The 72,089-nt window shown below is 36.6% G+C and overlaps 1 long non-coding RNA gene across 1 annotated transcript; it reads left to right on the forward strand.

The window, feature by feature from the left end:
• Window positions 1-3,632: 3,632 nt before the first annotated feature.
• Window positions 3,633-39,019, forward strand: LOC127483206 (uncharacterized). The gene is made up of 3 exons (XR_007909275.2): window positions 3,633-4,421; window positions 32,326-32,820; window positions 34,803-39,019. It is a non-coding gene; the product is annotated as an uncharacterized lncRNA (long non-coding RNA).
• Window positions 39,020-72,089: the final 33,070 nt, after the last annotated feature.

Genomic DNA, 72,089 nt, shown 5'->3' on the forward strand with positions numbered 1-72,089 from the left:
TTCAGTCAGCCAAACTATTGAGCCCTTTCTGCCTCCCTAAAATGCAACATTAAATGCAGAATTTCTGCTTAGTGAGCCAAAATCAATAACCTCAGCTTTATACAACTTTATGTTCCTTGCACCATTATCCCACCTCATTAACATCCATCCCTATACACATCCCCTATATTTTTGTTTCTCTATATTAGAAAATTCATGTATAGCCATACACCACTTAAAAAGAGGGATGTATTAAGAGAAATCTATAATAAAGTGATTTCATTATTGTATGAACGTCATAGAGTATGCTTACAAAAACTGAGTAGGCTAAGGCATCACTAGGCCATATAATCTTGTATATGAGGTGTGTGGTTGGGCAAAATAATGACATGAGGCACATGGCTGTAGTTCTTGCATAGTGCTATGTACCTCCTGAAGTGTCTGTCTTTGTATCTTACCTTTTAGGTCATGTCTGGATTTAGTCTAGTTATAGGTCAGAAAGCAAAGAGGGCTTGTGGGGACGGGTCCTGAGGAGAATCAGGAATCAGTCGTCTTGCATGGCAAGTGCCTTGGAACAGGATATTATGTTTTTCTCAGGAAATGAGTTAATTCCCTGAGGTGGGAGTAGATGGGCCGTTTTCATTAGGGTTGGGGAGGCACCTTCCACTGACAAAGAAGATCCCTTAAAATTTAGAGATCCAACTGCCCCAGTCTGTTAGGGTCTTCCAACATATCCCTATTCCAGTCTACAGACATCCCTTATTTCCTAATGAGTAACTTCACCTTGTAAGCCTGAGAGTTCAACTTGTGTTGTAAGTTGACCAGTTGTAAGATGGGGTTCTGCTTTTGATTTTTTAAACAGTTTTAGCCCTGTGGCTACAGGAAATAAATATTCTTCAATGCACACACAAACTCTTTCATGTCACGTATGCAGAACTTATACTGGGAGCTAAAATTCTTGAGATCAGCCTTTTCATTTACTACTTTGCACAGTAGCATTAGGAGCAATCAGCAAACCTTGTTAATTACTCTTCCAAAAATGTTTGAAAGTGCCATATATATATATATATATATGTATGTATATATGTGTATGTATATGGATCATGCATATATATGATATAAATGAATATCATATATATATATGTATATCATATCTGTCATCTATGTGTCTCACAGCTCCTTGTTTTTTATATGTGGGTGATTGTGAATATCCAACATAGATATTTTGCTCTGGCTGTTGCCATATCATACCACTGACTACAAGTATTCTCTTTATTATTGGAATTAGAGTGATTAATGTCTTTAAATCTAATCAGAGTAGAGAGCTAATTCCAGAAACTGAGGAACTAATTCAGATAACTCATCCTTACAATTCAGTTCTTGTTGAATTATTCTCAGACCAAAATCTAAAATCTGTATTAATCTGTGCTTTCAGAGAACACATGCACACATATGCACAATGCAAATATAAAGAGATTTATTATGTAAGGAATTGACTCAAATAGTTATGGAGGACAAGAGGTCCCTGGATCTGCAGTTGGCAAGCTGGAGACCCAGTAGAAATGATGACACTTCCACCTTGATTCCAAAAGGAAGAAAAGGCAGAGGTTCCAAGACAGGAAATTTTATCTTATTGTATCATTCTGATCTATTCAGTTGTGCCATGGACTGGGTGAGGCCCACCCACATTAGGGAGCATAATCTGTTCTGTTCAGTTTTTTTTTTTTTTCTTAATTTTACAGATAGAGTTAGAGAGAGAGAGAGAGAGAGACAGACAGACAGACAGAGAGAAAGGTCTTCCTTCCGTTGGTTCACTCCCCAGATGGCCGCTATGTCCAGAGCTACGCCGATCTGAAGCCAGGAGCCAGGTGCTTCCTCCTGGTCTCCCACGTGGTTGCAGGGACCCAAGTACCTGGGCCATACTCCACTGCCCTTCCGGGCCACAGCAGAGAGCTGGACTGGAAGAGGAGCATCCGGGACTAGAACCTTGTGCCCATATGGGATGCTAGTGCCACAGGCGGAGGATCAACCAAGTGAGCCATGGCGCCGGCCCTCCATTTACTGTTTTTAAAACATTAATCTTATCTAGAAACACCATCACAGAAATGCCCAGAATGTTTAACCAAATATTTGGGCATCCTGTGGCTCAGTCAAAATGACATGCAAAGGTAACCGTCACAGACTCAAACCACAACAGCTCTCTGATAAGCAGATAAACTTTCCCAGTTCTTTTTCCTACAGGTAAATTGTTTTTCAATGTCTCTCTACAGTTGTCACCACAACCCTAACTTCAGCTTTTAAGACTGTACTTTGTGTGATTGTCACCTCTAGGAGCCTTCTAACAGCTCTGATAGTTTTTGCCTTTGATCTTCATTGGCCTATGTGATATTCTCTTTTATGAAAAGTATCCTCACAAAGTTCACCAGCAACTCACTTATACTCAGCTCTACACATTCTGCTCCATTCTAAACTGTAAACCACATACATACTGACCATCATTCCTTGAAGTTTTAACCCATAGAGGAATGTTGTTTAACTTTACGATATGTTTCTCTTTTGTAGTTATTTATTTTTCTTACATGTTTTATTTTTAGAAAGGGAAAAGATGTAATGTAATTCATAAATGCATTTGTTTCTTCTGTCACTTGTTTTGTCCCCTTCCTCATCACTCCTAGGCATAGGAAATTCCTGCATACTGCATAGTTTTTCACTCATTTTCTGCTTCCATATTTTGTTATTTTTTCATGCTTTCACCTCCTTCTCTTCCTACCTGTCGCTCCTCCGTGAGCTACCTGGAGACCGACACCGGACCAGACGCTGTTGTTTAAGTGAATGACTCTGCGTTGTGCGGTCAAGTTCGCTCCTGTGCTAACTACATTCTAACCGCATTCCACTTGGTGTGTGTCCGCATTCTTGTTATTCTTTTGGCGCTTGGTGTGAGATGTCTGTGGCGCACAAACAAATCCCCCGTCCCGCCCCGCGCCACTTCTGTCTCGCCTTTATAGTCCTCTCCTACCAATCCCTGCTCTGCTGCCCACGTGCTGAGCACGCTGTTCTCCTCCAATCAGAGGTTGGATCAGGAATCAGCTAATTAACGAAGCAGCTGTGTAAGATTTGTTTACTCCCTCTCAGCGCCATATGGTGGGAGATCAGGCGCATAGAGTTAGTCTTAATAGTCTCAGTAGTCTAGTCTAGTCTCAGTCTCAATACTTATTTCGCCATGTTGCAGGAGACGGGCCCTGCTCCCCACAGGGCCCCGCTCCCCACACCTACCTGTTTATTTTTTTAATAAATGTCACTCTTAAAGCCCTCCATTTTTTAATCTTTAGACACTAGTGATTCTTTCTCAGTAATTCCATTAAAAATGTATTTGGAACACAAACACTCATGATGGTTAGAAGCAAACACCCAATAATGAATTTCTTGTTTTGCTGCAGAATGTCTCCAAAGCTAACAAATGTCTAGAGCTCTGCTATGATTAATCACATGGATATCAATTAACGTAACTCATATATTAAAATGCATTTTGGAAAATAAAAAGGTTATTCAAAATTATGAAAAATAGATTACATTGCCTAGAGCTAAATTGATTAGCTTGATTTTATGGCAGTAAGCAAATATATAAATTAAATGGTAAATTATTATTCCTAAACATTACATTAAATTCTCCTTCATTTTGTGTAAACGCATGACAAAAAATCTTTAAAAGCACTTCCATTATATTTATGCTCACTAAGCAGTGCGCCACGATTGTTTAACTACAGTTTCAATGTTTCCATAAATGCAGCATTGCTGACCCAGTAGAAACCCAGTATTACTGAGTTCTTTTTCAATTACCTGAGCATCCCCTGGGTCCAAGAGGATGAATAAGTTTTCAAGGATTGCTGACTCTCCTATCCTAATAGGAAAGGTTATTTCTACTCTTTCTACCAGGTGAATTTATTTTTATTGGTGTTTGTTTAGTAACTTCAGACATTTTATGAAGTCAGTGACTAAAACCTTTCTTAAAACTTTAAACATTGGAAAGATAGCCATTAGTTTCCTACTAATATGCATTTCAACTCTTTATATGCAAAATTAAGATCATCATAATTTAATTTTTTTGTTTTATCCAAATGATGGTTTTGTTTTCTGTCTCCAACAGTGAGAGTAGTAGTTTACTTGCTCCACTAAGAATACACAAAGAGCAAATAAGTTGAAATTCCAGCATGTGAGATTTAAATAAGTAATTAAATATGATTTTTTAAAATAGAAATTTTAAAATAATGGACCTTTTTGTGATTAATTTGAGATCCTGTGGGCTATATAGTTGACATATTTACTCTGAGTTGTAGGTATTTCATCGGCTTTTGCATGAAGGAGAATGGACAAGATGCTTCTGAAAGTTGGCCAGCATTCTGCTATGGAGAGCTGCCTTTACAAGAGAAGAAATATCAGGAATGGTAAATACAATTTGTCATCCACCTGGGATTTTGTAAACAAGAATAATAGCTAAATATTTTATTCTCAGTCAAAAATTTTGAGCCAAAAATTGAGTAGTAAAAGACGAATATCTTCTCTGATGTAGGAATAATGCTTAAAATAAAAATGACTATTCACTAACTAGGTGTTAGGCATTTTTAAAAGAATTTTATAGATACATTCATTTGTAATTATTTCACATCCCTTTTAGGTAAGTCTTAACTTCCTGGTGTGTAAGTGAGAAAAATATACTTCAGAGAGATTCTGTAGCATGCCTTATGTTGCTCAGCCGAGAATGAACATAAAAAGTGTTAAAATGCAGGCTTAAAAGTGGGTCTTCTGACAAAATTTATGACTGTATGAGAACAGGTTTATAATAGAAAGTAAAAGAATAGTATGAGCTGAGGTCATGGTTATAGCACATACAAATAAATGTTCTTCTGGTGTTCTTAATATAATAGATAAATTTATCATGTATTTTGTTTTGACTGTGTTCTATTTGCTGATCGCTGATGGTACACAGGTGATTAATACCATCCTTCTTCCTCAAGGATTCCTTTCATGGCTTCTAATGCATGTGCAAAAGTTCTATTTTGAGGAAGCCATGATTAAGCCTATTCAGAATGTATCCTCTCCTCGTTCATAATAACAAAGGCTTGTTTTCTTAAGATGGTCATCTAAAATATAGCATTTACATGCTTCTAATGGATCATGCTTATGTGACAAATATTTGACTACTGAAGTTTAAGTCAGTGGGTAGAATTTACTCAAAATCAATTTTAGGAAAGAAGATTTTTTGTCATCATTTTTTCTTTTCTCTTTTAATTTGTACAATGTGAACAAATTTTATGTATTACATATACACAGATTTAGGAGATTAGTGATACTTCCCACCCTACCCTCCCTCCTGCCCATGATCCCACCCTTCCCCTCCTGCCTTTATTATTATTTCTTTTAATTTTACAATGACATACTTTCAACTTATTTTAAAATCATAAGTTTAACCCTCCATCAAGTAAATAATTCAACAAATGGTAAGTAGAAAAAAATACTGTTTCTCAACAGTAGAGACAAGAGCTGTAAACCATAATCAGTAGTCAAAATGTCAATTTCATTCATATACATTAAATTTTTTGTACTCTATTAGTAACCACAGATCAGGGAAAAACATGTTCTTTGTCCTTTTGTGACTGGCTTATTTCACTAAGTATAGCGGTTTCTAGTTGCATCCATTTTATTGCAAAAGACAGGATTTCATTTTTTATGACTTCTGTGTAGTTTTCCATAGTGTATATATACCACATTATATATAGATAGATAGATAGATAGATGCATATGTGTGTGTGTGTGTGTGTGTGTGTACCACATTTTCTTTGTCCAGTCATCGGTTGATGGGCATCTTGGATGATTCTGTATCCTGTGAATTGAGCTGCAGTAACCATGGGGGCTGCAGGTAGCCCGTTCGTATGCTCATTTCATTCTGTTTGAGTCAATTCCCAGGAGTGGGATTGTTGGATCATATGATAGATCTATTTTCATATTTCTGAGGAATATTTATACTGTAATCCACAATGGCTGTACTGGTTTGCATTCCCACCAAAGATGTATTAGGGTGCTTATTCCCCACATTCTCATCAGCCTTTGTTGTATTTTGATTTCTGCATGAGAGCTGTACTAACTGAGGTAAGGAGAAACCTCATTGAGGTTTTGATTTACATCTCCCTGATAGATAGTGATATTGAGTATTTTTTCATGTGTCTGTGGGCCATTTGAATTTCCTCTTTTTAAAAATTCCTATTAATGTTCTTTGTCCATTTCTTAACTGGATTGTTTGTTTTGTTGTACATTTTAGCTAATATACCAAACACTGCCCCTGTATTTTAATATTTGTAAAGTATCTAGGTAAGTTCCCAGACCCTAAATAAGTATTCCACAAATAAAAGTTTTTTTTAAAAAAAATCAGCATCTTATAATGTATTTTCTCACCACTTCAACATCTTTTATGTCAAGTCTTCTTTTTCTCATTTTGTGTGTTTAAGCTTCCATTTCAGCACTTACATACTTCCTTCCTACTTTCCTTTTGATTAATTTTTAATAAATTTGGCATTCTGTTTTTTTATTAGATTGAAAGGCAAAGGCCGAATTAGAGAGGGAGATAAACATACACACACACACACACACACAGCGCACTTGCATATGAGAGCAAGATCATCCATCCATTGGTTGAGACACAAAATGTCCACACTTCCAGGCTGAAGCAGGGGCCAAGAACTCCGTCTGGGTGGCCCAAGCACATGGGCAATCATTCTCTGCTTTCCCAGGCACTTCAGCAGGGAGCTGCATTGGAAGTGGAACAGCTGGGACTTGGGACCCCACATGGGATGTAGGAGTGACAGGCAGTAGCAAAACATGGTGTGCCATATTGCTGGCCCCAAATGTGGCATTCTTAACCTATCAAATTCTAAAATTATTTTAAAATTAATTTGGGAAGCATCATTATGTTCTTAAAGCTGTATGTATGAAATATATGAAATTTGTTCCCTTTAGATAAATAAAATACGTATTTTGAATACTTTAATTCTAAAATAAATATAAAGAACTTCAAAAAATTTGAAAATTTATATATTTATATTGCATATAATTAGAATATAGAAACAAATATGAAATCCAATTGGGGGAGTTATATTACAATTTTAATTATCTATCACAGGATACTTTTCTCAAAAATGATGAAGATTAATAAATCACTTTGTGGATATAATTTTTTTTTTAACTTTTATTTAATGAATATAAATTTCCAAAGTACGGCTTATGGATTACAATGGCTTCCCCCCCCATATCGTCTCTCCCACCCGCATCCCTCCCCTTTCCCACTCCCTCTCCCCTTCCATTCATATGAGGATTCATTTTCGATTCTCTTTATATACAGAAGATCAGTTTAGCATACATTAAGTAAAGATTTCAACAGTTTGCTCCCACACAAACATGAAGTGAAAAATAATAGATGATTTTTTAAATGATGATGAAATCAGATCAGACCTATTGTCATGTTTAATCCCAGTGAGAGTCAAGTTGGGAATTGATAATTTATTCTTTTTTTTTTTTTTTTTACAGAAGATCAGTTTAGTATACATTAAGTAAAGATTTCAACAGTTTGCACCCCCATAGAAACACAAAGTGAAATATACTGTTTGAGTACTCATTATAGCATTAAATCTCAATGTACAGCACATTAAGGACAGAGATCCTACATGAGGAGTAAGTGCACAGTGACTCCTGTTGTTGACTTTACCAATTGACACTCCTGTCTATGGCATCAGTAATCTCCCTATGCACCAGTCATGAGTTTCCAAGGCTATGAAAGCCTTTTGAGTTCACCGACTCTTATCTTGTTTAGACACGGTCATAGTCAAAGTGGAGGTCCTCTCCTCCCTTCAGAGAAAGGTACCTCCTTCTTTGAAGACCTGTTCTTTCCACTGGGATCTCACTCACAGAGATCTTTCATTTAGAGTTTTTTTTTTTTTTTTTTTTTTTTCCAGAGTGTCTTGGCTTTCCATGCCTGAAATACTCTCATGGGCTTTTCAGCCAGATCCGAATGCCTTTAGGGCTGATTCTGAGGCCAGAGTGCTGTTTAGGACATCCGCCATTCTATGAGTCTGCTGAGTATCTCGCTTCCCATGTTGGATCACTCTCCCCTTTATTTATTCTATCGGTTAGTATTAGCAGGTACTAGACTTGTTTATGTGCTTCCTTTGACTCTAAGTCCTTTCATTATGATCAATTGTGAACTGAAATTGATCACTTGGACTGGTGAGATGGCATTGGTACATGCCACCTTGATGGGATTAAATTGGAGTCCCCTGGTATGTTTCTAACTCTACCATTTGGGGCAAGTCAGCTTGAGCATGTCCCAAATTATACATCTCTTCCCTCTCTTATTCCTACTCTTATGTTTAACAGGGATCACATTTCAGTTAAATTTCAACACTTAAGAATAATTGTGTATTAATTACAGAATTAAACCAGTCATATAAAGTAGAACAGACAAAAAACTACTAAGAGGGATAATGTATTAAGTTATTATTAACAATTATGTATTAACAGTCAGGGCTATGCTGATCAAGTCACCGTTTCTCATAGTGTCCATTTCACTTCAACAGGTTTCCTTTTTGGTGTTCAGTCAGTTGTCACCCATCAGGGAGAACATATGATATTTGTCCCTTTGGGAGTGGCTTATTTCACTCAGCATGATGTGTTCCAGATTCCTCCATTTTGTTGCAAATGACTGGATTTCATTGTTTCTTACTGCGGTATAGTATTCTAAAGAGTACATATCCCATAATTTCTTTATCCAGTCTACTGTTGATGGGCATTTAGTTTGGTTCCAGGTCTTAGCTATTGTGAATTGAGCTGCAATAAACATTAGGCTGCAGACCGCTTTTTTGTTTGCCAATTTAAATTCCTTTGGGTAAATTCCAAGGAGTGGGATGGCTGGGTGGAACGGTAGGGTTATCTTCAGGTTTCTGAGGAATCTCCAGACTGACTTCCATAGTGCCTTGACCAGTTTGCATTCCCACCAACAGTGGGTTAGTGTCCCTTTTTCCCCACATCCTCGCCAGCATCTGTTGTTGGTGGATTTCTGCATGTGAGCCATTCTAACCGGGGTGAGGTGAAACATCATTGTGGTTTTGATTTGCATTTCCCTGATTGCTAATGACCTTGAACATTTTTCCATGTGCCTGTTGGCCATTTGGATTTCCTCTTTTGAAAAATGTCTATTGAGGTCCTTGGCCCATCTCTTAAGTGGGTTGTTGGTTTTGTTTTTGTGGAGTTTCTTGATCTCTTTGTAGATTCTGGTTATTAACCCTTTATCTGTTGCATAGTTTGCAAATATTTTTTCCCATTCTGTCGGTTGTCTCTTCACTCTCCTGTTTCTTTTGCAGTAGAGAAACTTCTCAATTTGATGCAATCCCAATAGTTGATTTTGGCTTTGACTGCCTGTGCCTCCCGGGTCTTTTCCAGAAATTCTTTGCCTGTGCCTATATCTTGAAGGGTTTTTGCAATGTTCTCTAATAACTTGATGGTGTCAGGTCATAGATTTACGTCTTTAATCCATGTTGAGTGGATTTTTGTGTAAGGTGTAAGGTAGGGGTCTTGCTTCATGATTCTGCACGTGGAAATCCAATTTTCCCAGCACCATTTATTGAATAGACTGTCCTTGCTCCAGGAATTAGTTTTAGATCCTTTATCAAATATAAGTTGGCTGTACATGTTTGGATTGATTTCTAGTGTTTCAATTCTGTTCCATTGGTCTATCCATCTGTTTCTGTACCAGTACCATGCTGTTTTGATTACAACTGCCCTGTAGTATGTCCTGAAATCTGGTATTGTGATGCCTCCGGCTTTGTTTTTGTTGTACAAGATTGCTTTAGCTATTCAAGGTCTCTTGTGCCTCCATATAAATTTCAGCACCATTTTTTCCAGATCTGAGAAGAATGTCTTTGGTATCTTGATTGGGATTGCATTGAATCTATAAATTGCTTTTGGGAGAATGGACATTTTGATGGTGTTGAATCTTCCAATCCATGATCATGGAAGATTTTTCCATTTCTTGGTATCCTCTTCTATTTCTTTCTTTAAGGTTTTGTAATTCTCCTCGTAGAGATATTTAACGTCCTTGGTTAAGCTTATTCCAAGGTATTTGATTGTTTTTGTAGCTATTGTGAATGGGATTGATCTTAGAAGTTCTTGCTCAGCCATGTCATTGCCTGTGTATACAAAGGCTGTTGATTTTTTTTTAATTTTTTTAATTTTTTGATAGGCAGAGTGGACAGTGAGAGAGAGAGACAGAGAGAAAGGTCTTCCTTTGCCGTTGGTTCACCCTCCAATGGCCGCCGCGGCCGGCGCGCTGCGGCCGGCGCGCTGCGGCCGGCGCACCGCGCTGATCCGATGGCAGGAGCCAGGAGCCAGGTGCTTTTCCTGGTCTCCCATGGGGTGCAGGGCCCAAGCACCTGGGCCATCCTCCACTGCACTCCCTGGCCACAGCAGAGGGCTGGCCTGGAAGAGGGGCAACCGGGACAGAATCCGGCGCCCCGACCGGGACTAGAACCCGGTGTGCCGGCGCCGCTAGGCGCAGGATTAGCCTATTGAGCTGCGGCGCCGGCCCCAAAGGCTGTTGATTTTTGTGCATTGATTTTATACCCTGCTACTTTGCCAAACTCTTCTATGAGTTCCAATAGTCTCTTAGTAGAGTTCTTTGAGTCCTCTAAATAAAGAATCATATCATCTGCAAAGAGGGATAGTTTGAGTTCTTCCTTCCCAATTTGTATCCCTTTAATTTCTTTTTCTTGCCTAATAGCTCTGGCTAGAACATCCAGAACTATATTGAATAGCATTGGTGAGAGTGGGCATCCCTGTCTGGTGCCAGATCTCAGTGGAAATGCTTCCAACTTTTCCCCATTCAATAGGATGTTGACTGTGGGTTTTTCATAGATTGCTTTGATTGTATTGAGGAATGCTCCTTCCAAACCCAGTTTGCTTAGAGTTTTCATCATGAATGGGTGTTGTATTTTATCAAATGCTTTATCGGCATCTATTGAGATAATCATATGGTTTTTCTTCTGCAGTCTGTTAATGTGGTGTATCACATTGATTGTCTTGCACACATTAAACCATCCCTGCATACCAGGGATAAATCCCACTTGGTCTGGGTGGATGATCTTTCTGATGTGTTGTTGCATTCTATTGGCGAGAATTTTATTGAGGATTTTTGCATCTATGTTCATCAGGGATATTGGTCTGTAATTCTCTTTCAGTGCTGCATCTTTTTCCGGCTTAGGAATTAAGGTGATGCTGGCTTCATAGAAAGAATTTGGGAGGATTCCCTCTTCTTCGATTGTTCTGAATAGTTTGAGAAGAATTGGAGTTAGTTCTTCTTTAAATGTCTGGTAGAATTCAGCAGTGAATCCATCTGGTCCTGGGCTTTTCTTTGTTGCGAGGGCCTTAATTACTGTTTCAATTTCTGACTCATTTATGGGTCTGTTTAGGTTTTCTATTATGTCTTCCTGGTTCAATTTAGGTAGGTTGCATGTGTCCAGGAATCTATCCATTTCTGATAGGTTTCCCTGTTTGCTGGCATACAAGTCCTTGTAGTAATTTCTGATGATTCTTTTTATTTCTGTGGTGTCTGTTGTTATGCCTCCTTTTTCATCTCTGATTTTATTGATTTGGGTCTTTTCTCTTCTTTTTTTAGTTAGTTGGGCCAATGGGGTGTCAATTTTGTTATTTTTTCAAAAAAACAGCTCCTCGTTTGGCTGATTTTTTGGAATGTTTTTCTTGATTCAATCCTGTTGATTTCTTCTCTGATTTTAATTATTTCTCTTCTCCTACTAGATTTGGGTCTGGTTTGCTGTAGTTTTTCTAGATCCTTGAGTTGAATTGAAAGCTCATCTATTTGGTGCCTTTCCAATTTCTTGATGTAGGCACCTATTGATATAAACTTTCCTCTTAACATTGCTTTTGCTGCGTCCCATAAGTTTTGGTATGTTGTGCTGTTATCCTCATTTACTTCCAGAAAATTTTTGATTTCTCTTTTAATGTCTTCTATGACCCATTGTTCATTCCGGAGCATGTTGTTCAATCTCCATGTGTTTGCAAATGCTCTAGGGATTCCTGAGTTGCTAATTTCCAACTTCATTCCTTTATGGTCTGAGAAGCTGCATGGTATGATTCTAATTCTTTTGAATTTGCTGAGACTTGCTTTATGGCCTAGTATGTGGTCAATCCTAGAGAAGGTTCCATGTACCGCTGAGAAGAATGTAAAATCTTTAGCTGTAGGATTGAAAGTTCTGTATATATCTGTTAGATCCATTTGGGCTATAGTGTCATTTAAATCTACTGTATCCTTGTTGATCTTCTGTCCTATTGATCTGTCTATTTCTGAGAGTGGAGTATTGAAGTCCCCCAGTACTATTGTATTGGGGTCTAAGTCTCCCTTTAAGTCCGTTAACAAATCTTTTAGATAAACCGGTGCCCTGTAGTTAGGTGCACATACATTGATAATTGTTATATCTTCTTGTTTTATTGATCCCTTAATCACTATATAGTGCCCCTCTTTGTCTCTCTTAACAGTTTTTGTGGTAAAGTTTATGTTGTCTGATATTAAGATGGCTACGCCCGCTCTTTTTTCATTTCTGTTGGCATGGTATATCTTTTTCCAGCCTTTCACTTTCAGTCTGTATGGATCTTTGTTGGAAAGATGTGTTTCTTGTAAGCAGCAAATAGATGGGTTTTGTTCCTTAACCCAATCAGCCAATCGGTGTCTTTTAACTGGACAGTTCAGGCCATTAACATTCAATGTGACTAATGAAAAGTGGTAACTTTGCCCTGCCATTTGCCAAAGATAAGTTCTAATATATGCTTTGAATTCCCTGTGATCTTTTGCTGTGAGGTTTCTTTCCTTTCCCTTCTTTCATATTGATGACCGTGTTTCTGTGTTTCTGTGTGTAGCACATCTTTAAGCATCTGTTGCAGGGCTGGACGAGTGGCGACAAATTCTTTCAATTTCTGTTTGCTATGAAAAGTCTTTATTTCACCTTCATTCACAAATGAGAGCTTTGCAGGATATAATATTCTGGGCTGGCAGTTTTTCTCTCTTAGTACGTGGGCTATATCTCGCCATTCCCTCCTAGCTTGTAGAGTTTCTGATGAGAAGTCAGCTGTGAGTCTGATTGGAGATCCTCTGAGAGTAATTTGACGTTTCTCTCTTGCACATTTTAGGATCTTTTCTTTATGTTTCACTGTGGAGAGTTTAATTACAACGTGTCGTGGTGAGGATCTCTTTTGGTCGTGTTTATTAGGGGTTCTGTGGGCTTCCTGTACTAGGATTTCTCTGTCCTTCTCCAAACCTGGGAAATTTTCTGCTAATATCTCACTAAAAAGGCCTTCTAATCCTTTCTCCCTCTCCATGCCTTCAGGAACTCCTAGAACCCGAATGTTGGTTTTTTTAATAGTATCTTGAAGATTCCCGACAATATGCTTTAGATTTCTAATTTCCTCTTCTTTTCTTTGGCCTGACTGTATCCTTTCCTGTTCTCTGTCTTCTAAGTCCGATATTCTCTCTTCTGCTTCACCCATTCTGTTTGTAAGGCTCTCTATTGTGTTTTTCATTTGATCTATTGAATTCTTCACTTCAGTCACTATCACAGTTTCCTGTTGTACTAGTTGTTTCGTTTCATTTTGATTCCTCCTTAATATTTCATTTTCACGAGAGAGATTTTCTATCTTGTCCATTAAGGATTTCTGCAGTTCCAGAATTTGTTTTTGAGAACTTCTTAATGTTCTTATCAATTTTTTGAGATCTGCTTCTTGCATTTCTTCTATGTCATCATCTTCATAATCTTGAATTGGGGTGTCTTTTTCATTTGAGGGCGTCATAGTGACTTCCTTGTTTTTATTACCTCGGTTTTTGCGTTTGTTATTTGGCATATTGGAGATATTTGGTTTCTTCACTGTGGTGCTTTTTCTTGTTATACTATGACTCTAGATTAAGTGGACTATCTGTTTTTGATGGAGCCTTAGGGCTTGAGATGGGTGTGGCCTGAGAGCTCTGTTTGGTGTGACAAAGGTGACACTCCCAGGTTAGGCGTGGTAAATCTCTCTCTCTCTCTCTCTTTCTTTTTTTGATTCAAAAGGGAAGTAATTCTGCACAGCTGAACGAAGTTGGAGGTAGTTAGCAGGCAAATGATATACCCACAGGAGCCAGAGATTGGAAGCTCTTTCCCAAGGACCACACAGGGAATCTGTTCTGCCCTCAGAGTGGGCTCAAATTCCCCTTCAGTCTCCCACTGGGTTGCCAAAGTTATGGAATTGTAGCGTCTCTGGAGAGTGCTCACGTGAATTCTGTGAGTTCTCTCCCCCACCGTCTCTTTTTTCACAGTCTCAGTTCAGTAGCACCACAAATTTGCTAGGTCCTAATCTCCTGTTAATTCGCCCCACCCAGAGTCAGGTTTTTCTGCTAGGCTCAGGGCCGGTGCAGACCTGAGGTCGCTCTGCTTATGATGTATGTCCAAGATGGCGCCTGCTCTTTGTCTTGCTCGCCCTTGAGAGGTGAGTGGAGAGAGAGAAACCCGTGTCCGTACCAGTCACCTTTTTTTTTTCTCTCTCTCTCTTCTAGTTAGCCAGGTGAACTTTTCCCCCCTGGGGGACGTTCCCTCTAGTCTCCTCTCTCCGTTTGCCTGCTGGTGTCTCGGGCTATTGAGGTTCGGCTCACCTCGAGTTCCAGCGCTGGTGTGTTGAGTCTGCCGCTGGTGTCCCGAACTGTGGGCTCCCACGCTCTCCACGCAGGTCTGCTGTGAATCACGCGTTCCGGAAGAGTTTCTTCTGCTGTTTCCTCCCCTACTCTTCCTTGAACCTGCAGTATCTCCACTTTTATTAAACTATCTCTCCCCGGACTATCAGTGTGCTCCCTTCCTATTCCGCCATCTTGCCTCTTTTTTTGTGGATATAATTTTAATTTTTTTAAATTAGGTCAAGATTTAGATTTTATAAACTTCATAGCAATATTCAATAAATTTTCTGACTGACAAAGAAGGAGATCTAAGCTTAGATAGGTAATGGATCTTTAATCAGCTTTATAGGTTATAGTCATTAAGGGAATGCAAATAAATTTAACAAATAAATCCACAAATCTCAGTAGCTTAAATGGATAGGAATTGATATCCTACTTAGTTGAAATTCAATGTCTCTGCTGTTCCATGGGTACCTGTCTTCTTAGTGATGGTTTAGGGCCTCATGTTCTTTTATCTTTGGAGAATTCCACTCCTAGGACCTGCGCATTTGACACAGATGTGGTAAAAGGAGGTGCAGAAGCACATGGCTTGCTTAACCTCTTTGGGGCAGAAGTGGAACATACTGCTTCCACTTCCATCCCACTGGTAGGGTGTGGTCACGTGGCTCATTCTAGATGCAAGGAACTGAGGAGAGAAAGGTGGCTGTGTAGGTAGTTCCCGTGCTTTCATTTCCCAACACAATACTCAGAAATAGAAATATTGTGAAAACTTAATCATTTCTGCTCAGGAACAAAGTAGCTTTGTGAAGCTTTAGGAAAACATTTCTAAGTTTGTATTCCACATAGTCATGAGACTACATCAGAAAAATCAGAGCATTTTAAAGAACAGATGTTTGCAGAAAAAAAAGTTAGACATTTTAAAATTGAAATGCTACTCCATTAGTTTCTGAAAATACTCATATTTTGCAGGTGATTTGTTACATGTATATGAACCAACTATTGATTAGGCCAACACAGTAGTTTTAACACTGGTTAGTGGAGGATTCCTAGGTCTTCTCCATCTGAGATTTTTCTACGCTTCAGCTGGGATATGGTTTTGGCATTGATTTCTTTATCATCAAAAAATTACTGTACAATAGACTAGGGAGCCACTAAATGAGCATGCTGAGGTTGTGAAATTCAACTGCTTCCTCATTGTCATTTATATTTGATAGGTGACTTGAACATGTGGACATGGATAAAAACAAAACTGTCTGTCCCAGACACATATCATAGACTTCATTGGGCTCCATTTTCCAGTCCATTTTCTCAGTTATGTATATAGTGCCCTCAGTTATTTTGTTATTCCGCCATCTTTTTATTCTACCTGAAATTAACACCTTTAAGGGCATGTGGCATATATGTACCTGATGCAATAGTTCTCACCGGAGGGTGGTCTGAAGAGCTCCAAGGTACAGAAGAATTAACGAGGTGAAGTGTACACTCTTCTAGACTAACCTAAACTCCTAGGAGCCTTCTCCGTGAAAACATGGGATATGTCTCCATTCAGAGGCAAAAACATTTTTAATTTGAAAAATCAAGAATGAAGAGCCATAATGCTTATATTTGATAAAACATTTATAAATTCAAAAATAATTAACTTTTTTAGGTTCAAGTCCAGTTCTACTGAAGAACAAACCTTTATTTCAAACAGAAAGAAGATTAAGCAAAGTTTAATTTTTGTTATCAGTGATAAATTAAATGTGACATAAATTTACCTCAACTAGAAATGGCTAGGAAATGTTTTTAATCCAGTGCCCTGACATCTGTCATTCATGTTTGATAAAATCTCCCTCTCCTGATCAGGTGAAAAACAACTCATAAATTACTTCAGGCCTTAATTAAAAATTTGTGTTCAACAACATAGCTAGCTATTGCTGCTTTAACAACAGCAGAATGCTACCAGCAATTTCTCGCTTTTAGCTCTTTGCTATCTGATGGGAACCTTAAAAGACCTCAGCATTTATGCTTTTTGTTTGTTTTTGCAAAAGTATAAAAATGTTTAAAATCTTATATCAGGACAGGAAGCTGATCACGTTATATTGAAATTATGTAAGCTTCTCAGAGGGGTTAGAAAATAACAAAATGCTAAAAAATAAGTGATTCCATGAAAGTTTTCTTGCTGTTCTCACAGAACCCCTTCCAGGTTTGCTGTTTTGTTCTTTCATTTTCTCCTGGGAAACTTATTAGAATTTGGAATTGAGGAAATCATTTCATAAATCACTAAATATGGAAGCTGTTTCAAAACTGTTTAGAAGATAAATTGTTTCAGCCCTTTTTCTTACTAAAGGCTTTTCTTTGAACTTCACTTCTGAAAATAAAATTAAATACACCTGCCTTATAGATTTTTTAAATAAACTCATTTTGAAATAAGTTAGAGGTAATTTTGCAGGTACTCATATGTCAGTGTAGGTTTTTTTTTTTTTTTTCTGTTCTCCAACTAGCAAACAAAGGGTTTTGTGGTTATCCTTTCATTTTCCCACACATGAAGACTGAATATTATCAGCCTCAAACTATTGTTGGCAGAAGCACGTTTGTATTTGTGCTGTAAAGCTGAAGTTACCATCGTTAATCTGAAAGGTCGATCCATGAAGGATTACCTGAGGCCGAGTTTAGCATATAGAAGTCAAGGATCCCGCAACTTCTCTGCTGGACCCTCTGTCAAACCATCATGCTCTCGCCATAAGGTTGTATTCAAAAGGAAGGTGTGAAGAGATGGGGTGAGAAACAGTGGAACTGCCAGCCCAGGTAGGATCTGGCATACCCGCCGTGTGTGCCCTATTCAATGCTGCAATTTACTGTAACACTAGGTCACACTGTGCAAGGAGTTTAAAAGTCTCTTTGTTTTTAGCAAAATGCCTTCCCAGTCAAGAGCTAAGTAAGTACTGTGGATATTTCTTTGTCCTGATGATATTCCTGGGAGGGAGGCATATTGTAAGGCTCATAATCCTTGCTTTGTGAATGGGGAAAGCATCGAAAGGTGAAAGAAGTCCTACTGTTTTATCCTCATAAACATATCCACCTATGATAAATGCTCTTTCTTATAGTTGTGTTTCAACTTGGAGGGACGTTTTTAAGCTTATAATCTGCATATTATTTTTAATGTTTGACTCAATTTAATGTATCCATTTTTTCTTTGTCTTCAGAAAAAGAAACACATAACAAAAAAACATTTTGATTTCATTTTCCAAGAGCTTTGAAAATTTTATTTGAGAGTCAGAGAGAGAGAGAGAGAGGGAGAGAGAGAAAGAGAGACCACTAGCTTTCATTGATTCCATTGGCTGGTCGACTTTCCAGGCGCCCATAATGCACCAGGCCAAAACTGGAGCCAGGAACTAAATCCATAAATCTCATGTGGGTGGCTGGAACCCAACTACTTGAGTCATCACTCTGCCTTCCAGGGCCTGCATTCACAGGAAGCTGAAATTAGGAGTCAGAGCCAAGTATTCAACTCAGGTACTCCAATGAGGGAGCCACCAACGTCTTAGCCACTAGGCTCAATACCCACTCCATGAGCTTTTTTGAAGTCCCCTCATGTTATGTGTATGTGTGTGTGTGTATTTGTGAACACAATTAAATAAACTGTGTTCAAACAAGGGTAAAAAGAAAATTCCAAATGTATTATTTCCTGATTAAGTCATTATTTTATCATGATATAAATTATCAGCCTTATAAAAACCTCTTGTATCTTTTTGTGTATGTGTGTGTCAGATACTATATGAACTTCTGCAACTAAATATCTGTTCCCATCTCTGCTTTCTGTGAATTAATCTTGGTAGCTTGAAATTGGCCATGGTGAGAGTACTTATACCATAGCAGTCAGCAATTTCTACCAAGTAGGACTTGATTTATTGTTTGATTCATTATCGAAACCAGGAATCAGTAAACCACCATCTGTGGATCAGCTGCCTGTTTTAATAAGTAATGTGCTATTGGAACACTGCTCTAGGATGACAGGAATACAGTTGTAACAGGTAAGGCCAACAAGCCCAAAGCATGCATCATCTGGCTCTTGAGGAAGAACTTTATAAAACTATGATCTCAACTTAAGAAAGCAATGGAAAATTGTTAATGCAGTTGAAATTGAAAAGCATGTTATGTCTTTTGACATAACATTATGAACATCATGAAGGAATGAGAATCTGTTCTTCCATTATTTCAGAAACTATTATCCAAGTCAGCAAAGAAGCCCCCTAACATCCTTGATGAAAGGGTGAAATTCCCACAAGTGTCGTCTTTCACTTTCATCTTGCTCATCAATTTAAACAAAAATATCCACCAACATTTGTGTTAGATCGATATTCATTTATCACCTGCAAGCACAGTGACTCTGGAAACAAAGAGTTCAGCAAAAATCCACACAAGCATGTTTTCAGACTTAACTGTGCATATGGAATTTAGACTGAAGAATACGGGATACATTATTGCCTGTATGGTGTATATTGTACTACTATTTATTTGTAAAATTTATAATGTTGATGCATATATAAATATAGTTCTCTTTGCCTGACAGTTATTCATTTACTGGCATATAATTTTTTAAAGATTTTATTTATTTATTTGAGAGGTAGAGTTAGAGATAGAGGGAGATAGAAAGGTTTTCCATCTGCTGGTTCGGTCTCCAAATGGCCACAGGGATCAGTTATGTGTTGATGTGATCTGAAGCCAGGAGCCAGGAGCTTCTTCTGGGTCTCCCATGTGAGTGCAGGTGCCCAAAGACTTGGGTCATCTTGTACTGTTTCCCAGGCCATTGCAGAGAGCTGGATTGGAAGAGGAGCAGCCAGGACTAGAACTGGTGTCCATATGGGATGCTGGTACCACAGGTGGAGGATTAACTTACTGTGCCAGAGTGCCGGCCCCTAGCATACCATTCTTGAAGCCACATGCCTTACTTCTCTTAAAACTACTCAAAATGTACTTAGTTGTATAAATTTTTATACAATGGTATAAAAATAGATGCTATATACTTACATAAGATAGTGAGAAGTCTTACATGTTTATTTTAATTTATTTTAGTGACCAAATAATTTATAAAAGTTATCTTTGCCTAACTTTATTTTAGATTGAAATTATTGAAATATGGAATTAATATGTTGGCAAAATTTAAACACACTAAGAGCTTGAGTATTAGGCTATGAAGGCATTACACATATTGCAAATGTTTCAAAAATGTATTATTAATTTTGATACAGCTTTCAATATATTTGTCCGAAAGTGTGTAAAAGTCTGCCATTTAAGTTACCCTTTTTTTCTTTAAGGATTATCAAATATCTGTTCCTTTTTTTTATTTTATCATTAGTGGGTAGTATGAAAGATATAAATAGCGTGAAAATCACAGTTCAGTATATGGCCTAAAGTGAAAAGGAACACACACCATCTTTCTCTGCAATCAAGAAGCAGGGATTTATTCTTTTCATTTTTCACAAAATAGCAAAAATCACCTCATTAATAGCTTTTCACTGTAAAGACTGAATTGCTTCCTCATCTGGTTAGGACTCCAGGTAGAATCAATAATTTCACATCCATTGAAAGAAATAGAAGGAGACAGACTATAATCTAGACCTGTAGAATTCAGCATTTCAAAGAATTTATATTCAGCATGAACCTACAAAGCTTACATGATGAGTAGTTCAGTTGTGGAATGACATCTTTTTTTTTTTTTTTTTTTTTTTTTTACAGGCAGAATGGAGAGAGAGAGGCAGAGAGAAAGGTCTTCCTTTGCCGTTGGTTCACCTTCCAATAGCCGCTGTGGCCAGCACGCTACGCTGATCCAAAGGCAGGAGCCAGGTGCTTCTCCTGGTCTCCCATGGGGTGCAGGGCCCAAGCACTTGGGCCATCCTCCATTGCACTCCCGGGCCACAGCAGAGAGCTGGCCTGGAAGAGGGGCAACCGGGACAGAATCCGGCGCCCCGACTGGGACTAGAACCCGGTGTGCTGGCACCCCAAGGCAGAGGATTAGCCTATTGAGCCAAGGTGCCGGCCTGTGGAATGACTTCTTTGCAGATTGGTTTTGAGTGCGCTATTCTATAGTGTATTTTGGAAATTCAGTTTTGGAGCTTCAATGAAATTAGATTTCAGAGCCTCCAACTCTAGCAACACAAAGTAAATGGACACAAAGTTGAAAACAATAGAAACCAAAAACAACTTATTAATGTCTTATTCCATTAAACTAAAGTGAAGCAGAAACAGGTTGTCCTAGCTGTTGGTGAAGTCTGTGTGTGTGCATAAAAGGACACAGAAAGTCACCTGTGGGTGCTGAGGTTGACAAGAGAACGGATGTGGGGTGTGAGAGCCCTGAGTGGCCTGGACAACATATGAGCGATTTATCAAATTAAGAAGTAATATATTTCTGTGGATCAATGGACACTACAGGATTTTGTCCACAGGGATTCAGGAATCTATTTGTCAAGGCTTCCTGAAGAAAATTAATGAAAGACTTTTGCTTTAGGAGTTTGTCAGCTCAGGAGTTTGGAAGAGTAAGTTCGAATAAGGGGTTCCCAAATTGTCCTGTCCTGGTCCCCATGCCTCCCAAGCTATCATGGTTCAAGACCTGCCTCTGTTTCATCTTGTTCCTATTTGGAGAGAACCTGTTGACTCTGATGGGAGTATTAGCTATGCAATCATAAGGAAGGCAATGTCCCGTGAAAGGGGGCTCCAGGCGAAGTTAGGAGGACAGGAAGTGTCCCAAGGATTTTAGAGGATAATGTAAATCACACTTGAGGGGCGTTGAAATGAAGTTGGGAAGATAAGGCAAAAAGTACAATGGGATGCCACAAAGAGGTTGGGCAGGCAGCCCCATTCACTAACAGTGCTAGCCTGCAGCAATAGGTATATACCTGGAAGATGACCCAGAGCATACTAGGATTTGTTGGTGGTGACTGGAGCAAGTGAACACTTCAGCCCCTGGAATCCAGGATCAGGGCAGGATGGGGTGGGGGCCTGAGAAACCCTGATGTGCAGGCAGTAACCCAGAACAATTAAACTGGAGGTGGCACTCAGATTTTTAAAAGCTTTTTCATATCATTCCAAAGTTCAACATGGTTGAAAACCCTGTAGTAAATGAAATAAAAGGGATTCCCCCTGATTGTACATTTTAATTACCAGAGAGCTTTGATGATGAATCAATGCCTAATTCTGTCCCTAAACTAATCCATTCAGCATTCTGGGGATGAGGGCCTGGGATGGGAGTTATTTGGAATTCAGGACTCTGTAATTTAGACAGCAATATATCATGCCTCTACTTTTTCACTGAAGTGGTTCTGAGACAATAAGAAAATTAGCCTCATTAAATTCAATGCACTTCTAGTATTTGAAAAAAAATGACAATAATAATTTACTTCCTAAAACCTCTCATTTTTTTTCACATTTGGTCTTTACACTTGACTTATTAAGTTTTAATTTAATTACCTTGTGTGTAAAAAAATCTATGAACATTTCTGATATAATTATCATTTGATGTTATAATTTTTATGCAAAACCATTCATTTGATTAGGGATTTCTAATGTTGAAACAGGGCTTTTTAAAGTGCCATCTAGTTAAAAGAACTAAAATAGCAATTCTAAAACCAATCCAACCCAGAGGATTCTATTTCTTCAGCTTCTATTTTGTAATTATTCATTGTCACAGAAGTCAATGCATGTGAGTAATACTGCATGTGAATAGTCAGAAAGGAAATTGTTGCATAAATAATTAATACTTTGAAAGGTTAAATTTAATTTGAAAGTGGGTGATTTTCTCCTGCTGGGGTTATGGACATTGAAGGTGAATAATATGATAGATTTACTTATTGAGGGGAAAATTCATGCTAATGGGTAGCTTTTTTGTTGTGCAAATGCACCAATACAATTTCTGTCCAGTAATTAATCAGTTCTGAGTAGAAAAAAATGTTGTATTTTATAAAAACAATATTGAGAGAAAATTTAGAATAAAATAGAGAGGTGTCTTTAAATTGGCAGATACAAAACAAAGGAAAACACTGGAACAATGCATGCATCCTGAAACTTTTAGTTGAAATTTTAGGAACTAATGCAATAATAGAAATAAATATAAGATTTCCCCTTTGGAGATCAATGTAATTCTGATCTTTATTCTAAGATATCTTTATTACTTCCTTGTTTTAATTCACAAAGTTTATTTAAAAATAAATGTTTTATATTGCTCAATGAAAAAAATGCCATAAAGCTTTAAAAGTAAGCCTCTAGTTAAAAGAATTATTTGAAGGAAAAAGAATTCCATTGAATAATTAGCTCTGTAACACTAACTTACTGATCCAATTGACTTGTAACACTAATTGTGTCAAAGGCCATCAAAATGTATTAATGCAATGCATTTAATATAAGTGTTAAAATATATTTTATTTATACATATATCATACCACTGCACTCAAAGCATATTTGATCATGTTAATATAAGTCGGATAGAGAATAGTCAAAGAAGATAAATTTGACAGGTGGTAAGAATTTATGTGACCAAGAAAGTATGACTTCATCTTTCTGAATTAAAAATGTCTGTTGCTTTTCTGTGGGTAATTTTGTATTTTAAGTGTAAACAATAAAGAACCAGGAATCATGACCTTGAGTTCAGAGCCAGAGCCTAGCAGTTTTGCAGTGGGTCTCATAGTGTGAAAGAAATGTTCTAATGCTCTTGTCTTAATAAAGTTTTACTTATTTTTAAATTATTTTTTATAGAATGCTTTTATATAATAAATATAAATTTCGTAAGTACAACTTTAGAAATATAGTGGTTCTTCCCCTAATACCTGCCCTCCCACCCCCAAACCAGGTCACCTCCCTACTCCCTCTCCCATCCCATTTTTCATTAAGATTCATTTTAATTATCTTTATATACAGAAGATCAACTCTATACTATGTAAAGATTTCAACAGTTTGCAAACACACAGACACACAGAGTATAAAGTACTGTTTGAAGACTAGTTTTACTGATAATTCTCATAGTACAACTCATTAAGGACAGAGATTCTACATGGGAAGTAAGTGCACAGTGACTCCCGTTGTTGATTTAACAATTGACACTCTTATTTATGACATCAGTGATTACTGGAGGCTCTTGTCCTGAGCTGCCAAGGCTATGGAAGCCTATTGAATCCACAAACTCCGATCTTATTTAGACAGGACCATAATCAAAGTGGTAGTTCTCTCCTCCCTTCAGAGAAAGGTACCTCCTTCTTTGATGGCCCCTTCTTTTTTCCGGGATCTCATGGAGATCTTTCATTTAGGTCATTTTTCACCATAGTATCTGGGCTTTCCATGCCTGAAATGCTCTCATGGTCTTTTTAGCCAGATCCGAATGCCTAAAGGGTTGCTTCTGAGCCAAGAGTGCTATTTAGGGCATTTGTCGTTCTATGAGTCTGCTGTGTGGCCTGCTTCTCATCTTGGATCGTTCTCTCCTTCTTAATTCTATCTATTATTATCAGCAGGCACTTGGTCATATTTATATGATCCCTTTGACACTTAATCATATCTTTATGATCAGTTATGAACTTAAAGTGATCACTTTAACTAGTAGGTAGCATTGGTATCTGCCAACTTAATGGGATTTGGAGTCGCATGTCAAGTTTTTAGGTTTACCCTTAAGGGATAAGTCTGAGGAAACGTGTGCAAAAACTGTACATCTCCTCTCTCTCTTATCCCCACTCTTATTTTAACAGGGGTCAATTTTCAATTGGATTTAAATGCCTAAGAATAATTCTCTGTTAAATAAAGAATTCAACTGGGGCCGGAGCTGTGGCACAGTGTGTTAACACCCTGGCCTGCGGCACTGGCATCCCATATGGGCACTGGTTTGGGACCGACTGCTCTACTTCCTATCCAGCTCTATGCTGTGGCCTGGGAAAGCAGTGGAGGATGGCCCAATTCCTTGGGCCCCTTGCACCCACATGGGATACCCAGAGGAGGCTCTTGGTTTCCCATCGACACAACTCTGTCCATTGAGGCCAATTGGGGAGTGAACCATCGGATGGAAGACCTCTCTCTCTCTCTACCTCTCCTTCTCTCTCTGTGTAACTGACTTTCAAATAACGAAATAAAATCTAAAAAAAAAAAAAGTTCAACCAATGGTATTAAGTAGAAAAAGAAAATACTAAAAATAATAAAACAGCAAACTCTTCCTCGACAGTTTGGACAAGGGAGGAGAAGCACCTGGCTCCTGGCTTCGGATCAGCGCAGTGCGCCAGCCGCAGTGCGCTGGCTGCAGCGGCCATTGGAGGGTGAACCAATGGTAAAGGAAGACCTTTCTCTCTGTCTCTCTCACTGTCTACTCTGCCTGTAAAAAAAGAAAAAAGAAAAAAGAAATGTCCTCATATATTATGAATTATAGTCAGTAAATTGATGCAGAAAATTTAGGAGAACAATATGACTATGTCACAATAATCACCTGCACAAATGATACAAATAACTTTTTAGGATTCCCTATTCCCTTTCTTTGCCAAACTGTATTCTCTGACATATTTCTCACTGCATGAAATCCATGTGTGTTTTGTGTTCACCTGAGGGAATGCAATATTAACAATTTTTGAATGTGTTTACTTGAAAAAGAACCATCATTAAGACTATTATTTTGTTTCTGTATGAATGTTTGAATACTGCACTTAAAAAATTTCCTGTTCCATTTTACTTCCATATTGACTATAGAAACTGCAGAAGTGTAGACAGCTTCCAAATTTTTAAGCTTCTCGAAGGTCATTTTGAAATGGAGAGTTAGCAAACAACCATGATAGATAGTGTAAGGGGACATAACCTAACTATTCACTACTAACAGCTTGAAAGCTATGAAAATTGAGCAATTACATGAGAAAATGCTCTGAGAAGCCATGACCTTTGTCCCTTGTAGTTGCCATGGAGACCAGCAAAAAGGTGAGGGGAGGGAGGATAGAGAGAGAGAGAAATGAATCATGTACACTACCTAAATAAATGTTGATAAATATTATGATCAGAAAAGGACAGCCATGATAAAATACATCACTTTTCCTCCCTAACCTTTACCTATAAATCTTTGGCTCACAATTATCTACTTCATAGTGGGATAAATTGTGCCCCCATCAGGTCTTTTTGATGTGTGTAGAGTCAAATAAAGAGAGTATATATTTTGAACTTACTACAGTGAGCTGTCCAGTGCAGCGTACTATCCTGATTACCAAGGATAGATATATTGGTAACTATGTCTTTAAGCTATGTTCTAGCAAAATCATTTTTCACAAGATGTCTCCATTCCTATTTCATTCCTCTCCATCACGTGAATCTGTCAAATCCTGCTTTCTTCCATCTTAGAAGAAAATCCTGCTTTCTTCCATCTTTCAATCCCTTTCTTCCATCTTCTATCCACACTGGCAGCTTTAGAAGTGATGTACGCAGAAAGATAAAGAAGCCCACTTGTTCAACAAGTCATCAAGTGGCAATCAATGCAATAGTAGGTAGGTGGCCAGATTTTCTAAATTTCAATTTCTTCCAGGATTATTACACTAAGAAGTAAAGGCAACTGCTGAAAAAAATGCTGAGATTCTACTAAAGGGAATGAAAAGAGATGACGGCATATTAAATTTGTTAGTAATTCTGCTATCTCATTTTCATTTCATCAACTAAACCTTGAAAGTTGGAAAATGGATATTTAGTAGGTGTTTAAAGTGCTCATCACTTTACAAATTTAAGTGACCTGGCTAAAGCAAGCAGTTTAGGCTTGTGCATCAGTATTAGAGATTTCCCAAATTGTAACTCTCTAAGCTACTTTGTTTCCTCAGACCCTGCAAAGACAGCATGAGTAGTTACTATATAACTATGCAAAATATGGATGACAGGTTTTCCCTTTCCTTAAAAACAGTCTCATAAAAGAGCATTACCAGCTGGCGCCACGGCTCACTAGGCTAATCCTCCGCCTAGCGGCGCCGGCACACCGGGTTCTAGTCCCGGTCGGGGCGCCGGATTCTGTCCCGGTTGCCCCTCTTCCAGGCCAGCTCTCTGCTGTGGCCAGGGAGTGCAGTGGAGGATGGCCCAAGTGCTTGGGCCCTGCACCCCATGGGAGACCAGGATAAGTACCTGACTCCTGCCATGGGATCATTCCGGTGCGCCAGCCGCGGTGGCCATTGGAGGGTGAACCAACGGCAAAGGAAGACCTTTCTCTCTGTCTCTCTCTCTCACTGTCCACTCTGCCTGTCAAAAAATTAAAAAAAAAAAAAAGAGTATTACCTAGAGAGTGTGTTTATTATCTGTTCCAGATTACTCAGCTCCTATTTCTTGTCATAAACTGCACTGATTAAAATCATCCAACTTTACTGTCACCTTTTCTAGCAAGATTTCTGACTATATAAATGATCAAAGTCACTCTTGTTCTACAGAAATTTGTGATATTCAAAACTTGAAGATTCAGTTCAGATTTAAAAATGCAGGAAAATCACCCATCATAAGTGTCAAAAATGAATCATGAGATAAATCTGCTGCTAATCATGGATCATCCTTTTGTTGGAGAAAACTCTTTAAGTTGTTCAGATTAAGGAGAGGAGAATCACAGAATTTTTAATTGTAAATTATTTGATAAGATAACATCCATGAAATATTACTCCATTAAGAAATTTTGAAATGCATTTTTAGGAGCCAGTGTTGTGAGCTTAGGGATTAGGTTCCCAATTTAGGGATTCTGGAGAGACATAAACACTGTGTATATCAAAGGCAATGAATTCCCTAAGGTGGTTGTTGGTGTCATCCATGTTAAAAATAAGAATAATTTATAAAGATTACACTATTTGTACATCCAATCCTTATAAGAATTTCAGATTTTTGTTTAGTTTTGTTTTTTACTGCATAATCTCAGGATAAACAATGTTGTGAATACTGTTACTTTCAACCTAGGAAATAATCCTTAAGTATAAAAATAGTAACATATATTCATATTTTTTATTTGCATCCTCAAAAATGCTTTTGTCACTGATGCAAACATGACCTTTCAGTGCTTTGACAGATACATCTACCATTTATTTAGCAATCACAATATATCAACAATATTGCTTTAAACAGTTGATAATAATCTTCCTATAAAATGTTGATTGATCTTCATAGTAAACTTGATATATCAATAGTTATTATATTCATTGAAAAAACTGAAGAATTTGCATTTGGAGAAGTTAAGAAAATTTTTTTTTGTTAAAGAACACTCATTTATCCATTCATGTGAAATATTTATAAGAATTGGTCCATAAAGCAAATTTTAACACATATCTAATAAATGATACCACATAGACCACATTTGTTTACTATAAAGGCATTTGTTTTACTATAAAGGCATTTTTTTACAAAATTCTAATATATTTGGAATTTTTTTATATGCATATAAACTTTTTTTTATTTTATTTAATGAACATAAATTTCCAAAGTACAGCTTATAGATTACAATAGCTCCCCCCCCATAACTTCCCTCCCACCCACAACACTCCTCTCTCTCCCTCCTTCTCCCCCTCCATTCACATCAAGATTAATTTTCAATTATCTTTATATACAGAAGATCAATTTAGCATATTATTTTATTTTTTAATTTTTTTTTTAATTTTTAACTTTTATTTAATGAATATAAATTTCCAAAGTACAGCTTATGGATTACAATGATGTTGTTTTTGTTAGCTTAAATCATTATTATTTCATTTGTTAAATTGGAATCTTGGCGTAGTAGGTAAAGCTGCCACTTACAATGCAGGCATCCCATATAGGCATTGGAAGAGCTCACTCGCTTCTTTCTTTTTCTCTTTCCCTCCCTCCCTCCCTCTCTCCCTTTTCCCTCCCCATGCCTTTCTGTAACTCTATCTTTCAAATAATTAAATAAATATTTAAAAAGATAAATTTGAATCTTCCTATTTTGAAAGAAAAAGCCAGAATTTTGTATCAAAAATTCAGAGTTTTATGGCAATGTCATTTTATTTTGTGTCATTCTGTTAAAATAAGAAGTACCCAAACACTGGACCACATGTATTTTAAACTTTTTATTCTCCATTGCTCCTTTTAATAAGGCAAAGCATGAAGAAAATAGCAAAGGAATATGCAGGAACTCCTGCTCTATCTATTTCCTGTGTTTAGAGTGACAGATGCTTTCAGTCCCCAAGCATAAATAACAAAATCCAGAAATGCTCTTGAATTCCCTTTACAAGGAATAAAACTTGCTATTAAATGAAAGTAGTTTTGCTCTGCAGCTAAACTAAGCCTTTATTTGGCCTCTGAGAAATAAGCAGGCTAAAGCAGAGACATTAATGCTAACAAAACTGGGTTACAGTGTCAGCCCGCTGACCTTCTGGCTCCCCTGTAGTCACGTTGTTGCCACTGTGCTGCCCTGCTAATTAATTTCCTCCTTAGGTGACAAGGGAGTGTTTAGGGAGGAGCTGGGGTACTTTGTTCCTTTCTACCCTGGATAAATGTATCAGTGGTCCTGGATTGTTTGTAAGCCTTTTAACATTCGTTTTAGAAGGTATTCCACACCAAAGAAAGATTTTCTTTTATACTTTCCCACATGTTTAGAATTTGTCATGGATAATAAGGCAAAACTCTAAATTACACTTAATACATTCTCGCAAAACCAGAACAAAACACAGACCTGTCATATTTGTATTTTGTCATGGTTTCATCTTTAGCCTACAGGGAATGCCAAGGAAAATAGTATTTTCTTCTTGCCTAGAGGGGAAGGCAGATGGTTGAATACATTTAAAACTTCCAGCAACAGTTTTCTATAGCATTAGCAGTAAATCTACCAATTGTAATCTAGTGTCTATTTAAATCTATTTAATTTACATTTAACAAGACACCTCTTATTCTTGTGAGTTAATTAAAGAGTTAGTGACTATTAAAAGGATACTAATTGAAATGCAATAAATAAGATAACTGAGTTGGTGTGTAATTAGCCACATTTACATAAGTAATAAACACTGTATTGCAGTCTTCTAGAATGGAGTTGAACTAATGCTGGTAGTCTAATCTCATATGAGAACAAAAATCTAGGCATTTAATTAACATGAAACAAAATAGCTCTGACAAATTAATTGTATATAATTTTTTGAAGTAACTGCTGAAAGAATAATGTAACCATGTTTTTATGTGGTCTTTCTGAGGTCGCACTCATCTCTAATAAGTATTCAAGAAGATAATTGATTCAAATAGTAGGCACAAGATAACTCTTACTGTCTTAATGCCTTCTTCAAAGTCACCATAATTAGTTAGTGTCCTCAGTTTACTGTATAGCTGCTCCTCAACCTGAGAAATGTCCGCATAGGTTGTTCATGGAATAATTCTAATTTTCTAAAGAAACTCGTGTCCCTGTCAGTTTCCTTACTTAGGATGAGTATATAATTATGATTTAATGGAATAGACAATATATAGTTCACAGTTGTTCTATAGTTTCAAAAGTAATACTTTTTTTTTTTCTTTTTTGGTGTGCATGTACCTGTTTATGGAACATGTTAATGTATCATAGAATGAGGCCTAAAATCTGCATCTGTGTGTTATTTTGCTGAACTAATAAATGAATACAGGCAGAAAAGCAATAAAAAACATATAATAAATCAAAGTATTTAGTGCTTTCTGGGTTATAGTAAAAACTATTTCCTCTCTATTTGTATGTAGGATCTTTTATTAACGAATTGTCTATTTTCAGTATGCTGAATGAACAGAATACCTCTGGACATGTTGCATTTAACTGTTATTTTTTAGTAGCTTGTGATCCATATGTAAATTTTCTCCATTTAAATTCCTGGTGAGTATTGTCATTTGGTATACTTAAAAGAAAAACAAGAATTCTATGACTGTTGGAAGTAATAGATCCTATGAGTCAAAGCACAAAAATTTGTAGGATTTAATTCTAGAGTTTTTTTTTTTTTCTGTCATCTAGTTATTTAGTCTTTATTCTCACTGAGGGTATGAACTTTGGGCCAAAGAGCAAGCAAAAACAACATCTAAGTAAAATGGATGTAGATGGAGGTGAGGGTCCACAGGGGAAGGAAGGGAAATACTATTATATCCTCGCTGGAAAGTATCTATTAAACAGTGTGATATTGTAGCCACTGAACTTACTGATACTGTCAACCCTAGGAATTCATTAAAAGGGAGCCCACTGAGATATTTATTTTTAAGAAATACAGTATTTTTAGAAAAATATTTAAGGAATGACAGATATACATGCTGAAAGGATTTTGGTTTAAAGTTAGGTTTAAACCTACAGAAAGGTTTTATTAGTCATGACATTATAAATTGAATTGTCACTGTGATCACCCTATGTATAATAATGCAGGAACATTGTCCTTAGTCTAAATGCAATAGATTCAAATTTTCAGAAAACAATGAAATTCAAAACATACACTTGAACTATTGAAATCTACTAAAATGGACTAATCTGATCATTTTTTAAAACTTTTTTTCTCTTGTTTGATTTCTCATGAACACTTTTCTATAGAGGTATTTCTTATTATGATCAGTTGCTTATTTGGGGAAAAACATCCCTTTTTGTTTACAGATTATTTATAAAAGTTGATTGTATAGCTGTCCAGGACCAATGTCAGACAATATTAGTCACTGAAGGAGCAGATGTTTGGCACAGCATTCAAGGTGCAGTGGTTAAGGCGCCACTGAGATTCACGTGGGACACCTGCATCCCCAACCTAATGCCTGTGTTCAAATCCTGGCTCCTCTCTCTATTCAAGCTTCCTGCTCATGTACATCTTGGGAGGCAAGAAGTGATGGCACAAGTGACTGGGTCCCTTCCACCCATGTGGGAGACCCAGACTGAATTGTAGGCTTGTGGATTTAACTTGCCCCAGCCCTGGCTCTGACTGGCACTTGGGGAGTGAATCAATGGATAGAAGATCTCTGTCTCTCTGCCTTTAAAATAAATAAATAACTTGTAGTCAACATGTTTAGAAGCACACAATTGAGAGATTTGAAAAGAAATATGACATTGACACTGTAATTAAGAGAGACCCCATGAAGTCCAAGGCTCCCCTCTCAAGATGCATAAACCGTACATTCTAGCAGCTGCCAACTTTTCTCCCTGCTTTCCCTCAGCTGGAGGCTTGCTTTTGCTAGGTTTTGGGCTCTTGTACTATGCTTCTGTATATTTCTGTTAGATTTACACTCAAACTACTTTTCTAAATTGAGAAGACTTATAAAATTGATAGAACATTCTCTGAATTTTAAGTTCTGTAATTTTTCCTTAACCCTTTGCTGTCTGTTCTGAGAGCTTGCACCTACATAATCAGTGACAGAGTAACACATATTAAGAGAAAACTGAGAGTATGTTCAGAACTAGTAGAGCATTAGTTTAAAACAATTGGGATTTCCATTTGACTTGGTGTCATAAAGACATTTTCTGCTGGTAAAAGTTAATTCTAACTTTACTGATGAATTTTAACATGCCATTATTTACTATTGTTCAGCAAAGAAAAACTTGCCTTCGTGGTGCTCAACCACATGCACACTGAGAATTTCTACCCTAAGCCTCACATTTTCTTCCCTCCAGATGGCTGATTTACATTCTTGCCTTAGGGATTGAATTGAAGTCATTTCACCTATGGTCTCTACAGGTGCCCCTAAGTTAACTGTTCTGCCTACGGATAAAGTGCAAACATCTCTACACACACTGTTTTCTCCTGCAAGGAAAACTCTGAGGACCAGAGTATAAGATGGCCACCACCACACCAGCTCCTATTTCGTTCTTCCAACACAGAAGGCAGTTTTGATTGGACTCCCTGGAGAACCGAACCTGAGGCAGAGACGTGCATGCAAAAAGTCCAGGGGATATTGACTGGAATAATGAGGGAAGGAAGCAGGCTTCAGGGGAGTGAAGAGACTGCATTGCACTTCCAGCAATGGTGTTGGCATATCCCACAGGGAATCTCACGTTGGTTGGCCCATCAGAATCAAAGTGGGGCATGAGGCTGGGCCCGCACTCTCACTTCTGACAGGCATCCGATGTGTGCGCATGACTTGGATAAGTTGCTCCCTGAAGGAGATTGATTTGTGAGGGACCAAGAGCCTACAACTCTGGAAATGCTGTCCTTAGTGCCTTGTTCTCTAAGGTGAGTATCTGGGAGATGCACAGAAACATTTAAATTCTGTTAGCTAGAGTTAAGTCAGGAAGGTTTACTGATCTTTCATAGTTTAACTATTGGCAGTGACATGGCTTTCTGTGTAAAGAGTGTGGTCTCTTTCTTTTTTCTTACCATTAAAATCATTTAAGGCAAAGTGTAGTTCTTTTTAACTGTTAAATAAGTTAGTTTCAACTCAAATGAATGCATTCAAATAGATAAAGATAGATACAAATGTGAAGATATGCTTGCAAAAGTAATGCTTGGTGATTTGAAAGGAACTGACAAGCTCAGGTTATAACCAATGATTAATTAATATTACCTTGGATCCTATACAAAATTGATGATTTTCTTAATTATAGGTGTTTTATCTTCAATTTTTTTCTAGATAAACTGTCCACTCTGCCTGTAAAAAAATAAAAAAAAATTAAAAATAAATAAATATTATAGTAAAGATGCAGCTTGTTAGGCTTGCATTACCTGACATATAAAGAATGTAAATTCTAAGATAAGTTCAAATATTATTCGTAACAATATTATGTAAATGTACTTAAATGACAAAAACTATTGTTTTCTCTGTGAGAAATTGGAAAGGAAACAGGAAGCATAGTTAAATATTATAACATGATATATAAATGATGAATTTCTTGTCAGGAATTTTATAAGTTGTACTGGGCAAATAATAATTTTTCATAATTTTCAATCAAAATTCTCATTTTAGTGGTGGGTATTGGACGTAGTAATTAAGATGCCTCTTGGGATGCCCCCATGCCATAGCAGAGGGTTTGAGTCCTTGGCTGTACTCCTGACTCCATCTTCCTAATAATGTGGATTCTGGGAGGTAGCACCTGTTGACTCAGGAATATATGACCTTACCACCCATGTGGAGACTTGCATGGATTTCCTGGCTTTTGACTTTAGCCTGGCCTAACCCTGCATTGTGGGTATATTTGTAGTAAACTACTTGATGTAAGCTCTTTATGTTAGTTTTTCTCTCCCAATCGCATCCCTTCTTCCCACCTTCTCCCTACCATTCTCTCTCTCCCTTCTTCTCTGAGTCTCTCTGGTCCTCAAATAAAATAAGTAAATGATTCTGACTGTACTCGTTACCTGTAACTTACCAGCACATGTGTCCCTCTTAAGATCTATTGTTTCAAGGTAAAGAAATCTTTTTAAATGGCCACATATTTTTAGAGTCTAAATGTTGCTTTTCTCCTCTTCTATGTGCACAACCTAATAAGAAAATATCTGCTTCTCAATAAGAATAGAAAGTTCTATGACTTACAGTAAAATAAGCCTAGTGTGGGTAGTACTAAAGCAGGTGTGATCCTTGAATTCCTATTAGTTATTAATTCTTGAAATTGTTTGCCCAACACTATTCATTATTTGCCTTCTAAGCACGTAATTATTTGCCATCAATCTGTAGGACCCTTAAAAGTCTGCTGAACCCAGAGGACAATGTGATTTGATGAGCAGATGAATATTTAGCTTAATTCCACCTAATGAATACTTCAATTTTCTAATATGCATCCTAATTTAAAAAAAAATCTGCTGAGTAATTCTGCATCTTAGAAAGTCCGGCAGAACTAACGATTAATAGATTTAGTTTATTGAAGATCTAAATTAGAGGCATTTGTTATTATCTAGAAAACACATTCATTTAGTAAATGATTTGAAACACATGCTGTGGTTTGAGGGTGTCCCTCAAAGTGTCATGTGCTTGACGCTCGGTGGCCAGCACAATGATGTTAAGAGGTGGTGGCGCCTTGGAGAGCTGGAGCATGCTGGAGGTGACTTGGTTATTGGATTTGTGCCCTTAGAAGGGGTGAAGAGAGTTCTCATGGAACCTCAGAAGGAGGTTCTGACGAGGTTGCAGAAGGTTTTTTCTCCAGAGGGTTGTTATGAAGGAGCCAGATGGCCCTTCCCCCACCTCTTTGGCTCCTTGCTTATCATGTTACATCTCCCTCTTGCAGGTGTGTTCACCATGATGCTTTGCAGCCAAGGCGGCCCTTGTCAGAGCCAGCAGCGTCCCTCCAAAACTGTGAGTTCAATTATCCTCTTTCTTTACAAACTACCGAGCCTCAGAACCTCAGTCTGCCTTGGAAAATCTGCACATTCATGAGTCATACACAAGTCTCCAGTGGAATGTTGAGATCCCTGTCTCCTGTCCTGAAAAGACTGCGATCAGTTTACTTTTCTGGTCCAATAGGTCTGGAGTAGCAAGTGGAAATTAGTTCTTTTCAAGGGACTACTACTACAGAACTACTGATAGGCATTTAAATGAATAAAAAGAAACTTTGGTCCAGAAACGGCAGTGACTAAGAAAACACTGGTAATATAGCTTTTCTAAATACTATGCTTCACAAAAATGTATCAAGCAGCAAAATAAGAAATGTTAAGAAAAATGACTTACGCATTTACTTTGTAAATTTATCTTGCTCAGAAGCATATATCTGAATCAGATACTATGCCACCAGAGCAGAGGCCCTGAATGTAAATGGGTGCCAAGTCATGAACTCCTGAAATATAATATTTATGAGGAATAGTAATTAAACACAGAGATGTAAAATAGTGATAAATATTCTAGTGAGACTGAACCCTAGTGAGACGGTACCAGATCTCACATTGTATGAGGGCAGCACCGTAGCATGCCATATCTGCACACTGAATTCAACTGTGTTTCATTCTGGATGTTTTAGACAAAATGTTGATGAAAACACTTAAATTTCTTTAACATTTTGGGCCTAATTGCAAAGAATAATTACAAATGTAATACACAAGTGAATTATAATCTCACCCTTATGAGCTTTACTTTCTTAACCTATTTAAAATTACTATCAATTGGACTTGCTAAGACTTTAACCATAAGAATGGCAAAACCCCTCATAAGAAGAAAAACACTATAAATTAAAAAATAGTCATTATCCATATAATTGGACAAACTTTAAATTAATCCTAGGTTTGACTTGGAAATATTATTAGCATGTTGAACTTGTACAAGATGTAGATGCTTTGCAGACTTAATAAAAGATGACGGGTTAATTAAATATTGGAGATATGCCAAGGCACAGATACCTCCTCATCACAGTGTTCAGCAGGTGCTTGCATCCCAAGTGTTGCATCTCAGTTGTAGGTAAGTTCACAAAATAATTAGGATCATGGTGGATGGTTGGTTTTTAACTTACTTGAATAATTTGGTATTCAGTGTTTAGGAAAATTAGCATGAGATAATACTGGCATAACATGCAAATATTTATTAATGAAGCTAACACTCTGAATATTCATTTGTTTAAAGATTTCACTTAAAATGATCAGGAGTAAATCTGTCTCTCGAGCAGGCAACCCAAAGTCCATCTTAGAGGCCATGATTTCCTAAATTTCCAATGACTTAAGAGTTTATATGACCTTCACTTGGTTTTGTTGAAGATTCAATAGTTTAGTGGTGATTCCTTTTGATGGACTGAATAATATGAATTACAATCATGTTCATACTAAACTTGTATGATTCCAGGAAATCCCAGTAATATCCTAGTAATGAATGCACTATTGCCTTGAATGAATTGTGAATTCTGTAAAATTTCCCCACTGTATCTTCAGGTTCCTCATCTACACATTCAACAGATAGCAGATGGAAAATAGTTGTAAAAAAATGTGCCTCCATTGAAAGTGCATAGATGTTTTTCTTGTCATTATTCTGTAAACAATGCAGTATAGGAGGTATCTGTAACAGTTACATTATGTTAACTATTATAAGCCATCTAGACATGATCAAAAGTATACGACACGATGTGCAAAGGTTATATGAAGATCTGAAAAGCCATTTTCTATGTAAGGGACTTGGACATCTGAGAATTTGGTGTCTGTGGGAGATCCCATGGGTGCTGTATTTTCCTTCTCATCTGCTTCTACACCTCCATCTTTTTCTAGATTGGAATCTTCTTGAGGGCAAATAGCTTTGTGTTTTGGTCTTCCACCAGAATCTAGAAAAGAGTAATAATACAGAAAATCATAAGGGACTATGCCGTGGCTCACTTGGTTAATCCTCTGCCTGCAGCGCCAGTATCCCACATGGGCACCAGTCTAGTCCCGGTCGCTCCTCTTCCAGTCCAGCTCTCTGCTGTGGTCTGGGAAGGCAGTGGAGGATGGCCCAAGTGCTTGGGTCCCTGCAACCGCAAGGGAGACCGGGAGGAAGCACCTGGCTCCTGGCTTCAGATCAGCATAGCTCTGGCCATAGTGGCCATTTGGGGAGTGAACCAATGGAAGGAAGACCTTTCTATCTGTCTCTCTCCTTCACTGTCTAACTCGGTCAAATAACAAAAATTTAAGAAAAAAGTCATATAATACTTAAGAAAATCTAATAACAGATTACAAAAATTTATTGCTGATTATATTTGTCAATATATGATTTTATTTATATTATTGTGCTTGTAATTCATAATTCATAACAGATTATATAAATTACATTTTAAATATGTTCATTTACTTTTGTATCTAACTCAAAACCACCTGAAGGGGCTCTAATTATGTGTTTATACCTTACACAAAGTGAACATTCTATATATTTATGCAAATTTTTGGTAAATTACATGAAAAATATGGAAGCATGTAATCTAAATGCCAGTTAACTTTTTGATTAGTTTTATCTTTATTCTCAAGTCATCTCATTTCTATGAATCCAAACTATATAGGTGAGCCTAAATTAATAGATCATTTCAACAGAATCATAAAACAGGGTCCAATCACATAAAAAGTCTTTTATGTTAGCTGTTTGATATCTCTCCAGTAAAGTGATACATATTTTATAGGGAAATTGCAACCACTCTTGATATTAGAGAGAGAATTATAACTCTGCTTGATCCTGTATTCTAGGCAAATGTATGAGCCCTTGGTCCCTAAATAGTGAAATGCCTTCAAGCCAATTTGAGAGAAATAATAACAATTTGGAATAATATGTGCTCAGTTTCCACTTGTCCACCTCTGAGTATATTCTTAATTTTGTGGTTAAAGGGCTATTACAGAAGAGAGCAGAATGAAGTAATATTCAGCAGGTGGTAGGCAATATGTGCACATGATAATCATTAGGGAACCACCTGGATTTGTCTCATCCCAGCCAAACCCATCTCTTATCCGATAATACAACATGATTCAGACATTAGGGAAAAAGACATGGAGTTACTTATTCCCAATGCAGTGATATACAGTGACTGTTTAGAATATTCTAAACTATATGGATGTTTATTGACTTTTGACAGGATTATGTCCTTACATACTCATCATAAATTGAAAATACCTTAAGTCGAAAATGCATTTGGAACACCTAACCTCCTGGAATCACAGCTAAGCAATACAGTACATAACACTCAAGAATGTCATTTGTTTCCTCTCATGATCATGTGGCTGACATGAAGCTGCAGCCTGCTGCTGCTGCCCAGCATCATGAGAAAATGTCATAACATTAAGCCCAAGAAAAGATCCAAATTAAAAGTATAATTTCTACTGAACGCACAGCACTTGCATATTTTTGTAAAGCTGAAAAACTCTAATCAAACCGTGATGAGACAAGACAGTCCATTTATAGAAATATTGTTTATCTGTGTCTTTGTAAATCTATCTAAATCTATACAAAATAAAGGAAGGAACTAATTTCGGTGTACTGGTACAGATTTTCTTTGCTTTTCTCTATTCAAATTGGTGTTTCACTAAGAAGGAAATCATGTACAGTTCTGCAAGCAACAATAATTGATAAACATTTGTATTATGCTTAATAATATTGTGAGCTTTGTAAAGCAGGTTTTAGATTTTATCATTAATTTGTTTAATATTCAGATTATTTACCAACAAATATTCAGAGTATTTAAGCTGTGATCAAAATAGTTACTGCTCAGTCTGTGAGCTTTAGCTCTCATTTGGAAAATAGAAGCAGTCCCATTTAATAAGATTTTTAGAAATATACAAAGAACAAATACAAGGGAAGTCCCTGGAAAATTGTCTATCGCTTTGTAAGTACTGATTTTGTATTAAATTATAGCTAGTCTGCCAAAATATGTTTTGAAATGAAAAAAGATCAGATTTAGTTAAATCTTAAACAAAATTTAGGAGTTTTATTCAAACTATATTATTGGTGATACAATTTAGGGGTCGAGAAAGGCTGGTAATTATCAAAGATTAGAATATTTTATGTAAAGTGATATTACCTTGGAGGACATGTCTCTTTATCTTTGTCAAGGCATTCTTTGCAGCAGGAGAAAGATGATGAAAAAGGTGGAGATTATAACTTTGCAACTTTTTTGACCTATTTTTTGGTCTCTTCTATTTTTAGTAAGCTTTTTTTAATTCTTCAGATCCTAGAGAGGCGTTACACACCTTGAGCATCATTTCAGAGGTGATAATACAGTATATAAATTAGAGGATCTATGAGAAATAGTTGACTATGAATGCATTTTGCATAACTTGTATAAGACATGAGGGGAGAAAATATTATAAAAGAGTATTTATGCTATTTCTAGCTTCCAAAGTGTTATTAAGCAAAGCATAAGAATGCATTCATCCTGCATAAGAGGGGAAGAGTCTTGAGATGTAATAAAGGTTTATGATTTTGATTAAAATCAATACATTTTCTAGACCATTGTGTTATACTCTTGAAATGAAGCGGTTAGTTTGGCAGCACACTGTTAATCTATAAAATGTTAGTGTCTTTTTTTTTTTTTTTCTACTTGCCCAGAGTTAGAAGAGTCTTTGTGTTTTCAGTTTGATCCAGTGCTCCTATGTGTGGAATGACACTCATTACTTTCATTTGTCAATCTTTTTGTAGACGATCCTTGCATAATTTTAAGAGCATCATCAAACATTCCAAACGGGTTATAGTTATTTTAGTATTTCATTGTAATAATTTCTGTCCAACCATAGAGAGGAAATGTTTCATTATTTGGCCTATCGCTCTATCTTTTCTGCGTTTGCTCTAAGTAAAACTTTGTTATGAAAAATGTCAACACAAATTCCACATTGTAGAATGATTACGTTATTGAAGACTGCAGATCAGATAATGTATCAGTATTTGTTCCCTACTTCATCATTAGAGCTACGCCTCCAAAGGAAATTGATAAATTGCTAGTAATAGGTGCTTTCTGAGTGTCTGCAACTATGTTCTTTATACAGAACAAACTGGAAAACATCAGTTGGAAGAAACTTACTGGGGAATTAAGAATATTTTATTAGGGAAAGAAGAAAGTGTTTCTTCTATTTTAAAAAAATGTATTTAGAGAATACATATCAATTTAGTGTTTAAACCAATTTTTCTTAGAGTATACAAAAGCAGGGGATATGTTTTAAACAATGCTCATCTTTTCTTTAAAGGAATGTTGTTAAAATTCCCATTTACAAATTAATTTTAATCTATTTTAATTGACAAGTTAAAGTGAGATGGTAATAAAAAGCCTTAAGGGAATAGGAAAATTCACTTTAGAAAGAGGCTATTTTCCCTACCACTCTGTTAATGTGTCAAGAGAAGGGTCTGAGCAAATTCAGGGTTGGAATGATATATGGCAACTTATTAATTTCAATTATCTTTCATCATTTTCAATAAACACCATTCAAATTCTCTTTCTCTTTGGTTAACATGCCAGTTATAAGAACATTGCATTGTAATTAAGTGTTCAGATTCTAGGTGCTTATTAGACAAACTGTAAACTTGTTTTGGATTTCAGGGATGCAAAACCACCCCATTTCTCTGACACTCTGTTTATTTCTTGGTACAAGCTCCTTCTACTTTTCTATGCGTTTTCTAAAACAGACCTTCCTTAGTGCTAAAGTAAGTGTGTAGAAAGTTTAAGACACTAGCATCCCAGATGAGATTATTCCCAGTTAGGGATAATGAGAATCAAAGAGATTCCAGAAGGATACTCGGCCATAGGAAAGAGAACAATAAATAAAAAACTAAAACAAAAATGCACAATATTTCAACACTGTAGAAGTTTTCAAATCCAATTTTATTGCTCTGAATGTGCGTGTGAACCAGACATAATGGCCATTATTTTTAGAAGGTGTCCAGGATTAGATATAATGATGCCTTTATGTGCTTCAAAATGGATTTATTCCCCAAGCAATCATGCTGAATGCAAAAGCACACTATAATGTGAAATATTTACCTCTTCTATTGAGTTTCCCAAGTGTGTGTTCATAGTCCCCAAAGTAAGATTAAAAACAACTTTATGAAAACATTTCTGTGTCCTACACTACTCTAGTTTCTCTTAGGTATAACACTAAATTTCCCCAGAGCCTCTCACATTTTCAGGTCTTAATTCAGGAGTATATATACTAATTAAGAAAAATGCATTTATTTTAAGAAGGGCATTTTGTATTATGTCACATGAGGATAATACCTTGGTCATATTAGATACCTACTTAGACTTTTATTAAAAGTCATGCTTGTAATTGTGTCATATACAGTATTGGTACCAACTGCTTAAATTTGGACATAGATAAAGCTTGAGAGACTAGAGGAAGGGCATATATATAATACATAATATATAATAATATATTATATATTTATATATAATTATATGTATTATATATTATATAACATTATATATAATATATATAATTGTAAAAGTTGAATGAAAGATTGTTGAAAAAGAAGAACTTCAGGTTTAGGAAAATAACATTAATGCAATGATCACTAACCTATAAAATGAATATTAGACAAAGGCCTTCAAAGTCATAGACATTCCTCTGAGGAAAAGAAACCATTGAGATTTTAACAATGAAGAAGAGCAGCGACCCGAAACTGAAGAAATATGCTGATATCTTGTGTGTTTTTCAAAATAGAAAGTGTTTCTTAATTTTCTTAGTATAAAGTAGTATTGGACCAATTAAGCACAATCTGAACAACAAAGGTAGATGGATTGCTAATTTTTTTTCATTGCCTATCACCTCTGGTGTGTGTGTATTGAAGAGAAAGTCAGAGGATGAAAAAAACCCACCTATTTTCTTTTCAGATATTGTGCATCACAATGCAACCCAGCAAAACTCACAGGATGCTTATGTAGTTTATATTGTGACAAGAGGTTCTAAGCTCCTCAATATGACTGACAAAAAGAGAGGTGGTTAAAAAGAAAACAAAAGCTGAACATTATTTGCATAATTAAAGACATGTTTTCATTTTGTTAATTTGTGTGTCTTTCTTTGCATGTGTATCTCCTTGTCCACATAGCCTTGTTGGCACTAACATTTCCTGCAAACAATCTTAAGAGCTTTGCTGCATAGGCAGGGCTGCTTCCCACTTTTGTAAATGTTTGTGCTTGACATATTAAACTCCTAAATTGATTAAAGAGGAGCTTTCATCCTCAGTTGTTACTAAGACATCAAGTTCATTACCCTTAGCTTTCATTCACCTTTACTGCTTTCTTTGAGTTTTCTCTTGTCAATTGACAGGAGCATAACCATGTCCATACTGTGTTTCTCTCATGGAGCCCAATCACAGACCACAGTCTCTATATATTATCCAAAATACTAAAGATTTCTGGGATCAGAAGCAGAAGCCAAATCTCCCAATTCCCTCCCATCTGCACAGCAGGTGTTTTAGATGATTCTATATAGGAGTTAGCAAGACAGATGTTCCCTTGAAAACTTTTGGTCCATGGTAAGATGTCTATCTAAAATTTACCCTTAGCATTAATGTCTTGCAACTTTTAAGCTTAACTGTCTAATGATAAAGTGAACAAGAACTTGAAGTTATGCTATTTAAAAGATGACATTTTGTTTTTTACATTCGGACCAACACAAATACTTTTTTTAAAAACTAAAGGAAATTATATAGTGATGCACAGTTTGTACCTAAAGGAATGGAAGAGTGCCCTGGGTAGTCCATCCAAATATTGCAGATGTGGCAATACTTCCAATGAATGGGTCTTCAGGATGAAATTTGAAAGCAACCCTTCAAACACTCACATTTGAAAGAACTTAATTTACTAACTTTCTGAGCAACCTATGAGTAATTGTCTTTCCACATAGTTTCTGTTGAATCAAGAGTTGGAACTGAAGGTGTGCAGTCTCTGGAGACAAGATCTTCCTTTAGCAAGAGCTTTAAATAGACTTAATTTCTATCTTTATATTACAATGTATGTAGATAGTAGCAATATTATAATATATAGTTAAAAACAAAGCAGGTACTAGACTGAGGCACAAGCAGTTATTTTCTTAAAATATAAGAATCCAACAAATGAAAAACCTTTCCCTAAAAGAAAAAGGAAGTAAAAAATACCATGGAGAGATAGATTCCTTCAAGAACATTCAGCTGAATGCAAATCTCATGTATTACCTTTTCTCATAAGCACTTTTTCTTATGAAACAATTTTATAAGCAACAAAGGTTTATTTCTCCATCAGAATAAATGTTCTTCTCAAGTTAACTTTTACTTTGATATATGTTTTCCATACAGAATCCAGGCTTAAGGAATAATTTTAGGGTAGAATATATGCAGAACCATCATGATACTTGTAAAAGAAACATGTCTGAAACAGGAGATGTTGATGCTCATTTCCATGCTAAGGTCATCCTAGTCAGTTACATTGGTGTGTCACATGACCAAGCCATGTCAGAGAACGTGGAAAGGCACTTAGAAGCTGAGGCAGCAAATAATTTGGAACCGTGGTACAAGTTCTCCTAGTTACTGAATGAGCTTATCTTGACATATTGCTCTAAGGTAAGCTCAGAGATACCAATTTCTTTTGTTAGTCAGCCAATATGGTTTTAAATAAAATAAGATTCAAAATTATTCCAACCACTAATAGTTTTTTCTCATTGCTTAAACTTAATTTTTGTTAAAATATTTTATTAACAATAATTATATATATTTATGGGTACAGTGTTTGGTATTTTGTGCTTCTAGAAACACTTTTTAAATTTATTTCAAGATTAAACATGTTTTTAACACTTTGCCATATTCACCTCATAAATAGATGTTTTGTATATACCCATATATACTAGAATTTCTTGAAAATAGGGATATTTAAATCACATAATCAGATTAGCATAAATGACCATAAAGTGATAAAAGAAGGGTATATTGTCATGCAGATGGTATAATTTTGTGAAAACAATATTTATATATAGACTTTTGAGATTAGAGTTATTTGTCAATGTAATATTTCTTCTAGAAAAATATTTTATCTTATATTCAACATATCCTTTAGTTTTGTTTCTGTTACTTGCTTCTTTATAGCCAGCAAAGCAAGATTTACTTATTAAAATATTTTATGTAGAATGCTTTCACAATCCTTAAGATTATCTCTTGCTCTCTGGACTTGTTCATCCAAATGGTTGAGATGGCCATTTCATTACCAAATCTATGTTCCTTTTCCAAGGTGTTGAATCATCACTGGGAATAGCCACCCAGCCAGGGACTAACATCACACTCCTCCTTGCTAACAGCACACTCTGAGTGTGACCCTCTGAATATCTCTCATTCAGAGATACGAGCTGAAGGGATATGTGACACTTTGGGGGGCAATGATTTTAATGATTTTCAAACTTCATTTGCTCATCTGAAGCTAACCTCTGCTGGTGTTGCTAATCAGGGAAGGACTCTACAGTAAAACTAAGACAGGGTGCTTATGCTGTCCCTGAGTCTTATCTCTAAGAAAACTGTTTCTAAAGTTACTACAATCAAAGCTCTCCTGACAATAATGGGATTTCTATGTAGTGTAACTACAGGATGAAGATGTAGTACTTGATCCGACATAAATTCTGAATTTCAGGTCTTGTGACAACTTTATTCTCACGGTAATTAATAAAATTGCAATCTGTTTTTTCTCTTCAGTCTCTGCTGTTTAGTTAGCATAAGATTGTCCCTCAGGGACTGATTATCCCTGAAAATGGAAAGAAGGGCATCCCTGAGCTTCCCAAGCAGAGAGCCAGATGCAGCCAGCCTTCTCTTTGATCATTTCATTACAATTTACATCTTCATTCATTCTAATGAATTCCAAAATGAGAATATGAATGTATTTGTTTCCAAAGAATACATCTTTTAATGTCAGTTGAACTGTTTCTGCCTCTCGTAAAATATTAATGTTTTATTATGTGATATTGAATGCATATTGATCATAAGGGAGTTTATCTTATTGGAATACTAAAAGTTCAGAGATTATTAATAAACATGTAAGTTGAATTTAAGCATTTTGTGAATATGGGAGTTTCTATACATGCAAAGTTTTGTTATTATACCAAGTATATAGAAAATGCACATCAATGATTTTTATAACCCAAATTATTATTATTTGTTCTTATTTTTGACTTCAGTAAAGAAACATCCTCAAAATGACCTAATTTTTTAAAAAAGAAAGCTTTTGGACATTAACTCATTATATATGACAGCATAAAAAGCATTCCATAGAGCAACATCTAAACTTCAGTGAAAGCCATTCTCTTCTTTAGTTATTAGAATTTCTCTTTGAATTTGAGAAAATTCTAGCTATTTGATGTATTAATTAATGAAATTAATTGGTAGAACATTGGTCTTATAACCCATGATATATTAAATGACTCTACAAGATATTTCTGAGTCAATTAAGAAACAAACCTGTAATATAGGATGCGGTAAATTTGCTTATAAGAAGTAGTAGTATCTCAGGAAAACCTGGTGTTTGAGAACAAATAACTAACTGTAGAAGTGGTTATGAGCCCAAAGAAAGTAGAACATCACTTCTCGGCCTTTTGGCTAAGATCGAGTGTAGAAAGAGGAGAACAAATCCAGGATAACACAGAATCTAATTTACTGAGGAGTTATGATAGAAGTCTGCTATTGGGTAATGCCAAGTTAGGTGGACTCCACGCAGCAGGGCAACAGGAAGCAGTTTATATGCTAAGCCAGACAGAGGTGGACTTTCTCAAGAAATATTAACAGGTCAGGAAGCAGTTAAATGCTATACCAGGCATTTGTACCTGCATGAGAAATTTGGTAGAATGCCTTAAAAACTTTTATTCCATAGATGTGGGTTGCTTGTCAGGGTCCCCTAGTGTGCAAGTTGGTGGTTACCACCATCCTGTCTTTAGTCATGTCAAGCTGTATCTACAAATAGTTATCAAATATTTCCTTTCATCTGAGATGGAAAAAGCATAGAAAATGCCATTCTACATCTGATTCCACTGCCAAATTATGAGCTATATTTGGCCAATAAATGAAATGCAATCTAAAGGCATAGTTGGCAGAAGTGCATAAATGAGGTTTGTACCTAACAATTTCATCAATAATATTTAAAGAAGGAAGGGATGCGGTTATTGAAACCAGTAATAAGCAAACCAGTCTCTTCCAGAGTTTAAATTTTTTTTTTTTTTTTTTTTTTGGATAGGAACCCTTTCATGCTCTTTTCCATTTCAGTGGAAGTAGTGCTTGTTAACTTGTTTGTTTTTCACATATTTCTTAATTCTGCAAAACCTGGTAATGGTTATTTAACAGCACTATTTCCAAGCATTTTGGGGGCTGCTCAACTGAAGCATGGGTGAACTTATCCTTTAAGATCCTTCAGTCTTGGCTGGCGCTGCAGCTCAACAGGCTAATCCTCCGCCTTGCGGCGCCAGCACAGCAGGTTCTAGTCCTGGTCGGGGCAACGGATTCTGTCCAGGTTGCCCCTCTTCCAGGCCAGCTCTCTGCTGTGGCCAGGGAGTGCAGTGGAGGATGGCCCAAGTGCTTGGGCCCTGCACCCCATGGGAGACCAGGAGAAGCACCTGGCTCCTGCCATCTCAGTGCGGTGCGTTGGCCGCAACGCGCTGGCCGCGGTGGCCATTGGAGGGTGAACCAACGGCAAAGGAAGACCTTTCTCCATGTTTCTCTCTCTCACTGTCCATTCTGCCTGTCAAAAAAATAAAATAAAAAAAAAGAGAGAAAAAAAAAAGATCCTTCAGTCTTTTTAGAAGGAAGAAGCACACCCATTGTTCAATACAGTAGCTAGGGGGTTAAGCTTCATAAGAAATACTTCAGGAGTTTACAGGGCCAGGGGTTTAACATTCTTGTAGGAGAAAACACATAAGTTAAAATGTGAATGTCTACAGGGTACAAGCAGGTAAGGAAAATGTGTGATGCAGTCCAAGTGGAAGATACAGGCATACCTTATATTACACACAGTCATATTCTTTATGACCCTTGCACTGAATTGCCTTCTAGTTTAAAACATATTTTTCTACAGTTGATAGAGATAAGGATACAGAGAAATATAATGTAAACATTAAGATGGAGTATGTGGGGAAATAAATTTTAAAGACTTGTGACAGCTTTACTGAGGCTGCAGGGGGGTGGAACTGGTGGTGGGTGGACCCTGACCACAGGGCTCAGTGTTGGTGAGGCGTTAGCTGATGGTCCAAGGGCTGTAGTGGGTTCTGTATTGTCAGATCTGCTGGATTTTGAGAGAAACTGGAATGATGGTTTTGTATGTAAAATCTCAAAAAATTGCATCAAAAATTGAAAACAAAATGTGTCTGGGCCACATCAAATGCATATGCTGAATTCAGTCAGAGGAGACACTTGACAATGCTTCCTGAGGTTACTTAGAGTCTGAAAGAATAGGAGAACTTTTTTACCTCAGTGATAATAATTTCTAAGTCTGTTTGGTTTATATTCACAACAAATACAATAGAAGAAGAACTGTCAGAGTGACACACATTTATATAATTTGTTTTAATCCTTCAAAACCTTTTTTTGCTATGGAACTTAAGAAATAGCAGAGAATGACATACATGATCTTGCAAATATCATAATATATAATTCTTTTTTAAAAATTTCTTTCATTTTCTTTCTTTCCATTGTATTCTCCCTCTGGTTATTTTTCCCTATAAATTACTTGAACATAATATCCTAAGGATGAGTTTGAAGAAACATTAATATTAAGCAAGTAATTAACCTTACATGAAATGTTTTTCAACAATTGAGTAGTATTGACTATTATGAATATTTGAAAAAATCATTAGTTGAACACAAGTTTGTTATACAACACAATATCATTTTTACTCTATAAAGTAGTATGTATGATCTTAACAGATTTCTAAAACTCATATGTTCCTATTTACTAGAAACTAGTTTCATTTAGAAATTGAGATATAAAAATAAGGTAATAATATTGGTTACGCCATAAAACTGCTGAATAATGAAATAACCTGTAACATTCACATTCTCTTCCTCAAAATCCTAATTTATCATAGTTGCTTTTATGTCTTCTCCAAAATTAAGATTACCTACAGCTAGTAAACATGCACATATATTGTTTTTATTGTTAAATAGTGACTTACAATAACATTTATCTCACATACGAATTCATCAGAGTATGTTTTCCCAATGAGAGCTCCTGGGTTAATAATATTTAAAACTTTATGATGACATCTAGAAGAATTGTGCCAGTTTACTCCGTCACCAGCAAGGTGGGCATGTACGTGTTTCTGGGCACAATGACACTTCCCACTACTCTCCCTCCTTCCTACCCATTGCTTCTTGGTTAAGATCAAGAATATAGCGTTCTTAAATTTGTGCCCTAATGCCATTCCCAAAAACATCAATACCATATTTGTAATAAATTTATGAATCACATAGTTGGTACTGTTGCCTCTAGAAAGAATTTCATGGGTAATTACAGAAGACATTTTGCCATTGTGTAGATGCTATTGCACTTACCTTCTGAGCCGGGGTGCTAGTCTACGCAGGCCAAACTGTAGCACACTCAACCAGGACACATCAGCCCTTCATCAGTGGCAGCATTTCCCTCATAGATGTCTTTTCATGAGCCTTTAGCTAAAATCCCACAAACAAGGGAATGTTATCAACAGTGAGTCCCAGGAGTCTTCACTAAACAATAGGTCAATGTTTCCTCTTCATCTCATTTTCAAGTACTCTCTGGTTGAGACAATAAATTAGTACTATTAATTAAAGAAATCAGAACATCTCTCTCAATAATCAATTGTGGAAATAAACGAAACCACATTACAGCGTTCCACGCCTGGGAATATGGAATTGACAGGAGAAAGAATTCTGCATCACGAAGTGACATTTTTGCTGGTGGCCTTCCCTTAGGAATTCCCATTATTTAAAATGATTTTCCAAGGACCCTTTTTCATGAGTCACCCAATACTTCTCTCTCAATGGTTCAGCATCATTTTCAAATACTGTATGACTATAAAAAATTTAATGATGGTTTTTACTCAATTTTCTGGGTCTCCCTTCTTGCCATTTCCTAGAAACTATTTGCTTTCTCTTTTCAATTCCTATTTTTTTTTTTCTTTTCCTTTTTCTTTCTCCCCCCTCTTTGCGTTCCTGGTGCATGTTCCCTTCAGCAAACCCTTGAACTTAATCGGTCCCCTTGAAGCCTCCTCCTCTTACTTCTAGCTCTCCTGGGACTGTATTTCATGGCGAAACCCTATTAGCTTATTTTGATGTTTTTATCTTTCTATGATTGGGAATCACTCCATACAGCCAAAACAGACAATTTTCTGAGGGCACTAAATGGATTTTTAGATCTCCCGTGAGGAGGAATGAGCTTCAATAAAACATTAGACCACTACCAAAGTTGACTGGCTTGAGTGATGGAACCTCTTATGCAGTTCCTGCCTTTTATCCTAAGTTTACACTCCCATGAACATTAACTCTGCCCAGCAGTTGTGCTTTAAGTGAAGGTTTGCACGCAAATATGGCCTCCATGAAAGTTACCTCGGGCTAAAGTACTTCCATCGTCGGCAAAATCAAGCGTCACACTAGGTCTCCAGTGGCTCGGTTGGCCTCCGATTCAGTTGTGGCTCATGTTTTATTAATGCAGTGAGATTGTCCTTTATTTTCAGCCTCCCACAGCAGGTGAGCTTGTCATATTCACTAAGACAGAACAAGAGAAGATTGCCGACCACTTGCGTGGATTGTTTCCACAGTTCTTAATTTCTGTTGAGAGGCACGCAATATAAACAAAGTTTTACTTAACTGCTGGAACATTTGTCAAGGACTTGATACACGCAAACCTCCATTTCTAGGCGAGGCTATGAAAGCCCTGACAACCTGCTCCTCTGGGTAACCCTGTGCTTGCCAAGCAGAATCTCAGCATAGAGCCCTTCGGTGCTGGCCTTGGTGGAATGCAGGAAAAAGCTCACTCTCTAGAAAAGTAGATGGCTGGGCTGGAAAAATACAAAAAGTCACGTCAGTGGTGGAGATGGTCTTGCCCCTACTAAGTTAGGTCTGACTTTGCCCTAGACATTTTCCCATTAGTGGGATTTTTTTTTTTTAATATATAAAATCTTTGAAGATAAGCTCTGTAAGTTTCAACAAAGAGCTAGAGATACCTTTCAACCATATCGCATTCTTTGTGTCCTATATAGAATTAAACACACACAAGAAGGTCTTTATTGTAGCTTAACAGAAATTAAATTTGTCAACAACTGAGAGGAGCATCTTTATTTTGTTAATGCTCCATTACCAGAACTCCATTTTGTAAGTTATTTTGTTATAATTGTAGTTTTGTTTTCCTTTGCAAAATCTAGTTTTGAATAACAAGGATAGAAAATCTATATGTAAATAATCACAAGTAACAAATAACAACATCTTATCACTGGCTTCTTCATATGAAGCTCTTTAAAATCCATGGAAAATAGAACTAAAAATAAGTACATTTTGGTTCAAAATTGTTGAAATCATGTATAATTTTTTCATAAACCATTTTCCAAAAATTTCTTAACTTCTCTCCTATTCATGAATTTCAACATTTTTGTACCAAAAGGAACATGTTTTTATTACATATTGTGATGGAATTTTAAAGTGTCTTACTTTAATTAATTAATCAAGTTTTAATTTTTCAAAATAATAAATTTGCATTAGTTTATTTTTCTTATGTTTTAATCCAATAAAAATATACAGACTCAAACATAAATTTAATTTTAATAAAAATTATGTTGAGTTTGTTTATTAGCTTTAGAAAATATTGAAATCTGGCCAGCACTGCTGCTTACTGGGCTAATCCTCCGCCTGCGGCGCCGGCACAGCAGGTTCTAGTCCCAGTTGGGGCGCCGGATTCTGTCCTGGTTGCCCCTCTGCCAGGCCAGCTCTCTGCTGTGGCCCAGGAGTGCAGTGGAGGATGGCCCAAGTACTTGGGCCCTGCACCCCATGGGAGACCAGGAGAAGTACCTGGCTCCTGCCATTGGATCAGCGCGGTGCGCCGGCCGCAGCGTGCTAGCCGCAGCGGCCATTGGAGGGTGAACCAATGGCAAAGAAAGACCTTTCTCTCTGTCTCTCTCTCACTGTCCACTCTGCCTGTCAAAAAAAAAAAAAAAAAGAAAAAAGAAAAGAAAATATTGAAATCATTGTTTTTAAACTTCTCTAAAGGCAAAGCATCCTTAATATAAGTTAGGAAATGCTGTCTCCAATATCATGTTGATTGAATCAAGAAAGAAAATGTAGCTACTGTTAATGCTCTAAGAATTCTCTGGTTCTGAGTTTTCTAGTTTGCCTACAAATGCAAATCTGTTTGCAAATTTTACGGTTTGACTTTTAGGATTAAATGTGTGTTGCCAAACTCTGCCCCTTTTCTGTTTGTGCTTTGGGGACCCTAATCTATGAAATTTTTATTCTGTATTTTATTTACTGACATAGAATGGAAATCCCTAGAATAAATAAATTATTTGTTGAAGTTGAAGTTCATGGATGATACTCTTATTAATATGAACCTGCCTGAAAAGCTGCTGATTAATTTTACCTCTGTGATCTAGAGTTGCTGTTAAAAATCTTGTCACTACTTTATATTTAGCCTTATTGAAGTGGTTGTGTTTCACATATTCACATGATTATTATAATTTTTATCTTTAAAAACTGTAATTTTAAAATTTTAAAACATATACTTTATATGTTATTTTCCTGCTCATTGGTGCTGTAGAATTTATTTCATTTATCTGGATATAAATTTATTTGTGTTATTTCTCTCTTAAATGGAGAATTGATGGATTTAAGTTATTCTAAAGAGCAGAATGAATTAACATTTATTAATAAGTATTAAAAATAGTTTTAGTTGCAGTACATTTACACCATGAAGACCAATATTTAATATTCTAGGGGGGAGTGGCTCAAGTACATCTGTAATCTGAACTTAAAAACAGTTTCTTAATGAAGCTTAATTGAGAGCCATCCACTAGAATGCTGATTGTCTAGGAATACGATCATCTGACCTGCAGTTTTTCTCACTGTTATGTCAGAGGAGTATGTGCTCTGGAGGAGTCATATATATTTGGGTTTAATTTCTATTCCATGTTTCACTGGGTAAAGAATATTGGGTAAATTACTTAAATCACATTCAATTTCTTCATCTCTAATACGAAGATAATAACAGTCCAACATGAAATTGTAAAGATTAAGCAGTTGCTTTTCTTACAATAATGCATTCTGACATGATATGTTAGCTCTCTATGACAGAAGAATTCTGAAAGGTGCTCCCCCAAGATTTTTGTCTCCTGATTACTAAAGCAAACACTGATCCTGTGAAGAGACTTTGCAGATTGACTCAAACCCTTAAAATAGCATTACCCTCAGTTACCTAGGTACCCAGTCTAACAACACTCGAGTCTTCCAAAGTAAAGAAATTTCTCAAGGACAAAGAGGCACAGAAGACAAATGAAGGCAGGGAGTCGTCATAGAGATCCCGAGTGTGCGGACTGGACCTACCTGTTGCTAGAAGGGAGTATTTGTGGAACTGGGGAAGGCATGGGTGGCATCCAAGATCGAAGCCCATCCCTGGCTGACAGCCAGCAGCCAAACAAGGACTTCCTCTGTCAGCGACAAGGCACTGATTTCAGCCAACATAAATGCAGTTGGAAGCAGATATACCCCAAAGCCTCCAGAACACAAGCCAGCCATTCTGACTGACACACTGTCAAACCAGACAGAGAACCAACTGAAGCTCACCTCGCCTGGATTTCTGACCCACCAAAAATGGGAGATAACAAATAAGTGCTGTTTAAGCCTTTAAGTTGGTACTTGTTGCAGCAGCAATGAGAACTAACATGTGCTTCTGTTTTTGCTTTTTTTTTTTTTTTTTCTGAAGAAGGTACAGTGGTTAAGTATGCTATCACTGGGTAGCAAGGATGCCTTTGCCATTTGATGTAAATAACACACAAATGTCGAAGAAATGAATATGTTATAGGATAAGACACATATTTGGAACTGACTGTGTATTATAAGATGGAAAAAAGTTAACTTTAAGAGAAAGTGAACAAATTCCTTATGTCTTTTAAACTTCCAAGCTTTACACACACTAAAATTGGGAGTGATAAGAATGCAGTTGTATAAGTTATTTGACCTTCTACTAGTTGTTATGATCTAAATATGTCCCCCCAAATTTATATGTTGAGACTTAATTGCTGGTGCTATAGGATTAAGAAGAGGTGAGTGTTTAGAGGGTACAGAGCCCTCAGGATGGCATCAGTGCCTCACAAAGGGATTAAGGAGATGAGTTCATCCCTTCCACCATGTGAGCCCACAGCCTTCGCCCTCTCCAGATGGAGCAACGTTTAGATGCCCTCTTGGAAACAAGACCAGGCCCGTGTTGAGTACCAAACCTGCCAGCACCTTGATCTTAAGCTTTCAGGCCTCCAGAGCGGTGAGAAATAAAGTCCTATTATTTACGGGTCCCCTTTCTGTAGTATTTTGTTATAGTTGCAGAAAACAGCTGAGACACTACAAGTAGTCAAGCAGATTGTGCTTGGGGTGTAGTGATGTGGAAACCAAGGTAATGGATGAACCGGCTTAGAAAAGAAAAGGGAAAGGAACGTTAAATGAAGATGCTAATTTTGTGCTTCATTACATAAAAGCTTTCAAAAGGTTAATGATTCAAGAAACAATTTCACCAGATATTTCTATTTATTTGCCTTTAGCTAGTTTTGACTCGACATGATACTGTACTTAAATGTTGATCTTTCTTCTCCCTGGGCACCCGTGTGTTTCAGTCACTTCACCCTGGTTTCTATCCAAGTGTTGCACCGTCTGTGACTCTTCCTGACATTCTGTTATAAACCATCTCCAAAATTCTCACTTGCTACCTTTCTTTACAAGCTTTAGTTGTCTGCATAAGATTTATAAATAAACATGAAATAAAGAATTTACTTGCTTATTATTTCTTTCTCCCACTGGAGCATATGCTCTGTGAACACAAAGTATGTTTGTTGCGCCTGACACTATGACTCAGTTAATCCTCTGCCTGCGGCGCCGGCATCGACATCCCATATGGGCGCAGGTTCTAGTCCCGGCTGCTCCTCTTCCAATCCAGCTCTCTCCTATGGCCCGGGAAAGCAGTAGAAGATGGCCCAAGTGCTTGGGCCCCTGTACCCACGAGACTTGGAAGAAGCTCCTGGCTCCTGGCTTTGGATCGGCACAGCCCGGGCCATTGCAGCCATTTGGGGAGTGAACCAGTGGATGGAAGACCTTCTCTCTGTCTCTCCCTCTCACTGTCTGTAAATCTGTCTCTTAAATAAATAAATAAAATCTCAGAAAGAAAGAAAGAAAGAAAGTATATTTGTTCACTGCTCTGTCACCAGCATCTAATCACATACTCATATAAGATGCTCAGTTGTCATTAGTTAATAGATGGCTGAGAGAATCCTGTTCTCTGCTTGCAACTCTGCTGTGTTGCCATGGTGGCCCTTTCCCTCCTCATTCCTCTTCCAAAAGGTAAATGGGACAAGGGAATCTGAACCAGGCTCAGATAGAATCAAAGCACGATTCAAATATTTTATTTAAAGCATATTTTCTCTATAGTTTAATCAGTATATTTTTATTTTTATTATTAGTAATTCTTGTCATAATTTTAGATTGGAGAATGCTTTTCATTCCTTTCTCTGCTGTAAATTCAATTCTGAGAAAAGGAGAATGGTTCTGTTATACAAATATGTCTCATGCCTCACTGGTCACCAAGACCATGTCTCAAGAATTTATGGATATTTACATTAGTCAGCTCTAATCCAAATGAGAAAGGTGGTAGCACCGGATTAACACTTTCATTCAAGAGGCTTTGTTTTGGATTTTTTTCTGGTTTGTTTTGTTTTTAAGAAACAAGAGAGTTTAAACAACTGCTTAGCATTGGGCAGGAATCCTAGTTCTTACTTCACCAAGCTAAGGAAAACAATGAAGCAGTCCTATTTACTAAGCCGTGAGAAAACAGGTAGATTCTTATTGACTTTCTCCTAAAAGAGTTGTACCATTTTTTCTTTCTTTTGTGTCATCAGCACCATCTGATTTTTCTTATTGTTATGCGACTTAAGAATTTGTACCAGACCAGAGAGAAAAGTTTAGATGCTGATGTGTCTAGGTTTCTGAAGTATTTTCCTACCATGTTTTTGAGTCTTAACATTTTAGCATTTTCTTCAGCTTCACATTTTCTTTTAAATGCAAGACTATATTGGCAGCAAGTGTTATTTGTGCAAAACAAGTTTCACTGTGCAGTACCATTCCAAAAACAATGTGTAAGATTCAATATTCAGGTTGAAGATCAGTATCACATTTTAAAATTACCTCAGAGTAGCGGAGATGGAAGTCAGCTCCTACTATTTAATTTGATTTATTTTTAAGGGAAGATGCTAACCTGAGGTATTATTTGAGGCTTTCTCCTACAGGGCAATAATTATTGACACTATCTTGAGCTAACCACAGCATTTTGACTGAGAAGGTAACTCTACTTTCACATTTCTGTCACATGGTATAAATAATAGGCTAATTTTTTCTAGCAAAGCATGTTGTATGTGTAAAAACAATTCAAAGCCAGTAAATGCAGTTACTTGGAAACATTATAAGGAAATGTCACACCATAACATTTACCTGCTATGTTTTATTCTTTCACTCTGAAGCACTTTTGTTGTTTCCTGAACTGAGATTAGTAACTTAAAAGGCTTTTATTAAACATGCACACTCTAAATGAAGCACTCAACCAACTGTAAATTCTCTCAATTAGACTTCCTGCAAATGACAAATGAGTGTGAATGTGCAATAAACCTTTGAATACCAGTGATTTAGGACTAAGCAGTTCTAGAGGATTTCTAGCAACAGACTGAATGCAATTGATTGTGTGGTAAAAGGTTTAGAAAAATGTGTGGTGGTTCCTTGTTTGCCTTTTCATTTCCTTAAATCAAGAAAGGATACTCGCAATACAGAATTTATATTAACGTGCTTTGTGCAACAAGGTAGGGCATGGAAAAGCCAAAACAACTTCCAGATTAACAATTGCATTATTTCAAGGCACCAGACCTCAACTCCTTTTTAGAAGTATGAGAATTACTTGTAGATAAGAAAGATTCATCCAAAGTGTCATTTATTTGCTTTTGTTTGTATGGAAGAACAATTTATGGTATTTCTTTGCAGTTCATAATTGACTTGCTTTAGACTTTGTGATAGGAGCTTAGCCTATGTAATGGAATTGCTGTGTCCACACTAGCAATTTTAAAACCGGATGGTGAGAGCAGCCATATCTGCCTAAATGCAATATTTGACATTTATATTTACTTCCTGGAATACTATATTTAACCTCATATGGAGAAAATTTTAGGTCCTGTGAAATTCATTGATCGATGATATGGTAATGAAAACAAACAGTATTCACCTTTTAAATAGGATGACTGCAATATTTTCTTTAATGCTGTATTTTATTTTACAATATTTATTTAACTTCAGAAAGTATCTTTGGAATTAGATGTAGGGCTGGGAGTCAAATTTTAAGCATTTGTATGTACAAAATTATTCTTAGTTGCATGGTGACAAAGAACGTCCCCAAATCTATGTGACTAACCAAGTTTAATTCTCATTGAAACGACATATCCAATAGTGGGCAGTGCTTTAGAAAGTCCAAACATCTGGATCCTCTTGCCCGACATGCAGCAAGTCAATCAATAACATGACAGTGGTGCAATGCAGGAGGAGTTTATTTTGCAAAGTGCAGAGCAAGAGTCAGACAGCTTGTGCTGCTTTCCCAGGTTTTGCAAGAGATTAAAGTTGGCGAATGTGTCAGATTAAACTTGTACTTGAGCAGTGCACAATAAGCTCATAGGTAGATATCTGGTTTGTCCACAGTGCTATGGACTGCTTTTGATTGGTTGATGAGAGTAGGCTGGCGGGTTGCAAAAATGCTGTGATGGCAAAGTAGAATCCAGTTGATCTGGAGTCTACAGATAGACTAGCTGTAACTTGGGTTTGGTCGTGGAGTTCCTGGCAACCATCTCAGGCTACAGTGTAGTATTGGTACCTTAAATATGGTAGTGATAATTGAATCTAAGTCTTATGACCTGTGATCTGGCAGGACTGGCCTGACACTTTGTACCACTGCTCTAGTTTAGTGAGTTAATCTTGGGTAAGGAGGTGAGGTGTAATCACCAAAGTGAAGACAGAGGAATTGCCATCAACTCCCATCAGGGAGATGGGACCTGATAAAATCTCCATCAAAGGCTTTAGGGATAGGGTCTCCATTTGAACAGCAACAGGGGACCACAAATGTGCTCTCTTTAGGACCTAGGAAATGAAGCGAGCACTATGTTTGAAGTTGCTTTTCATTATCTCAGAAGGAAAGTGAGATCTGAAGATTCTCACTCCTAAGGTAATACCTGTTGCATCACTTAACTCATTGACCGAAATTAGTCACATGACTCCAAAGAATCCCAAGATGAGAAGGGCAAAAAATGTTTCTTCCACATGTTTAAAAAGTGGAGAGACAGATATATTTAATGGACTTGTTGTCTTAATATTCACCTATAGGTCTCAATTAATAGTGATTCTTAGATATTATATGTGCATACAAATATGTACATATTTGATACATGGTTTTAGTATGATTGATTATTATGAATATGCCAATTATTATTTTTTCTGTTTTTAATTTCCAGAGGTCAGGTGAAAATTTTCAGAATCCTTAAAGGTTTTGTAGTGCTTCCTTTCTTCTTCTTTTTTTTATTTGACAGATAGAGTTAGGCAGTGAGAGAGACAGACAGAAAAGTCTTCCTTCTGTTGGTTCACCCCCCAAATGGCCACTACGGCCGGTGCTACACCAATCCGAAGCCAGGAGCCAGGTGCTTCCTCCTGGTCTCCCATGCTGGTCCAGGGGCCCAAGCACTTGGGCCATCCTCCACTGCCCTCCCGGGCCACAGCAGAGAGCTGGATTGGAAAAAGAGCAACTGGAACTAGAACCCGGCGCCCATATGGGATGCCGGTGCCACAGGTGGAGGATTAACCGCAAGTGAGCCACGGTGCAGCCCCTGTAGTGCTTTCTTAACACAGCTTTTGAACAAATTACAATTAATATTGTGCTGTTAAATGCAAAGGTAATGGAGAGTTAAAAATTGAACACACATTTCTATTTATACAGATGTTTTTATAATAATTTCCTTTGTCCATTCTCTATTGAGCCTGTATCATTTTGTTATTACTAAAACAATGCAAAGTTACAAAATTTACCAAACTTAACAGCATTTTGAAAGGAACAATACCTTTCTCTCTGTCTCTCTCTCTCACTGTCCACTCTGCCTGTCAAAAAAAAAAAAAAAAAAAAAAGAAAAGAAAGGAACAATAAGGTAATGAGGCACTGAGAGATTACAGTCTGAGGGCCAAATACGGCTCGCTACATATTCCTGTGTATCTCATGAGCTAAGGAAGGATTTACATTTTTAAATGGTTGAAAAAAAATCAAAAGAAGAATATTTTCTTACAGATGAAAACAATATGAAATTAGAATTTCAATATCCATGAGTAACATTGTATTGGAGTACAACCATGGCTGTTTGTTTATGCTATCTATAACTGCTTTTGTGGTACAATGGCAGAGTTTATAGTTGGTGCATAGACTTTATAGCCACAGGGATGGAAATATTTACTGTCATTCCCTTTATAGAAAAATAACAATTTTCTGCCCCCTTAAGCTATATTTTTGGCTGATCTTGACTGAACTTGCCTAAGATAGTTCTTCTCCATGTATTTTTCATCCTTACCCTGGAGCTAACGCATGCTGCTTTTTAAACGATGATTACATGCGAGGAGAGGTGTAAATATTTCTTAGTGTGATGATATTCTGGAATGCACATATAGACAGCATTTGCCCAGTGAAAAATCTGAAATAGTTTATGCCTAAATTTCAATCAAAGTCCCTTCTCCCTTAAATCTTCCAGAATAGTTACCATTTTTTAAATGCTTAGAATATGACATGTATCTTCACTTAGTATATTCTGGCTTAAAACCAGATAGATTGTGCCGGTGCGGTGGTTTAGTGGGTAAAGCCACTGCCTGTAGTGCCGGCATCCCATATGGGTGCCAGTTCCAGTCCCACCTGCTCCACTTCTGATCCAGCTCTCTGCTATGGCCTGGAAAAGCAGTAGAAGATGGCCCAAGTCCCTGTAACCCTGCACCCATGTGGGGAAACCCGGAAGAAGTTCCTGGCTCCTGGTTTCAGATTGGCATAGCTCCAGCTGTTGCAGCCAACTGGGGAGTGGACCAGCAGACAGAAGACTTTCTCTCTCTCTCTGCCTCTCTTTCTCTCTCTGTTTAACTCTTTCTAATAAATAAATAAATAAATCTTAAAAAAACTGGATATAACAATGTATCTTTTAGAAATGAGAAGATAGACATATAAGTGTCTTATATAATTTTCACAAATTGTCATAACTAATAAGCTAATGTAATTAGAACTTGGGGCCCCTGGGATGTCTACAGTAGGCATGACATATGTCCTGATATAAACGTAGAGATGTACTTTCTGTGAATTTGCCTAGCTAAATGACCAGTGTTGCTCTTTCTTCCTTACAATGTCCCTGGTTTGGAAAACAGATTAGGTGGTTCTTCTAGTCTGAAACCAATTCTTTTTAGTACATCACCTTGAATCAAAGAACAGGAAACTAAAGGTAAAAAGCCCTGCATAACCTATTAACCTTCCTCTGTCCTTGGCCTTAAAGTATTTGCAAAAGATTGATTTCTAGAAATAAAATTCATCCCACTCAGGATTTATGGCCTTATTTACATATTGAGTAGTGAGGACATTTTCACATGATCTCAGTTATCACTATAGGAACAATTTCTGAGTTACCTTCATATTTTCCCCTCTCTTTCTGTCATTTCTAGATGTGACTAATCTTGTAGTACTGAAAGCACTTTTGTAGAACTCTATGTGTGTGTTTTGACATTTGGAAGTTTACTGTATGTGGTTTTTACAATATATGTTCCATAATAGGAAATGCTTTTGGAAGATTTTCGTGTTAAAACTGACTTTGACTATAATTTGCATTGAAAGAATTGATTTTCTCTTGAATGGAGATTACAGTGAATCAAAGGAGTATATACATGAGCAAACAAATTTATAGTCAGAACCAAATATTGTTAAGTGGTAGTAACAGAACATATAGCTTGAGGTTATTACATAATTTAAGGTGGCTGATTAATCCTTAAGCTTAGCCATTTACAAAGAGCATAGTTATTTCACTACTACTGTCCTGCCTTCTTGAATATATTGTTAGTGTGGTGGTTTTTCTGACCCTGAATCTAATCACATGCAGAGCCTGGTTCTCAATTAACATTTATTGACTAGCTGACTGACTGACTGATTGGCATAATGCAGAAACTCAGTACACTTAGAAGGCAAATGTGAACTCTTAATTTTATTAGAATCCAGCAATAAATCTGTTCATATATGGCATCCTGTTCCAGTTCTTTCAGAAGGAAGTTTTATCAACTAAAGCATGATAAGGACTCATTTAATGAACCCTGAAAACAGAGAAAAAACACAGAAAATTTCTTTTTAAATAAGTCAGGAATTAATGCAAGAACATTTTTAAGTAGATGGCATATAAAATATCAGGCTCTATAACTTTTTATAAAATACTATATATGTTATTTAAGAAATAATGCATTGTCTTAGAATTTGCTATCATGATTAATAATGAATTCAAATTTGGCAATGGAGCAAATATGACATTGAAGAAATATAAATTTATCCTTTGAATTAAGTATTAGAATAGCCACTTTGCAATTATGGGATATGTGACTGTAACACTCTCAGAGTTGGAAAATCTTCATTTGAGGAACAGATTTTATGCTAAAAAGCAGGAGGAGGAGAAAGGAAAAACCCATGTGTATGGATTTTCTTAAAACATGTACTAAATAAAATAAGAAAGAATAGTTCTTTGTATTTTCTGATTGGCTTGAATGTGAGTTTTGATTTTGTTTTTGTTTAAAAACCATATATCAATGTTGAAAAAGAATACATTAAGTTCTTTTTGATGAATTATATCTAGTTGAAAATATTTGTTGGCTCTCACTGGGTAACACGTGCCCACAAGGCAGCATTTAGGTAACACACTGCATCCCTCATCACATATCCCTGCAGTAGTTTGAAAGTTACTTCTGCTCAAATATGGAACATTCAAGATAATGTTCACAACAAGTAAAGAACCATAATACTGGCAAATTAAGAAAAGACAAAAATCCTACGCATTTCTACCCTGGTTATCAACGTGGCTAGTGGCATGTGAGAACACACATGTCTATTCTCAAGCTAATTCTGTCTGACTTTTGTATGTGCAGGGTTTGTGATTGGTGTTTGTTTAAAGTTTCCTAGGAGGTTATGATGTGAAACAGTTGAAACCACTGAGCTAAAGCCCTGGTAAACAACATTATTTAACTTAATTTCTACCTGTCATCTCCCAAAGGCCTGATACAACTAAATCTTAAATGCAAGTCCTTGAGACAAGTGTGCGGCCACTACAGAGAGGTGATGGGATGAATGGCTGTACCTGGTATCTGCCCCGTTGGATGCTGCAGGCATCGTCTTTCTCTTTAGAATGGATGTGAGTGCTGTAGGGCACACCAAACGTGAATCCAGGGCTGAGGCTTGTTTGCCTTGTTTTGCAAGGGAGGGCTAGAGCCAGGTTAAGAAGGAACAGAGCAGAAGCTGGACTGAAGAGGGTATTGAGAGGGAGCATAATTTTGCTTTATTTAATTTTCCCAGTTTAGAAACAGTTAACTTGAGGAAAAGAACATAGAATTTCAAGACGTGTGGTAGAGACCTGCAGACTGGTTTACTTTCCCCCTCTCCCTTTCTTCCTTCCCTTTTTCTTTGTAACATGCCTGGCAACAGAGGCAAGCAATATCAAATTCATCACCCCGTCATGTGCTAAGCAAGCATGTAGCACTTGCTATGAGTGGTATGGAAAAGCTGTGGATCAGACACATGGACTCTGTCTTAGAGGAGCCAGAGGGTGCTTATAAATAGCAAAAAATATTGTGATGCTTGAGGAAATCCAAATGGCCAACAGGCACATGAAAAAATGTTCAAGGTCATTAGCAATCAGGGAAATGCAAATCAAAACCACAATGAGGTTTCACCTCACCCCGGTTAGAATGGCTCACATGCAGAAATCTACCAACAACAGATGCTGGCGAGGATGTGGGGAAAAAGGGACACTAACCCACTGTTGGTGGGAATGCAAACTGGTCAAGCCACTATGGAAGTCAGTCTGGAGATTCCTCAGAAACCTGAAGATAACCCTACCATTCGACCCAGCCATCCCACTCCTTGGAATTTACCCAAAGGAATTTAAATTGGCAAACAAAAAAGAGGTCTGCACCCTAATGTTTATTGCAGCTCAATTCACAATAGCTAAGACCTGGAACCAACCTAAATGCCCATCAACGATAGACTGGATAAAGAAATTATGGGATATGTACTCTTTAGAATACTATACCGCAGTAAGAAACAACGAAATCCAGTCATTTGCAACAAAATGGAGGAATCTGGAACACATCATGCTGAGTGAAATAAGCCAGTCCCAAAGGGACAAATACCATATGTTCTCCCTGATCGGTGACGACTGACTGAACACCAAGAGGGAAACCTGTTGGAGTGAGGTGGACACTATGGGAAACGGTGGCTTGATCAGCATAGCCCTGACTGTTAATGAACAACTTAATACATTATCCCTCTTAGTAGTTTTTTTATCTGTTCTACTTAATATGACTGGTTTAGATCTGTAATTGATGCACAGTTATTCTTAAGTGTTGAAAATTAACTGAAATGTGATCCCTGTTGAACATGGTGGTGGGAATGGGAGAGGGAAGAGATGTATAATTTGGGACATGCTCAGGCTGACCTGCCCCAAGTGGTGGAGTTGGAAGCATACCAGGGGATTCCAATTCAATCCCATCGAGGTGGCATGTACCAATGCCATCTCACTGTTCCAGGTGATCAGTTTCAGTTCACAGTTGGTCATGGTGGAGGGACTGGGAGTCAAAGGGAGCACATAGACAAGTCTAGTACCTGCTAACGCTAACCAATGGAGTAAATAAAGGGGAGAGTGATCCAACATGGGAAGTGAGATACTCAGCAGACTCATAGAATGGCAGATGTCCTAAATAGCACTCTGGCCTCAGAATCAGCCCTAAAGGCATTCGGAGCTGCCTGAAAAGCTCATGAGAGTATTTCAGGCATGGAAAGCCAAGACACTCTGGCAAAAGATCTCTGCAAGTGAGATCCCAGTGGAAAGAACAGGTCATCAAAGAAGGAGGTACCTTTCTCTGAAGGGAGGAGAGAACCTCCACTTTGACTATGACCTTGTCTAAACAAGATAAGAGTCGGAGAACTCAGAGGGCTTCCATAGCCTTGGAAACTCATGACTGGAGCATAGGGAGATTACTGATGCCATAGACAGGAGTGTCAATTGGTAAAGTCAACAACAGGAGTCACTGTGCACTTACTCCTCATGTAGGATCTCTGTCCTTAATGTGCTGTACATTGAGATTTAATGCTATAACGAGTACTCAAACAATATATTTCACTTTGTGTTTCTATGGGGGTGCAAACTGTTGAAATCCTTACTTAATGCATAGTAAACTGATCCTCTGTAAAAAAAAAAAAAAAAAAAGAAATGATCAATTCCCAACTTGACTCTCACTGGGATTAAACATGACAATAGGTCTGCTCTGATTTCATCATCATTTAAAAAAAAATCATCTATTATTTTTCACTTTATGTTTCTGTGTGGGAGCAAACTGTTGAAATCCATACTTGATGTGTACTAAGCTGATCTTCTGTATATTAAGATAATCAAAAATGAATCTTGATGTGAATGGAAGGGGAGAGGGAGTGGGAAAGGGGAGGGTTGTGGGTGGGAGGGACGGTATGGGGGGGAAGCCATTGTAATCCATAAGTCGTACTTTGGAAAATTATATGCATTAAATAAAAGTATAAAAAAAATATTGTGATGAAGTATTGCTTGTGCTCAGCAGTTTTTCTCTGATACTAATATTTTAATATTTTCCTAATGAAAAACACAGAGTAGTCCTAGCCATATTCTTTAAACATCATTTTCAAACAAGAAGAGAAACAGTAACATAGTATAGTAATCAGTTTTCTAAAAGAAATACAAAACACTCTAAGACTTTTTGAACGGGAGTCAAAAAACAGAAGCATTTTGTTTTGAGATCTTTGAAAATAATAAGAACGAATGTCAAAGCTGTAGGACAATAAACTTGTGTACAAAGAATTAAACTGATGTCCAATTTTGTAATATTTATCATTTAACGATATCTGGGATATCATTTAAAGAAATGATATCCCAGAATTTTGACACACCAAAAAGCTTAGAAATACTCTAGTCAAGCTTTCTAATTTTTTGTTTGTAGAAATAGAGACCTTGGAGAATTGACTTTCAAATTAATTTCTGACATAACATTGAAAAGTCAAGATCAACAATTAATTTTATGTTCTTTTAAATATTTCATTAAAGTTCTTGTACATGAATTCATGAAAGAAAAAAATTCAATTAGATGATTACATCTCTGTGTATTAAAAATGTCTCATAGAAATATGTCTATCTCAAAACCTTAACACAGAAGTCAGCACAGATTCAGAACAGTAAACACATTCAGGGGGAATTTAGTAAGTGCAATTCATGTTTCCAGGAAACTTTATTAATTTAAAGAAAGACTAAAAATCTTTAATAGTTTATTAATTAGGAATATAGGAACACAAACTGTTGAAAATATTTTAACCATAAAAGTCACTCTGCTTTAGTAGATAGAAAATAGTAGTAAGCCTCATAAAATTTTCATAAAAATAAATATAGTTTTAAAGAGAGGAACATTTTTCAAATAATTTAATATAGATTTTAGAGGAACTAAATCCTCAGGGAGTTGTTATAAATACTTCTTATAGAATCAGAAAAAAGTTAGATAGTATTACACCACTCACGGAACCACATTCATGCAGGAATAATGGGGAGAAAAATGGAAATCCCATACACTTATACACAATCTGTATTAAAACTTGTTTAACAATATTTAAGAATAAGCTCATTTAGATCATGTAGAATAAATTACTTTTTTAAACATTTGTTTACTTTTATTTCAAAGGCCAGGTAACGAACTCTATCTGGGTCTCCCATATGGGTATCAGGGGCCTACGTCCTTGGGGCATCTTCCATTGCCTTTCCAGACACATTAGCGGGAATTCTGGGTAAGAAGTGGAGCATCTGGAACTTTGAGATGCTGGGTCACAAGCAGTGGCTTAACTCACTGCACCAGAACGCTGGCCCCAAATGAATTAGTTTTGGATATATGTGCTACTGTGTATTAGTATAATTTGAAATTGTTTGATTTCTGCAAGGCAGAATTTGAAAAATTTGGTAAGAGAAACTTGGAAGGAATATAAGACAGCAAAATTAGCATTGCTTTCCTTTTCAAGTATAGCAGATGATATGCTGAAAAATTATGCTCAAATTAACCTTTTTAGATGTGTAGTAATTCAAATATGTAGATTTATATGTTTACCTGACAAAAAGGCTTGAAATGTGTGAGATTACACTGACTCTGGGCATTAGTAGTGTCAGTTTGGAAAAATATGTGTAAGATGGAACACTATTTCATAAGACAAAAAGGACTGTTCTTTTATTTGTAAGTGAAATAATGTAAATTTGTGCTGCATCAAGCCATTTTAGAAAAAGTGAATGGTGAAAAAAGTGAAAGCAAAATGATTTCCTCACAGATACCTGCAGTTCTGCACACTCAGATTGAAGTGAGACAGACTGCGAATCATCCTGAGTTCTGTTAATGTTTCTACTGCTCTATCAAAAATAAATAAAAATACATCAACAATCCTTGAATCGACATGAAACGCTGATACCACATTTTCCAATTGAGCTCAAATATTACTCTGCATTTCTGACATTTTCAGTCATTATATAAGCAGCACATTAATAAATACATAATTTCTTTAGCCACTAGATTTTCATGCCCACAATCTTATATTTTTAAAAAATTGTCCTAAAGGACCATAGGTTCTTTCTAAGCAAAGGTAAATATATATAGCAGTATGCTCATAGTCTTCCCTGTGCTGTAATAACATAGAAAAAGACATCACATATGTAAATAGATGTTTTTCAAAGCCCAGTTTTCTTATTTCCAGGAAAAGAAAGATTAATTCAATATAGTTCTTAGAATTAAGAAAAATAGTAACAAACTAATTCAGAAACTTTAAAGACAATTGAAAATAAATTTTAAATATTTTACTATATTTTTTGTTTTTTGGTTGATGTACAATGTAATACTTTATCCATTTTAGTATTTTTTTTTTTTGTTCTAGTACCATTGGTTGAACTCTGTAATAAACACACAATTATTCTTAGGTGTTTAAATTTTAACTGAAAAGTGATCCCTGTTAGGAATTTGGAAAACATTATGCTGAGTGAAATAAGCCAATCCCAAAGGGACAAATACCACTTGTTCTCCTTGATAGGTGACAACTAACTGAGCACCAAAAAGGAAACCTGTTAAAGTGAAATGAACACTATGAGAAACGGTGACTTGATCAGCCCTCACCCTGACTGTTGATGAGCAGCTTAATATGTTATCCCTCTTAGTATTTTTTTTGTTTGTTCTACTTAATACTTTTGGTTGAATACTGTAATCAATACACAATTCTTCTTAAGTGCTGAAACTTAACTGAAAAGTGATCGCTGTTAAATATAAGAGTGGGAATAAGAGAGGGAAGAGATGTGCAATTCGGGACATGCTCAAGCTGACTTACCTAAAACAGTAGAGTTAGAAACATACCAGGGGATTCGAATTCAATCCCATCGAGGTAGCATGTACCAATGCCATCTCACTAGTCCCAGTGATCAATTTCTGTTCACAATTGATCGTAATGATAGGACTAAGAACCAAAGGGATCACAGAAACAAGAATAGTGTCTGCAAATACATAGAACCAAAGGGATCACATAAACAAGAACAGTGTCTGCAAATACATAGCTTGCATTAGCAGGAAGCTGGAGTCAGGAGCCACTGCTGGCTATTGAACTCAGATACGCCCATATGGGATTGCGGGTATATCCAAATGCTGGGTTAAATGCCTACTTCTGTCTGGGAATTTTAAAAGCTTTGTCTTTAGGTAGCTGTAGAATATCATATGTTTGTAAAATTTAATCTATCAGAAGCATATTTTCAATCAATCATTTCAATATTATTTTGATGTTTCACATTACAAAATGATATTTTTAGGGCAATTGTTGTTGCATCTAACTTTAAAATTTAAAGCAAATTTGCTTATTCTTTTCCAAATAACAGCTTTAAATGATTTGGATTTAAATGAATGCTTTCATTATGTTTATTGATTCTTACTTTTTCTGCAATACTTATTGCTTTTGCTTTCCATGACATAGGTACTTTCAAAGATACAGAACATTCTTTCAAGTAGCAATATGTAATTTTGTAAAAGAATTGTGAGTCCATAAAACATATTTTCAAGTTTAACTTAATATTACAGAAACTAAAGTGAGTTTATTTGATCTCAGTCTTGTTCCTTTGTACTGTAAATTCTGGTTCATACTAACATTAACATAATTACTCATTTACATTTTTACATGATAAATTAATTTAAAATAGCAATAATAATTTTACTCCAAAGTTTAAACTTCTAATGATATTTACAATCTCTTTACACTTCTAAATTATTCTAAACTCACTTAAAGTAATTCATTTCTTTATATGACTGTGCCACCACTTTGATTTACAGTTGGATTTGTTTATATATTTCTTTTAAATTTGATGGAAGCTTGCTCCTGCGAATCTAAATTTCCCTTGTGAATACATGAAGCATTTATATGTTTTATAAATCAAGGCAATATAGCAAGGCATATTCAGAGATTTACTCTTGCCATTGCTTCTTTACCCAAATCTCTATTTTGTCTTTAGACATCCATTTTTATTAATTTGTGTGTTGAGTGAAAGCGTGGGGTTTTTTTCCTCTTTTAGTTTTTATTTACTTATATTTATTTTCTGATTTTATATGGATCTCAATTTTGTATTTGTAGGGGCCAATTCAGAAATTCTCAGGACTAGGCCATTTTAATTGAACATGGAAAATTTTCTAATGAATTGATCTCCAAAAAATCAATTTTTTTTCTTGTTTTTCTCCTCTCAGTACTTCTGCCCAAGCTTCTCTAAACTATAGGAGTAGCTTTTGCTTTTCCTTCTCGTTATGAATTCCAGTTTTTTTTTCCTGCTGGAAAACACTCTGTTTCCTATAGAGATTAGGTAGGTAAGCCTATTGGAGGGTATTTGGGGAAGGTTTTTTCATAATGATGCCTGCAGCTTCTTGATTGTGTGTGTGTGTGTGTGTGTGTGTGCAAAACCTGAGGATTGAATGTGGACCATCTGTTTGTAACTCTGAATTTCTGTATTTTAATTTTCCCAAATAAAATATAATTGTGAACTCATCTGAAGCAAGAAATGTAGAGACAGCAACTTTCCTTTGGCAGGGAAGGAGCAGGTTGAATGAAATAGCTACACGATATTGCTTACACGTGATGGCACCTGTATAAGTCAGATTCCACCTTCCCATTGCCTTCACCACTGATCACGATAGAATCTTCATAGCCTGATCCTAAGCTCATGCATTTCCCCAGAGACTCTCAGCTCCGTTAATGCAGCAACCACAACCAATGTGTTCATAGTTCTATCCCTAGCACTGAGCACACAGCTTAAGCTGCTGATCTTTAATGCAATGAGCTCTTCCCACTGAAATTCAAAGGCTTTCTTGGATATGAGCAGCTGTTCCATATACAATGTCATGAACAGGCATGAAGATTGACGAGATGACTGTTACAGCAAAAATAGGAAGTTAAATTGCTTACAAATGCAGCATTTTACTTTTTTTTTTTTTTTGACAGGCAGAGTGGACAGTGAGAGAGAGAGAGACAGAGAGAAAGGTCTTCCTTTGCCGTTGGTTCACCCTCCAATGGCCGCCACGGCCGGCGTGCTGCGGCCAGCGCACCGCGCTGATCCGATGGCAGGAGCCAGGTGCTTTTCCTGGTCTCCCCTGGGGTGCAGGGCCCAAGCACTTGGGCCATCCTCCACTGCACTCCCTGGCCACAGCAGAGTGCTGGCCTGGAAGAGGGGCAACCTGGAAAGAATCCGGCGCCCCGACCGGGACTAGAACCCGGAGTGCCGGCGCCACAAGGCGGAGGATTAGCCTAGTGAGCTGCGGCGCCGGCCGAGCATTTTACTTTAAGGATACATACCTGAGGCATGTATTTTCGCCTAAGCTCTGGGCAAAAACTTGGTGTTATAATACTTCCTCAATTAATTTCTCTCCCACAAACCTGTTCCATCCATAGTTATTGAAAATTTTAGTTACTAGAATTATACAATTTCTCAAACTACATAAACCAAATTGCTTACTAAATAATACTGATTCCACTTAGCATTATCTCATCAATTTGTTCGTATCTTTATGTACACCTGCTTTCATTGATTTTGTTTAAACATCAGTTTTCTCTTGCCTAATCAATTGCAACAGACTTTGTCCTGTTTCCCTGTGGGTGGCCTTGTTCTTGCTTTTCTTCCATAATGAAAGTTTAATTTCTTTGTAAAAAACCTCTTTAATATCACACTTTAGTTTTTAAAAAAATCTGGTTTGTTAGCATGTAAGATTGTGTCTAAAATATCTCTAATTTGCTAATCAAATTGTTTCAGAATTTGTGCCTATCTGCTTGTTCAATGGTTTTCTATTTTACCTATACTTTAAGCTTAGCAAATCTCTATTAATTTTCTTTATATGTGGTGTACTTACAGGGATCCTTGCCTTTAATTATACTCTTTCTTGTATTTAGAAAGTCCTATATTACACTCTAACTCAAATATATCTCTTATCTTTCAAATCACAGATAAACTATGACATTCCACGTTGATAATGTCAGATCCTACAGAGAATTAGTGGTTTCATTTTCTACAACAATGATATCAACAAGAATAATCACAGCCCTTTGTATGCTATTCACTTTCCTTGATTTTATCAAATTCTTAAAACCACTCTGCAGGTGCAAAACTGAAGTTCAGAAACAAGTGATTCAATCAAGAAGATATCAGCCGAGGCCCTACTAACTATCCATACCACTAATAATCTCTTTGAATAAATAAGTCCTTGAGAATGGATTTGTGAAGTATTCCTTGTATTTACATTTACATGAATTCTGCTCACTAAACATGGTTCATTTGGCCTCACCACTTCTTGTTAAAGCTGCTTAAGTTAAAGTTTTATGCCTTCTATGTTCATAAGTCAATAAGAAACTTTTTTTTTCTTCAACTTAACTAATGACTGACAGCACAGGGCGTAACTGAAGGAATACTGTCTCTGAAACCTCACCTTGGCTATGTTCATGCTCAGGGCTCACAATGACCTCTATATGTGGCAATCCAAAACTTTCCGGGCAGAAAAGGTCAAACGCTTGAATATCAAGATTTATTTGGCAGTTGGCTTTGAATCTTTTTCTAAGGAGCCCAAGTTATTTTCAGATGGTAACTAGTTTTATTTTAAATGAAATGTACACATTGATATGGGATTCATTCATAGCCTAGATTTTCTTCTAATTTTATTCATTTCAAAATTAGAAAGCAGTAATTGCTATAACCCTTATTATTTTGGGGAATTACTATCTCATTTCCAAAATAGATTGTAAGATTTTTACGAAGAATGCTAACACAACTTCAGGTATCAACTCAAGATCTATTTCATAACTTTCAACTCCAGTAGCTAAAGGAAATGTATTGTGGGAAGAGATTATAATTTTAAAAATCTAGGCTTTTACAAGTCTGCTTATACTTACAACTCATTAAAATATAGAAATCTAATAACAGGAACTATGTTCAGAATATAATTTTTCAATGATTACATATAGATTATTACGAATAAATATTTAAGTGGTCTTTATTCCTATAAAATCCACAGGCAATGCTGTAGCTCTTGAATAATACTGTAGAAACATCTTTATTACTGCCTAAATGATTTACAGTCTTGTGATATCACCACTATTGCATCAGTAAACAAAAAAAGGCAATTTCAGATTCAATTATTAAAATGCTAACATTAGTTTTGTATGGAACCAAACAGAAAATCACTTTTTTCCCTAGGCTTAAAAGTAACATTATCTGTAGTATGAAGTGGTTTGAAACTAATAAAGCAATGAAGCTGAATAACTCTATTTCTCTTGCTCTAGTCCAAAAATTATATTTAGCTAAATTCAAGACTAAACTCGTTTCACCTGGTACTTCCCCAGAAGTCTCCTCTCAAAGCTCTCATTTCACATGGAAATGAAAGGACAGACTATGCAGTTGTTCAGTCAATGAGTGAATTTTGCTGAGCATCACTAAATGTAGATATATTTTGCCTTGTCCATTTCCCTATCTCTGCTCCCTCCTTTTCTTCTTCCCCCATAGAGTGGCCAGAAATTCAATAATATATATGTATATGTATTTATATATATAATGTACATATACAATAATATTTAAATTCTAAGATACATTTTAAAAGTTAGTGACATTTTAAAATTTAGGGTGTATCATAGATTTGATGACATGTCATAGTTTAATTGGTAGTGCTTCTTTCTTAGTAATTCACTAATAATTGTGTATCTAATAATCAATGTTCTTTTAACATGGTGAAACATGATATTGTAAAATATTTAAAATAAATGCCTCGCTCATGGCATGGGTCTGATAGAAAATTCTTGCTATACCATACTCAATCACAGAGCATGCAAGAAATGTATAACAAACAAAACGTAACACTGTGTTCTATCCCTCAGGATCTTGTTATTTAGCATGACATACAAACAAAAAAATAATGTGTCTGACTTCACCATTGTGGTAGCCTCTATTTAAGCCTTCTGAATCCTCTTAGGTCTTAATTTTTTTCGTCTCCATTAACACTAAGTATGAGGGAAAACCAAAAGAAAATTTCCACCGCTATATGCTGT

This window comes from Oryctolagus cuniculus, chromosome 8, assembly GCF_964237555.1.
Source record: "Oryctolagus cuniculus chromosome 8, mOryCun1.1, whole genome shotgun sequence".
NCBI classification, from domain to species: domain Eukaryota; kingdom Metazoa; phylum Chordata; class Mammalia; order Lagomorpha; family Leporidae; genus Oryctolagus; species Oryctolagus cuniculus.